The sequence below is a fragment of the Alosa sapidissima genome, chromosome 7, assembly GCF_018492685.1.
Source record: "Alosa sapidissima isolate fAloSap1 chromosome 7, fAloSap1.pri, whole genome shotgun sequence".
NCBI classification, from domain to species: domain Eukaryota; kingdom Metazoa; phylum Chordata; class Actinopteri; order Clupeiformes; family Clupeidae; genus Alosa; species Alosa sapidissima.
The window spans coordinates 12,287,570-12,359,658 of record NC_055963.1 but is presented as its reverse complement, the minus strand read 5'-3'; the positions used below and the strand labels follow the sequence as shown (position 1 = coordinate 12,359,658).

Genomic DNA, 72,089 nt, shown 5'->3' with positions numbered 1-72,089 from the left:
CTAGCGACACACACAAATAGACTTTAAACGTTAAACGTTAAGCTACGCATGAGCATGCCCTTATTATCTGACCTGACCATCATCAAAAAATTTGATGAGACAAAGTCTTGCGGATGTAAATGACGTAGACTAACAGTGAGGTTGTTGCCGGGTTAACTGATGGACTGACTATGGGTCTGATTATGGACTTTTTCGACTTGGTGGTCAAACTTACCACTTCGTTGTAGACCTACAGACAGTTGACACATAGTTGCATGCACTGTGCAATCTGCTGCCAATGGTGAAATTTTGCGGGGGTCACTGCGCTGATGGTGATGGCTGAAACCATTGTGAGGGGGCGGGGGATTCTAAATCGGCGATTTCTGTTTGAGAGGAGTTTGGTGCGGGTTTCACACCTTCTCACAGTCCAACATGTATGAACATAAAATATACTTAAAAAAATATTATCTGATTTATAAATGGGGTGGCAACAGGGGTGGCAAGACTGTGTCCCAGGGGTGGCAGTTGCCACCCTTTGCCACCCCATAGATCCGCGCATGCTCTCCTCTCCTCTCTATCCTCCCCTCTCTCTTCTCCTCTACCCTTTCCTCCCCTCTCTCCTCCTCTACCCTTTCCTCCCCTCTCTCCTCCTCCCCACTGGCTGTAACCCTCTCCGTCCACCCTCTTCTCCACTGGGAGAGTGGGAGCCTGTGGAGACATTTACAGCTGCAGTAGTAGCCTAATAACTCTCTGAAGTACTTCAAGCATCAAGCGTCTGATGGCCTGATGTCGAGCCCACAGATGGCTTTTTGTATTCAATGTCAGCGTGTGTACGGCTCAGGCTTCTTAGGCACTGTTGCCATGGTAATGCCATTACTGCGATTGGCATAGATGGAGCTCTCGAAATATTTATGTGTTTATTTGTCTGTTGCTTTATTTGTAACCTGGAATTATGTTGTCTGGCGTTGCGTTGTGGGGTTCTGCTCATTAATAGCCGCTAGCCCTCTGGTAATGACGTAACCTGACTGAACATTTTAACCATGGCAACAGAGCACAGCCGGAGAAGGACCAGCATCAGTTCTTCTGTGTGTGTGAGAGAGTCTCCTTGCTGGTATGTGTGTAACGGAGAGTGTGTGAAAAAGTGAGTGTGTGTAAGAGAGAGAGGAACAGAGTGATCACAAGACTCCTCTTCCTCATTATGATCACAGTACAGAGTGGAGGCTGGACTCTCCTCCACCTCCCTCTAGTGGTCAAATTTTGAGTAGGTGTGTTTGTGTTAGTTAGAGAGAGCATGTATGTGTTTTATGTGTGTATGATTGTGAGAGAGAGAGAGACTATGTGTGTGTTTTGAGTAAGTGTGTGTGTGTGTGTGTGTGAGAGCGAGAACATGTGCATGTGTATCAGCTGACCCAATGTGTTTGCTTTCAGTGGTACCCACCCAGAACAGCGCCACAGCAGGACCAGAACAGCACTAGAACAAGGCCAGAACAGCATCAGAACAGAGCTACGACAGCACCAGAACAGCACTAGAACAAGGCCAGAACCGCATCAGAACAGAGCTAGAACACCACCAGAACAGAGCTACAACCGCACCAGGTAACACTTGACACTATAATAAGGTGCAAATAAATAGCAAACTGGTTATTACCTAACCCTTTGTTAATATTTGTTGTTACTAAAATATCTATTTGGCACAAGTTAATAGTTTTTTCATCATTAATTAAATATTAGTTGTTTACATAAAATGTGTATGTTAATGTTTTAACAAATAAAAACACAATTTTATTAAATATTGTATTAATATTTGTTAATAGTTAACTAAATGTCTTTTTGGCACTTATTAACAGTTATTTCTTACAGTACATCATGTAAATGTTAAATATTTTTTTACAAACTATATGTTAATCTAAAAGTTAATGACAAATTATTATTTAACTAATTGTTATTAAACTGTGCTTCTGCCTATCACAATATGAACCACTCCCCATAGGACCCTTACAATAAAGTTGGTTAAGCTTAATTAATATATTAGTAATATATAGCTATCAGCGTGTATAGGGCCTACACAAGGAATATTTGATGAAGTTAAAAATATAATTTCAACCAATCATTTCATTGGTATGAACTATACTATGAATGATAAATCATCTTCAATCAAATTAAGGAGGGTTTCTACACAGCATTTTTATACATGAAGTCCCTGAAGTCTCAAGACATGAACAAGCATGGGTACTTCCTAGCATGCTCTGCCAATCTGATGGCCACTAGATGGCAGTAGAGCCAGCATAATGCATGGACACATAATGTGTGCTACCAATCTTATGGCCACTTAATAGAAAAAAAGGAAGACAGGAAATCCTTTGTGGAGTCTGCCCTTCAAAAAACACATCAAATACATGCAGAGTTCCAGAAGAGTACATGGTGTTGATGAGTTTCCTGAGGCTGCACACTGACTGTTTATGGAATTACTTAGCCTACTCGACGTTCCCGACCGGTAGCGCGACAATGTGACGTCAAAATGACGTGGTTCTCTCTGGCGCGCCAGGATTTTGGCCGGGTAGTGCATGGTAGCGCATGGTAGCTATTTTTTTCAGCTGAACGCGCCAAACCGGAAATTGGAAGATGGACTAGTTTGAGGGCAAGCGAGAGTTGCAGTTCGGAGGATTGTTTTGTTACAGTCGTGAATTTGTAATAGTCTGCTGGATTAGTTAACAAAGTTACCAGCAAGAGTCGCAACACATGGAATTAAGAGGAAAGAATAGAAAAGATTCATTTTCAACCAAAGGATATCTACTAAGACCTGAACAAAATCTCTTTCCACTTTAGGAAATTACACAAACTCAGCCAGCTGCAAGCTAGCTAGCCAGCTAACTAAAATGTTTAAATTCTAAAAATTTCCCTCGGGATGACTAAAGTATCAATCTATATATATCCATCTATCCATCTATCTATCTATCTACACATACCTTGGAATTATTCTGATGGTCTCTACTGAAACTACTGTGTCTGAGCTTTCCAAAGAGGTCAAGCATTTGATGGTAGGCCAAACTGGGTAAAAACAGTGGCCTCTAGAGTAGGAACAGTGCGATTTTGGGGGAAAAGCCTAGAGATGGCTCGACTTAATTAAGGAAAATAGTAATAATAACAAAAATGTCAATGCAAAATATCAACGATCAATAATGAAAGTAAACAAATACCATAAATTTAGTGTAAGCTGAACAGCTGAACCCCTCTTGAAAGACCCCAAACCATTGTTAGATTTTAGTGGTTTTGGCGGGAACAGGACGTTTATTGTAAGCAGACAGAATGTTGTCACCTTACAACAGCAAATGGTGTACCTAATCGTTCCCCCACAAGAGACATCTTAATTGAATAAGGTCATATCAAAGTCATGACACACGGTTTGTGGGACACATTTCTCAGCGCTGTGCAGGGTCCACATATTATTGTGTACAAAAGACTACTGGCTTTGTACAGCATGTTGTATGTAGCTGCAGGCCAAAACTAGTCTAGTCTGTAGGAGCCATATTATTATTTCATAAAGGTTATTTGATGTATTGTTTTATCTGGTGTATTTGACATTCTAACTTGTTACCTGTTTAAGTTTGCTATTTGGTTAAGCTTACTTTGTTCTTTTGTTACTTTGTTACAGTATATTTACCTATCTGAGTTTTACTTTACATTCAATTTCAGTGATATTGGTCACATCTACCTTTATGGTTTACTGGTTAATAAATTGTTAATTCACCCACCATCAGTGGCGTCATGCCCATTGAAATAAAGGGGGCACGTGCCCCATCGAATTTATCCTCGCTGATATTTTTTTTGATCATAACTTTGCTCCTATATTATGCTCCATAATAAGCCAGAGCCTATAACGACTCAAATGCATTCTTCTGGATGTGTAATAAACCGTAGCAAAATAGCTGAAGACCGGTCAACATCAGCCCTTTTCCTAAAATTGGTGTCTGTGTATGTTCCCGTAACAACTCACACGTGCATTGAGCTCGCAATGTTTTGCTTGTGTTGAACTGTTACAGTTAACGCTACAGTTTGAACAGTTGAACTGTTACAGTTACAGTTTAAACAGATACAGTCAATGGTGTTGAACTGGTAAAGTCTAGCTAAGCAATAAAAAGTAGCCTAGTGGAATTATTTGTAGTTGACCAGGAAATTTTGACTTGGTGAACAAATAGTTAGAACTATGGATTTGATGTTGGCCGCGAATTCAGAGCATTATGTTAACGTTAGCCTACATGGTGTCAGTGTAACGTAGCCTAGGCTACTCTTACAAATATTACAAATATTTGGCAAAGTCTCCTGGTTCAATTGTTTCCAGTTTCATAAACGAGGGTGTTAAATTTGCAGTGACTACAAAATCCAACCTAATAACATTAGGCCTACCAAGGCATTGCGTTGGATGTTTCTCCACTTGTTCTCTTCACGTATCTGGCAGCTAATCCATGTAGTGAAAAGGGAAAGGTTACCCGTTCAAAAGGAGGCTTAAAGTTGTTTTATATAGGATCGCTATGACCGTGATGTAGAGGCAAAGAAAGTATAATAGTCTCTCGCGTGCTCATGACTTAGGTTATTATCAGGTCACTTGCTCATGATTTGCAGATAGCAACTTACAAATGAGGTAGCCTATTGCTTGCCATAATGGTAATGAAAAATATATTACTAGTAGTAAAATATTGAAATATTTAGTGTTAACCATACTCAGCACTGAAACCTGTCAAACTTCTTTCAAAGTCCTTCATCATATGAATTAAGATTAAAATAATTTAATTTCTGAGCACCACAAAGTCAGACCTCAGCAACTTTTTTAATGTAAGATTGTTCTTAGGTCACATATCAATCAAATCATAACAACTGCAATGGTACTGTTTTTAAAATCATGTGTAGTAGGCCTAAGAAAACATGCTTAATGAGCTGAATTTGAGCTTACAGTTCTTTCACCAACCTATGTGTTTTACATTAACTTACAAAATAGATACTTTAGCTTAGTCCTCAGATAGAGGATGGTTTCTGCTTGCTCTGTTAAGGCAGTGTTTCCCAAACTTTTTTTCTGGCGACCCACTTTTTAAAAATGACAGACCATCGCGACCCATTTCACTTCAAATCTACCCTGCAACCACCCATATTGTTTTAGGCCACAGGTTCTCCAACTTTTCTATGCCTCCTCCAACCATACATTGCTATAGGATCCCTGCTTTGAACACGGTTGTGTTGCATTTTGAGCACCATCAGCGTGAAAAGTTGGAAATGACTACTGAAAAGATACGTTTTAATGCGCATCCGAGAGTAGGGGGAATTTTCGCATGTTGTGCAGTTGTCATTCGTCAGCATAAGCTGTTCCTGTATTTCTAAAACAAAATGTTGTAGGCTACGTTGCGTTGCAGACAAATGGGTCCATAACACTGTGGACGTCAATTCCAATGTAAACAGCAAATAACTCAAGTCGTTATATTGTATTGTTGTATTATATTATATTGTATAGTCGTTATATCAGAACAAGAGGCGTTTGCGCAATAGCCGGAAGAATGCGCCTTTACTTTGGAGTTAGCGAGGTAGAAAACGAGAGGAATAGTGTTTAAAATGCCCATTTAAATTGTAGACTATAATGCACTGTTGTGCATTTTAAATCAGAAATAAGAATGTGAGGAGGTTGCTATTAACTTTAAAGATTGCATCTGCAATCGAAACTGTATGCAAATTGAATGGCCTTATGTCCGGTCTATGGATGTCTGCTTTAGTTGACAGCGCGGTCACTAGATTTGAATCGGTAAAGTTGAAGAACTGGTACATATTAATGTTCGTGCAAATAGGCGGATTCATGTCCCTTGCAGTTTGCAACTGCGAGGTACATGGCAGGCGCCCCACATAACGGTTTCATTTTGAGAGTACGCCTGTTTGAGTCGTGATTCACTCGGATCTTTCACCCGTATCTTTAAATTAACCCATGAGTCGCGAGTCTCTAGTATCATTAACTCGGATCAGTTGAGTCCTACTACAATTCAATCTAAAACGATAAACAGCGCCACACACAAACCTCTTGCAACATTTAGCTAGCCTACTAGCCATCATAGCTGCCAAAAATGTAACAATTTCGTAAGTAGGATAACCACAACTCCACAAATCAACTCAAGCGACTGAGTGAGCAGGCAGTCTGAGATAACTGGTTAACTTCCCGCAGAGCCGGGTTAGTCGGATCAGCCGGCCGGTTAGGCTACATTGAGTACGAGTCGGCTACGGCTACGTTGTCATGAGTGGCTGTAGACGAGCGAGTAGCTCCTCCTCAAAGTGAAAAGCAATTCCACAACAAAAGCCATTCTTCACCTCTTAAATAACATTCAATGTTCTGCATGTAGCCTAGGCATACTTTAGATTTGGTGTATAGATGTAGCATATTAAAATGCAATTAGGTCGCGCAGACAGTCCGAAACATTGCACGCTCTTAATGGAGCTGCTTTGTATACCCGGGTTAGTCGGATCGCTGGGCCGGGCGGTTACGTTATGAGTGCGAGTCAGCCGAATCAGCCGGCTACGTTGTCATGAGTGGATCAGTAGATGAGCGAGTAACTCCTCGTCAAGGTGAAAAGCAAATCCACAACAAAAGCCATTCTTTCACTTCTGAAATAACATACAATGTTCTACACGTAGGCATAGCCTAGGCCTACTTTTAAATGCAATTAGGTCGCGAAGACAGTCCGAAACATTGCAAGCTCTGTATGGAGCTGCTCAGGCTAGCCGGGTCAGTTGGATCAGCAGGGCGGGCCGGTTACGTTGTTATGAGTGCGAGTCAGCCGAATCAGCCGGCTACGTTGTCATGAGTGGATCTGTAGACGAGCGAGTAACTCCTCGTCAAGGTGAAAAGCAAATCCACAACAAAAGCCATTCTTTCACTTCTGAAATAACATACAATGTTCTACACGTAGGCATAGCCTAGGCCTACTTTTAAATGCAATTAGGTCGCGAAGACAGTCCGAAACATTGCAAGCTCTGTATGGAGCTGCTCAGGCTAGCCGGGTCAGTTGGATCAGCAGGGCGGGCCGTTTACGTTGTTATGAGTGCGAGTCAGCCGAATCAGCCGGCTACGTTGTCATGAGTGGATCTTTAGAGGAGCGAGTAACTCCTTGTCAAGGTTAAAAGAAAATCCACAACAAAAGCCATGCGTTCACTTCTGAAATAACATATATTCTGCACGCATAGCCTACTTTAAAATGCAATTAGGTCGCGAAGACAGTCTGAAACATTGCAAGCTCTGTATGGAGAGTAGCCAGTCGGATCAGCCAAGCGGGCCGGTTACGTTGTTGTTATAAGTGCGAGTCAGCCGAATCAGCCGGCTACGTTGTCATGAGTGGATCTTTAGAGGAACGAGTAACTCCTCCTCAAGGTTAAAAGAAAATCCACAACAAAAGCCATGCGTTCACTTCTGAAATAACATATATTCTGCACGCATAGCCTACTTTAAAATGCAATTAGGTCGCGAAGACAGTTGCAATGTCCGAAACATTGCAAGCTCTGTATGGAGTTGCTTGAGTAGGCTAGCCTACCTGGGTCATTTGAATCAGCCGCGGGCGGACCGGTTACATTATGTTGTTATGAGTGCGAGTCAGTCGAATCAGCCGGCTACATTGTCATGAGTGGATCTGTAGACGAGCAAGTAGCCTAGTTTCTACTCGTGTCAAGGTGATAATAATAATAGGCCTAATGAGAATAGTAGTAGTAGTAGTAGTAGTAATAATAATAATAATAATAATAACAATAATAATAATTTAGTCACTGCAGGGCATTTCTACGTTCCTGTTTCTATGTCTACATTGAAAGTCAATTGCTTAGGCTAGGTTAAGACAATAAATAAACAGTCTGGCTCAAACTGCTTTCTTTCCCGTGAGTGGGTGGAGATTTTGATGCTATTATATTAGGCTATATTATATTATATTATATTATATTATATTATATCATATTATATTATATATGATATTATATTAGGCTACCTAACATGATATATATATATATATATATATGTATAGCTATGATTAATAGGCTAATAATATTAGTTGCCTAGTAGGCCTATTAGCTGCCTATAATACTTATTAGAATAGATTCCTAGTAGCCTACTATTAGTATATAGTAGTGGTAATAAACATTGTAGCAGAGTAGCATTAGACCTAGGCAAATTTTCTATTGTTAACAAAACAACAACAAATAATTAATTATTATAATATAGGCTACCCTCCCTGTCAATAAGATCAAAGTTTCTGAACATGAGCACCAAAAAGATGAACAATGTGTGGATGCACTTTGACCAGGAGACCAAAACTCTTAGGCTAAATGCAAGTACTGCAAAAACCTGGTTTCAAATCATGGAGGATCCACATCCAACATGAGAAGGCACTTAACGAAATGAAGCACCCCACTGCACTGCTTGAACGTAGGACTGAATTTCTTTGCGATTTAGCAATACTGACTCAAGTGACTCAAGTGACTCGTTCAACCCGGATCAGTTTAGTGAGTGACTCAGAATAACCCGGATCCTTAAAAGGAATCGAGTTTGACAGGCCTATTTGAGAGGTAGATATCCATGCTGGCATCCCCTCTGCGATGCGTTCGTCCCCCAGTTTCATGCGCCAGTTTCATGAGCTTTTATGACAAAACCGTGACTGTGGTAGTTAACAATCTACATCCTAATAGAAAACTGTTAGCTTTCCTGGTATCAAATGACAAATGGTATCAGTTAGGCCTATAACACAACATAAATTGTGCTGGCGACCCAAATAAAATCTCCTGCGACCCACCCATGGGTCGCGACCCAGACTTTGGGAAACACTGGACTAGACATTATTGAACAAACATATTAATCTGTATTTCAGTATCTAAGTAGGCTAAAGTTCTTTTTTTAGTATAGTTATTTATTTATTTATTTATTTATTCATTAATTTATTTATTTATTTGGGGGGGGGGGGGGGGGGGGGCTTCGTGATACCTCCCTGAAATGTTTTGTTGTTAACGTAAACTCAAAATGTGCTATATAATTCAGCACATTATGGTTAAACTCAAAATGTATGTGCTACATAATTCAGCATGTCTGCAGAAGACATGCTGAATTATGTAGCACATACATTTTGAGTTTACGTTAACAACTCTTTTCCCATTTTATGAAGTTGTGCGTCTATGAGCAAAGTAGACTCATAGACGCACAACTTCATAAACTGTATGATATGTTGCCTTAGACTACGGTAGGCTTATGCAGCTACTGGACTAGATAGATAGTTTTATTTAGTCATCCCCAGACGTGTAACGTGAAGTCGTGCATGGATGTGATGTCTCCGTCCTGCAGGCGGTAGCCAGAGCGCTCTCAACTCCGCTGCCATGTGTGAATAAACAAACGTCCCCCCCATGTCCCCGGTATAACGTTATTGGCGGGTCCTTAGGAGGTATTTGAAATGACCAAATGCAAATGTCATCCGAGGGACCTGACGGTGAAGTCCTGCACCGGACGTCACGCAATAACCAAACGATAACTTGCTCCAGACGTCAATAAGGTCACCGGAACGTCCGCTAGAGAACATGACGTTCAGGACCAATCGGGGACGTCGTGAATGTCGGCATAAGGTCCGGGGGACGTCCCAGTGTTTGTCGGGTACATTTAACATAAAATTTCTAATGTTTTAGTAGAAAATAGTAGGCCTAACAGCTCTAATAAAACAGCACTGAAGCATCAAATGCGACCTTCTCTACAGTGTTAAAATAAACCATTTCTTTCGTTATAGTTATAGGATCATAAGATCTCTGTCTATCACTGTAAGGCTTGTATTTCGTGCATTTGGCAAAAGCCCCAGACAGCAGTGGAGTGGTAATCGGGATTCTTATTTGTAAAAGTTGTTCGCCTGGACTGTGCGATCACAGCCCTTTATTTTCACTTTCCGCTGCCCTCAGAGTCGGCATGGTCAGTAGCCATAACGTAGGATGCGTAGCGTATGAGGTTGGTACAGACTACTGACGATTTTACATGATTGACCGCGATAGTAGTCTTAAGTAGCTTTTTTGCTGAGGAGCACCTCGCTGCAGCCTGCGGAAAGGCAGGGCTTGACATCAAGCTCCGCCCACATCCAAGTCAACCATGTTTTTTTATTACGTCACGCAGTTTAAAATCGCTGGCAGAGAGGGAGGTAGAGAGGCCAGGACTCGCGACGAGACAGCTGCAACATTCTATAAATCAGCTACTTTCTGCAAAACACGTTGTACTGTATATTTAACACGTAAACTGTGGATTCAAACCAGTGCAACAACTCGCAACAGCAACGTTTCCATAAGAACGCCGTTGTCACACGTACTCGTCAGATATGAACTAGCTAGCTGGCTAGCTAGCCTATAAAGTTAACCACACAGATAGCAGGAGGCTGGCGGCGGTAGCCCACCGGTGGCATAGTTTGCTGTCTGCTGGCGGTTGCCAGCAGACAGCAGACAGACTTCTGAGTTTTGGCACATCGGTTCTACCGCGGTCTGCTAGCAGCTCAAGGGCTAACGAGCCGCAGCTTTCATCCGGCGGACCGTGGCCAACCAGTATCTACCGGTGGTCCGATATCTGCTTGCTATCTGGGCAGTTAGCCGATATTTAAGATGAGGATAATCCTCATCATATTATGTCTAACTTGATCAATGTATGCTTCTAGTTCACCTGTTGTTGATAAGTTAAGGCCGGCTGATGACAGCCGCCGGTGCGCAGCAATTAACAGGCACCTGTCCAAGAGTTCGAATCTGGGTTGAGGTTTTGACAACAATATACACATCGTTGTTTAGGCTACCTTTTGTGCAGATCACATCAAAATCAGAATCAGCCTTCTTGGCCTGGTTTGCGTAAACTAACAAGGAATCCAATTTCAATTTATTGTGCTTATAGAGCCCCAAAACATTACACATGTATCATGGCGCTTTACAGAATGTAGGCAATCAGAGAAAAAGGAAAGAAGGGAAGAAAAGAAAATAAAGAGAGAGGCCCATGGGTAACAGGGGCGAGGAAAAACTCCCTAGAATTGGAGATACATAGGAAGAAACCTCAAGCAGATCCACGACTCAAGGGCCTGACCCATCTGCCTAGGGGCAATACAGGACAGTAAGGTCTGTATACATGACAAAAGCATATGATAGTCAGGTGTAGAGAATAAGACATGGTGTTAAAAAGCACTTGAGCAGAAAGTTACAAGAGGTGGGGTGATTACGTATCTGGTTTGATAATTCATTATTCCTGATTTAGTGACAGAAAGTTCAAATAGTCCAGCATTAGATTTGTCAGGGGGGAAGGGAGTTGTCAAGGGGCATGTGGTGGGTCGGCAGACAGGCCAGGAATCCGGGCAGAATTGTCATAGACAGGTGATGGGTCGCTAGGCTGTACGGGCCAGGAATCCAGATAGGGGGACAGTAATAGGGCAGTCGAGGATGGGACTTCAGGTGAGATGGGTGAGAGGAGGGTCAACACATGGATGGTTGATGACTGGTGATGATATACCTCACAAGTGAGGTACAGTAAGGGGAAAAAAAGAGAGATGTAGAGAGGGTTAGTATTACTGAAAATCAAAATGGTTAATGTCAATAAGTAATTAGTGGTACTGTATATTGTTACAGTATATCATAGTGAGAATAGGCAAGAGAGGGGGAGTTGAGAGAGAGAGAAGGGGAAAGAGGAGAGGGGGGGTTGTACGGCGTGACACATGAAAAGTCCATGACAGCACTATGCTATAGCAGCATAACTAAGGCATGGTGAGGGGTAGTCGGCACCAGCGCAGGTATGGTCAGTGACCACCATCGCACGCGCGACTGGGGTGCCAGTCACACGAGGACTCAGCAGGGTGGTCCATTCCAAAAATCCCTGAGGTGGGTGAAGTTCCACACCGCACCATACCTAACTATGGGAGGCAGTAAAGAGGTATGTTTTAAGTCTAGACTTAAAAATAGGGAGGGTGTCTGCTAGTCGAATTGAGGAAGGAAGATTATTCCAGAGAAGGGGTGCACGATAGCTGAAAGCTCTGCCTCCTACTGTAGTTTTTGAGATTCTTGGAATTACAAGAAGCCCAGTATTCTGTGATCATAGCGGTCTAGGTGGGTTATATGGGACTAGGAGATCTTTAATATATTCTGGTGCCTGGCCATTAATGGCTTTGTATGTTAGAAGTAATATTTTGAAGTCAATGCGACTTTTAACAGGCAGCCAGTGTAGAGGATAGGGGAAATATGTTCATATTTTTTAGTTCTAGTGAGTGTGCGAGCAGCTGCATTTTGTATAAGCTGTAGGCTCTTTAGACAGGTGTTATTGCAGCCAGCGTATAGAGCATTGCAATAATCAATCCTTTAGGTGACAAAAGCATGGATTAATTTCTCAGCGTCTGGTAAGGATAAAGACTTCCTTATCTTTGAAATGTTCCTTAAGTGATAAAATGAAGTTTTGGTAATCTGTTTTATGTGATTACTTAGTGATAGATCTTGGTCAATTGTAACTCCTAGATTTTTAACACTTGTGGATGAGGATAGTCGAAGATCAGTAAATGTAGCCTGTGATGAGGATAGGATATCCCTCGTCTTTTTAGGACCTAAAACCATGACTTCTGTTTTATCGGAGTTCAAAAGCAGGAAATTATTTGTCATCCATGTCTTTATGTCTCTTATACATGTGTCAAGTTTGGCTAACGGAGTTAATTCGTCAGGTTTTATGGAAAGGTATAGTTGTGTATTTCCTAATTTCTGAGCCTAGAGGAAGCAATCCCCCCACTCCATGAAAATCAAAGCCTACATATTCTCAACTGACTGCTCAAAAAATGTGCACCTTATTAAGTGTGCTTGCTGAAAGCAGCACACTTATTGTTCTTCTTAAGTTTTCTTATTCCTGTAAGCCCGATTTTTGGCCAGCTCCTGCTCCAAGACCTTTTGAGATATCGCCACCGGTCCAACTCTGGAACGTTCGGCCGGAACCGGTGTAGTGTGGAAATTGAAAATGATGTCATTGACCCTTGTCATTCTTCCGCCATATTGGATTGAATAGAAAGCGAAACTAAAGTTTCACAGGTCACAAATTTGGTCCGAACTTCACGAAACTTGACGTACATGATCCTTGGACCAAGCCTCACAAAAGTTACAGAAAGGATTTTTTGATTTTCAGAAGCGTTTGCCCGTCACAGCCAAACGAAATCGGCGGCGAAGCTCCGAAACAGAAAGTCGTCCATATCTCAGGAACACTGTCACATATCGATACCAAATTTTGTATATGAACTCAGGACTCCAATGTGAGGGTGCATAAGCTAAAAAAAAAAAAGAAATATTCCAAAAGTTTCCAGCATTTGGCAAACCACCCACCCGTATTTGGTAACTGCCACCTTTCACCTTTGCAGTTGCACCTCTATCACAATGCCTTGCAAGTACGCACAATGTCTCTGGCCAGCCACAATGTCTCTGGGTAGCCCTGCCCAATCATGAAATCCTTGCTCAGCCATGGAAAAGTATGGACTTACGAACTGAAATGGCAAGGAGAACATTAGCTATTTATTGCTGACGTAGTACAGTTATTTTCACATTGACGGTATTCAAAATAAATGTGTCATTATTGTTAAATATCATGATGGGAGAGTATTAAAATGTTTAAAAATGTTACAAGTATGCAAATTCATATGTTTACGGGCATTTAGGTTTTACTGTGTTGTTTTGTTGTAAAGACATGCAAGGCATTCTGGGCCATGTAATAGACAAACAGTGGTCGGCAGTGTTAACTTGATTTCCATACGTATTAATATGAAAAGGTGTTTCTGTAATCGCTCACTGAAGAGGAAACTATGTTAAAAAGATTGTTTTCCTCAAAGCATGGAGTTGACAACATAAGCAGGAAATGTCACGTTAATGTATACATCTGAACGCTAGGTGGCAACATTGTATTACATTTCACATACATACGGTGACATCATTAGAATTATGTGAGCTTCACAAGTAAGGAAGGTGCAAATATTATGTAATTTATAATGGGAAATTATTGGAAATGTTATTTTTTTGTTTATTCTAATTGCAAACCACACACATCTATTCAGAATCACACGTACACTTTTAATACCTTGAAAAGACTCTCATTTCGTTTATTTGATGTTGCCTAGCAACACAGCCTTCAGAGCAAAGATTCTGGAGCAGGGTAGCCTGGCTAGCGCCACCACTTCTCAATGAGACGTGGTCTGGGAACCAAACGTTAATTTTCTCGTATTTGAAAAAAATGCCCAGATCCGTTTATTGGGTGCCACTGATGTCTATCAAATGCGTCTGTGCATAGCTCATCATCGTCTTGCTTTCCCCCCTGTTCTGTGATTGGTTCCCTATCTCAGGCGAAAATTTGCTCCATGGTCTCCAGGCTGCCTTAGCAGTGTGAATCAAATTGCGCGCAAGGCAGCATGGGAACACCCAGGCTAGGAGCAGGGCTTCAGAAAGACACGTTTTCGTGGCCAAGAACCTAAAATATCGGTTTCCATACATGTGCTGGATGGTGTGCGTCCTTTATGAAAGTAAGTGTTTTATAGAGTTACAGACATAATGAGTCATGTTGTAGTGGTCAACATAAATGTGCCCCTTCTGTTATTAGAATGCTAAGCGGAGAAGCATGCTAAGCAGAGATTTAGTATCATTCATTTCTTGTGTGGCTAGCTATTGGGAGGAGATGTATGTTGCTAATTGGGATTTATGTTGTTTAGCGTAATGCCATGGTCATTTGATATGATATGCTTGCACTCTTTATAACTTTGTAACTTTAGGACTGCTTTTTTTTACTATTAGCCCTAAAAGTAGCACCTAAGTCTGTGACAGCTTAAAAGAAGTGGCGAGGACTCCTCTCCTAACGCAATGTTTTGAAATGCGTCTACTATGGTCTACAGGAGCTTCCAATCGCGAGGGAACTTGCATTGTAGGCATAACTAAGGGATGCAATAACACCACCAACAACCAAAACTAGCCTACTCATTGTCAACATGTACATTAAATGTAACGTTTCGTGTGAATCAAATTAAAATGTTTTCTTTGCAAACGTTGGCATAGGCATATGGTGACAGATTAATTTAATAAAGCTGCTGTGTGAATCACGGTAAGCGCGAATGAAGTGGCCACTTCTTAATGGGACCCACTGTATGGAAGTGGGCTAAGTAAAATAGAGATGTTTCAAATAAGATAAGGTTAATCAGAATTCTACGAACAGCAGAGATAGAACTGGCCTTTGGCCATAGCAACCATCCATTTAGAACGATTGGCCTTCATAGCAACCAAAGATCTGAGCTGTGTTGCAATGTGAGGCAAAGTATAGAAAGGTGATGAAATATACAAAGACAGGTCAAGAAATATAGTGCAATGTAGACAGTAGTATACAGTTGATTTACAGACGGTTGTTTAGAGTATTCTCTTTATTCTGAGATACATCTGAGATAGGCTACATCAATAGGCTTTCAAAACAACCCCAGGCTCACAAAACAATCCCAAACAGACATAAGGTCTTTATAGAGCAAATCCATATAGATTATTTGTCAAATAAACCAGTAAAACATAATTTGTGGGATGGAATATATAACATTCACACTCATAGCTCATATTTTTTTTTAAATAAATCAGTGAAAAAGTATCCTTTCAAACAAGCAGCTTTTTAATGCCTTGGTCATATTTCATAATTTCATTTCCTCTGTAGGTTACCTGCCCAGTTTGAGAGGCACAAGACGCGTGACATTATTTATTTTTGCAGCCAATCACTGCTGTCATTTTATTGATTTGATTTGATCTCAGTCATAGAAGCTAAATTCGAAGGCAGGCCAAAGGTAAAATCCAACGAACCGCATTCAACCCGTAAGCCAATAGTTGAATAGCCCTCTCCTACACTCTAAGAAGTAATGTGTTAAAATGACACATTGCTGTGTGTGCTCAGGGACAACACATTTTGTGTCAATTCCAGCACCGGCTGGGTGGGTTAAAATGTTAAAATACAAAAAAATATAGCTGAAATTTGTCTTTAACCTTTCACCCAGCCACACAATTGCTGTGTTGAAATTTACACAAAAATGTTTGTAAGGAACACAACAAACTGGCAGCCTTAACCCTTAACCCCCTACAAGCACGCCATATGGCAACAATGGCAAGGAAAAACTCCCATATTCCCAGAAGAAACCTTAAGCATAACCCAACTTAATAGGGGGAGTCCATCTGCTTCTGGCTGGCTGCAGCTCTAATAGCAGCAGTTGAATGTAGAATAATCTGAAAAAGTAGTCTACAAAAATGAGTTAATATTAATATAATATAAAATATGAGTTAATATTAATATTAATATAAAATACAGTGTGCAAACAGTGGCTATAAGAAGAGGTGTATCTGATGAGTCCCATATAGGATAACTATTCTGCATTGGTTTGGAGTCACTAGGTCACATGGCTTGGGAGGTATTGAAAAAAAGGAGACCATTCCTTATAGGAAATATTGTGTTTTCTTTAAAATATTCATATAAAATACAGTGTGCATATAGTGGATATAAGAACAGGTGTGTTTGATGAGTCCCATATAGGATAACTATTCTGCTCTGGTTTTACTAGGTCACATGGCTTGGGAGGTATTGAAAAAAAGAAGACCATTCATATAGAAAATTATGTATTTTCTTTAAATTATTCATATAAAATACAGTGTGTATACAGTGGCTATAAGAATCTGATGAGTCTGATGAGTCCCCTATAGGAGAAATATTCTGCATTGGTTTGGAGTCACTAGGTCACATGATGTCGAAGCTATTGACAAAAAAGACTATGAAGGTCATTTAGAAGGTACTTTATAGACGGTCCCTAAGTAGGTCGGCTGGGAGCAAGTAGACGGGCCATCTGTTTGTATACTGTCTGAAACCAGTGAAATTTGAATATCTGTCGAATATCCCAATATTGAATATCAAACTAACTTTACCTCGGTGCCTTCTGCTTATGATGATTTGGTCTTTTGAATTCCTTTGGCCTTGCGATGCGGTTGTACATCAACATATCTCTTCATTAGCCGTTCATGTGTTCTATCACAATGCTGTCTGCCCTCATGGACAGTAGCTCCATGATGTCTTCGTCTTTCCAGGTCGGAGATTTTCTGGACAGCACTATGCCACTCCATCATGACCCTGGCATTTAAGTGCTCCCGCCACATGGACGCATGAAAGAAACGTCAGTGACACGCCCTCACGTGTTGTGAATCTTAACCGCATGTTCTTTGCTTCGTTCAGACATAGCTCATTTACATAATGTCCGGAGGAAAGGAAATACTTGGAGGGGAGCAGTAGAACTAAGCAGTAGTGGCTAAGTTCGGACTTCCATGTGACCGTTTATGATGTTCAGATATACGGCCCGTTTAACATCCGCAGAACCTCCGGTCTTACACATACAGTATGTCTGAAAGCCCTATATGTCTAGTATGTTCTCAGCCCCAGGGAAGGGTCATCCACACACCCATCTCCTGACGTTCTCCGGTGGTCTGGCATCGCTAATGTGCCAGAGACCCATGAGGCCCAGTGACTGGTCCTTTTACTCCAGTGGCTGATTATCTCCTGGTTCTGCGTGCTGAGTTCAGGCTGTGTGATCAGTTAGTTCCTGGTTCTGTTTGCTGAGTTCAGGCAGAGACTTTCTAATGAGGAGACACAGCACTCAAAGAATCTTCCATAGAAATGCATGGGGTTAGCATTGGCGTGTGTAGTCTCTACACATATCCCGCCCCTACCTGTATGCCTCCTTATTCACTTGAACAGGAAAATAGCTGCCTGATGACTGCCCAAAGTGCGTTGCAAGATGGCCGCCGAATGGGGGCACTTGCCTAAAAGGCCTTTGATTCAAGCCTTGTGGTCTGTTAGTTTCTGATTCTGCGTGCTCTGCGTGCTGAGTTCAGGCCGTGTGGTCTGTTAGTTCCTGGTTCTGCGTGCTGAGTTCAGGCCGTGTGGTCAGTTAGTTCCTGGTTCTGCGTGCTGAGTTCAGGTCGTGTGGTCAGTAGGGTTGGGTATCGTTTGGGTTTTATCCGATACCGGTGCTAAATTGATACTTTTAAAACGGTTTCGGTGCCGAAACGGTGCCTGAACCGGTACTTTTTTTAAAAAATGTTTTAAATTAAAATGGTCTAAAGCATGAATTGCTTTTTTTTATTGATAAGACAAATTTGAACACGAAATTGAACTGTTATATTCAATTTACTATCAATATCTCATTGCTCCTACGAATAATACATTTAAATGTTAAAACAGCTTGCCATGCATGCACACACAATGGTAAGCTCTGCTTTCAAGTTTACCCAGTGTAGGCGGTTTGCCATAAGGTATGTTAAAACGGCTTGCCATAGAACTGCCAGGTCATGGACAATGGCATTTGCAAGCAAGATAATCTAACAGGGACTCTACTTTCCAGTTAATTCAGTGTGTTCCCAAATGCTTCAAGAAATGTCATGTCTGAACTGCTGGTCCTCCCAGCTAAACCTACCATACACCACGACATCAACATCAAATTTGACTCTCTGTCTGTTTCACCTACCAGGACTGCAAGAAATCTGGGAGTTGTTCTCGACAACCAACTAAACTTCTCAGATCATGTTGCCTCAGTCGCCCGGTCATGCCGTTTCGCACTCTACAACATACGGAAAATCAGGACTTACTTGACTCAAGATGCTACCCAACTTCTGGTTCAGGCAATAGTCATCTCACGACTCGACTACTGCAATGCCTTCCTGACAGGTCTCCCAGCCTGCGCAGTGAAACCACTTCAGATGATCCAGAACGCGGCGGCGCGCCTGGTCTACAACCAACCCAAAAGGGCACATGTTACCCCGCTGCTCATCCAGCTACACTGGCTACCTATGGCGGCCCGCATCAAATTCAAGGCTCTAACGCTTGCCTACAAAGTAGTCTCCGTGTCATGAGCTCTCTCTCTGCCTGGTAACACGTGCTGATTGAAGTCTGATGACCTCCACCTGTTCCTGCTCTGCTCTGCCTCACCCTCGTTACCTACCAGCTGCACTGCATTCACCACTCATCATGCCCTCTATATAAAGCCTTGCTTTTCAGTCCACACTTGTCAGATCGTCTGCAACCAGCACCAGTTACCTGCCTGTTTATTGAAAACGCCTCTGACTCTTTGCCTGTGATCCCGGACCCGCTCGACTTCTTCTGTGTTCTCCAGCCCCGGTAATCTTGACCTGCCTTCCGTCCCTCTTCTACGAATACCGCCTAGTCCTTGACTGTACTGCTGCTTCGTTTCAATTGCTGTTGTGTGTGTGTTTCCCCCAGGACTTCCCGGATCATCCAGCTCCTGCCATCGCTGTTCGGCTACTGGGGGAACACACACACGCAGACTCTTGGAACTCCTGTACCCCCCCCGGAACCCCTGAAACCCCCAACCCTTAAATAAACTTTTGAACGTGACGCTTTTGTGGTCCTCGTCCTGTTTGGTGTCTGACACTCCGGTTCTGCTCCCACCTACTTGAATGCCCTCATACAGACATATGCTACCTCCAGACCGCTGCGCTCCTCAGACGAACGACGTTTAGCTCTACCACCGGTACGCTCAAGCCAATCCAAACTTTTCTCATCTGTTGTTCCTCGTTGGTGGAACACACTGCCAGCTCCTACAAGGGCAGAGACATCCTTCTCCATTTTCAAAAAACTCCTGAAGACCCAGCTCTTTAGAGAACATCTCCTCTCATACCAACACTTACAACAAGTCTTACTGATCCTAGCACTCACCAGCCGTCTTAAACTGACAAGTAACTGTTAAAAACAGCACTCACTGATGCACTTATTCTTACTGTACTCTAATGTTTTTAAATTGTCCTAAAATTGTTGAGAATTGCTCTAAAACTTAAACTGTTTACCATGTTGTTAGTCGCTTTGGCTAAAAAGCGTCAGCCAAATGTAATGTAATAAATGTAATAATAAATGTCTTAACCCATAACACGCAGTAGTTTTTAACATGTTAGGTTACATGTCTGTGTTGAAGTGTTCCCAGCGCTAGCCTAGTAGGCATTTTAACAGCAACTATGGCTATGTGCTAACACCAGTTAGCTGAGTTTAATTAGCGATAACGTACGGAGATGGTTTTGTAGCCATCTTTGACAGCTCAGTGACATCAGGTATGTAACCTACATATTTATGTTTTTGCCAGCTAACTTTTAACATGATCTTCATATTCATTGTGATACTATATGGGCCTCATGCACATAAAAGATTAATATCATGCCATTATGTTGTTTATAACACACCGTGAAATAAAGTTTTCACCTTACAACTTTGCTGATAACATTTCAAATAAATGCCAGTTAGCACAGACATTAGCAAGGATATTGTGTAACGTATAGGGTACTGTTGATGTTGTTTCATAGCCTTTTGCTTGTGCGTAGTTAGGCCCACTGCTAGATTTTGACAGGAGCTCGCGATATCGCTTTAAAGTAAGCTACTTGGGCTCACGCAAGCTGTCAAACACTGTCCACTCGCCTATGTGGTGCACCCCTCTGGTTTATACATCCAGTGTTTATGTTAGCTAACTGTATCCTGATGTGTTGCTTTTAGAGCAAGACGTTATAGATGGCGCATGACATGCAGTGATGCCTCGTATAAAAAAAAATAATAAAAAAATGTAAGCACCGAAATCAGGCACCGAAATCCACATTGTTATTCGATGCAGTTACTACCGTTTGCGTCTGCACCGGTGCCATATTAGAACCGTGTTTCGGTGCCCAACCCTAGTGGTCAGTTAGTTCCTGGTTCTTCGTGCTGAGTTCAGACCGTGTGGTCAGTTAGTTCCTGGTTCTGCATGCTGAGTTCAGGCCGTGTGGTCCAGCAGTTCCTGTGTGTGTACCTGCAGCAGCTTTACCGGTGAGCTGGTGACCCAGCTCCGCCAGACTTCCATGATGCCGCAGGGCATCTGTGTCTAGCTGCTATTTTGAAATGTCAGCAGCCCCAGCAGGCCTGACCTGCGCAAGCCCAGGTGGAGTAGAGTGCAGTAGAAATAGCCCATTCCTCACTCTCCATACACCCTCATTCACCCTCGCATCCCATTCACCCTCATCCTTCACTCAACCTCGTGTCCCCATTCACCCCCTCACCCCCAGCTGTGGCCTACTGGTTAAGGCTTCGGGCTTGTAACCGAAGGGTTGATCCCCGACCAGTAGGAGAAAAGTAGGCGGGGAAGTGGTTGAGCACTGCTCTCCCATGCCCACATCCACACACACATGCACAGTAAACACACAGTAGCCTATATGTCAAACCTGATGGAATATTATAGACCTGCGGATAAGAAAATGTCAAATGTCATGCTAGATGATGAAATTAAAATGGGCATGTAGAAACGTCTCTGGTCATGAACATCTCATATATATATATATATATATATATATTTATATATTTTTATATATGTATGTATGTGTGTGTGTGTGTGTGTGTGCGCTTTGTGAAGCACTGCTGGAGCAGGTAAGCAGGAGGCTGTACTGACAGTGAGGAATTTCTGCGAAACATTCTACTTCTGTGTCGATGATGTAGGATTCCAGGATGTGTGTGTGTGTGCGCGTGTGTGTGTATGTGCAGGGAAGTGTCTGTGGTGGCCTCAACAGTGATGTTCCTTGTATGATTGCACCCCCCCAACCCGACACCCACCGACCCACACACACACACACACACACACACACACACCCATGTCCATGTCCTGTGGTGTTCAGTGTCTCTCTGAATCAGAGACCCCAGGAGATGGAGAAGCATTTACATTTACATCACACACACACACACACACACACACACACACACCCTGTATCTCTGTCTGTCCGTCTATCTCCATCTCTCTCTCCTTCCCTCCTTAGCTCTGTCCTTATCCATCTCTGCCACGTCACACACACACACACACACACACAGACACACACACACACATTTTGCTCTGTGGGAGTGAGCGTATGCTGGACAGAAAAGAAGACCACCCTCGACACAACAGCAGCTTTCTCCTCCATTTCTCTCAACCTCTCTTTCCCTTCTCCCACTTTTCCCAGTCTCTTTCTTTCTCTTCTACCACTTCTTTCAATCCCTCTTTTTCTCTCTCCCTCTTTCTTTGTTTCTGTCTGTCTTTCATTAGTTTTGTCTTTTCATTTCTTCATCTCTGTGATTTGATTTGTTGTTAGCTAAATCACGTTTGTGTACATTGCTTCCCTTGTCATATTCTATCATATTTTTATTCTGATTTTACAGCTATGAGCATGTTTCTCAAACAACATTAGTTTGGACATTATATGCTTCTCAAGGCATATGCTCTATCTTTCATTTCTTGACTATTGTTTGACTCCCCCCCAATCTTCTCCTCTCTCTGTGTTCATCTCTCTCTCCCTCCCTCCCTCTCTTCTCTCTGTGTCCATCTCTATTTCCCTCCCTCCTCTCTCTCTTCTCTCTGTTTCTATCGCTCTCTCTCTTCTCTCTGTTTCCATCTCTCTCTACCTCTCTCTTCTCTCTGTGTCCATCTCTCTCCCTCTTCTCTCTTTGTCTATCTCTCTCTCCCTTTCTTATCCTCTCACACATTTCCTCCCTCCACCTCTCTCTCCATCCCTCTCCTTTTCTCTCCCTGTCTCTCCCTGTCTCTTCCTCTCCTGATGAACGGATCTTATCACTTCTCCCCTCTGGCCCTCTGGCTGAACTCCAGTGGAGATGAGGAGGGTTCTAGCGGTTTTAATGAGGTGCCCAACGGGAGCGCAACACCGGAGGTTCTATGTGAGCAGGTGCAGATCCGTGCAGAGGTGTTCCTGGCCCTGGGGATCGTCAGCCTGCTGGAGAACGTTCTGGTGATCTGGGCGGTGGTGAAGAATCGGAATCTGCATTCGCCCATGTACCTGCTGCTGTGCAGCCTGGCGGCGGCGGACATGCTGGTCAGCCTGTCCAACGCGCTGGAGACCGTCGTCATAGCACTGCTCCAGAGCCGCATGCTGTTGCTAGGGGATCACTTCCTGCAGCTCGTCGACAACATCTGTGACTCCATGATCTGCATCTCGCTGGTGGCCTCCATGTGCAGCCTCTCGGCCATTGCCGTGGACCGTTACATCACCATCTTCTACGCCCTCCGCTACCACAGCATTGTCACGGTGAGTCTCACGCTGGAACCGTCCACCTCTCACCATGCACATAACTATTAACGCTACTGGAGTCACATACCTCACCTTTAACACTACTGGAGTCACATACCCACCTTTAAAGCTACTGGAGTCACATACCCACATTTAAAGCTACTGGAGTCACATACCTCACCTTTATAGCTACGGGAGTCACATACCCACCTTTAAAGCTACTGGAGTCACATACCTTACCTTTAAAGCTACTGGAGTCACATACCCCACCTTTAAAGCTATTGGAATCACATACCCCACCTTTAAAGCTACTGGAATCACATACCCCACCTTTAAAGCTACTGAAGTCACATATCCCACCGTTAAAGCTATGGGAGTCACATACCTCTCCTTTAAAGCTACAGGAGTCACATACCACACATTTAAAGCTAGTTATCATCATATACCTCAATTTCTAAGCTACTGGAGTCACTTACCTCACCTTCAGTGTTCCTTACATACCTCACCTTTAAGGCTAGTGTTCAACGCACAACGTACCTCTTGTAATACCACTCTTAACCTCAAGAGGCACTGTATCAAATACAGTACAAGCCAGTGGAAAAGTGTGTAATGTTGTGTTCAAGTCCCAGATCTTACAGAATTTTACATAGCTCTCATACTGACACTCTTAGCCTATATTAGCATAATTCACTAGAAGTGGGTTACAGCAGTTAGCCCATAGCTCCTTTTTAGCATATTCCAGGTACCAAGCCTTTAAAACAGGTCTTTTACAGTTACCTCTGGCTGAAAGCTGCCATTCTTCAGGTACCAAGCCTTTAAAACTGGTGTTGTACAGTTACCTCTGGCTAAATGCTGCTGTTGAGCAGGTGTGTGCCACCTGTAACTCAGGTGTTCCCCTCCAGGTGCGTCGTGCTCTGGCGGCCATCTGTGGCATCTGGCTCGTGTGTGTGGTCAGCGGCGTGGTGTTCATCGTATTCTCGGAGAGCACGACAGTGGTGGTGTGTCTCATCACGCTGTTCTTCGCCATGCTGCTCCTGATGGCCACCCTGTACGTCCACATGTTCCTGCTCGCCCGCATCCACGCGCAGCGCATCGCCGCCCTGCCCCCCGCCCTGGAGACCGGCGGGTACCCCCCCGACCCGTCTGCCGATGACCCTGCCGTCGCCGCCCCAAGGCCGTTGCCACGGCGACGCACGGCCATGAAGGGGGCCATCACCATCAGCCTGCTGCTGGGCGTGTTTGTGTGCTGCTGGGCGCCGTTCTTCCTGCACCTGCTGCTGTTGCTCACCTGCCCTCAGCGTCCACCCTGCCGCTGTTACATGGCCCACTTCACCACCTACCTGGTGCTCATCATGTGCAACTCCGCCATCGACCCGCTCATCTATGCCTGCCGCAGCCACGAGATGAGGAAGACCTTCAGAGAGATCCTCTGCTGCTTCACACACAGCTGCCACACTCCCGTCTGACACACACACACACACACATGCATACACACACACACACACACACACACACACACACTCACACACACACACACACTCACACACATGCACGCACATGTACACACACACGCACAGGCACACACAAACTCACACGCACATGTAAACACACACACACACACACACACACATATACTGTACATGCATGTGTGCGCACACACACACACATACACACACACAGCCCATGTCCTGTGTTTTGTAATACACTTTAGCTTAGTCGCTGTGCAGCACAACGTGACACTACTGTGATGCTATTCAAACACCTGTCTGTGGTGTAGCGGGATGTGTTTCTCTCACTGATATACATTGGAGTGTGAGTGTGTGTGTGGTGTGTGTGTGTGAGTGTTAGTGTGTCTGCAACTCTGCGTGTGTGTGTGTGTGTGTGTGTGTCTGCATGTGTGTGTATGTTTGAGTGTGTGTGTGTGTGTGTGTATGTGTGTGTTTATGCCTCACATGTGTTTACTTTATCACTGTGTGATTACCAAACTTATCAAATAAAAAAATGGATTTCATTTATGGGCACATTTCAAGGTACTTATTACAGTGCATGAAAATGCACTGTTCTGTTATCCGAAGTCTTCTTCTTCTTCTTCTTCCCACCAAATGTCTGCGTCTAATTCAGCCGTTTAACGTAGAAACTTCATTCAAACTTTGTAACATAGGTCTTGAAAAGGACACTTGAGGAATGCATTTTTCACTTTTGTAAACTTTATACTTTTTGAGATATTAACAAAAAACAAGCTTATTTTTCCCTATAGACCCTTTCAACAATAAAAACAAAAACAATGCTTGAACGTTCTATTTGGGCCCCAATCTACTTCCTCTGCATTAAGATAACATATGGAATGTTAAAAAGGAAGTCTTGTGGGGCCAACTATGATGCTGATAATGGAACTCTCTTGAAAGGGTCCATAGACTTTGCATTGGCACTATTACATCACAATGGGCTAATTAACTTGATTTGTACCTGTATCAACTTCCAGCTGCTCAACTAGGACCCATCAAAGGGCCAGTTAAACTGATTATACCTATATCAACTGCTTTCTGCTCAACTAGGCCAACTCTCTCTGTGTCTCTCCATTCTACAAGGATATAAGGCACATTCCATCCAACTTTCTATCCATTCATCCTCTTCAAACCATTCACCATTTAACTTTTAAACTATATACTCTGTCTCAGGCTTTAAGCATACAATATGGCTCTCTTAAGACTACAGATTCTGTTCAACTATTTCCTCTGCCCACAACTGTTTCAAAATAAATGTCCTCACTACAATAATTCACTATTAAATAATTTAACTATTTAAACTACTCAACTATTTAACTGTTCAGCCATTTCAACTGTCAGTTGTTATCAACTATGACTGCAGCCAACTGTTTCCTCTGCCCACAACTGTTTCCAAATAAAAGTTTGTTGTGTATTTTATTTTAATATACAGTATGTTTTGCATTTTTATGCACTGGTAATTTCCTCGAAATTACATTTTCTAGTTACTGTTTACTTTCTGACTGGTTGAGTTCCATTTCAAAAGGAAAGTCCAATAGTCTTGTCATAAACTGTAATTTCACACAGACTTGTGTCGCACACAGATTTGTTTCAGAATATTTCAAACAGACTCCTTTCACACAGACTTGTGTGTATACTGGCCTGAAGCTGAGCTGGCCTGCCCCCTACTGGTAGTACAAAAACCAGGACCTACAGACTCCTCTGGACAGTTCTCTCTCTCTCTCTCTCTCTGTGTGTGTGTGAGATGGGGCATACTGTACCTCTGATCAGTACTGTATGTGTGTGTGTGTGTGCGTACGTGTGTGTGTGTGTCTGGGTAGGCATACTGTAATTCTTGCTAGCTGAGAATACACTAGATGACTAATACTAGATGAGAATATGCGAGTGTGTGTGTGTGCAACAGGCGGCATCTAACTGACCCCTGCAGGGTCCTGCCAATACCAGTGTGAACAGATACTCAGACGTGTGTGTGTGTGTGTGTGTGTACATTTTTCTTCATTTGTATTTGTGTGTCTATGGGTTTGAGGTTTGTGTGTTGAGGTTCATGTTTACCATGTTTCATATAGAAACATATGCACAAACACACACACACACACTCCCTCTCTGTCTCTCTTGACATCTCTCTTTCTCACACACACACACACACACACATATACATGGTCAGACAATGAGAGAGTGAGGAGAGGGGGACAGAGGATGAGAAGAAGAGGTGACAGAGAGATTTGAAGGAGGAGAGGAGGTGACAGAGTGAGATAATCAGACGGAGGAAATGAGGTAGTGAGGAGCTCAGTGGTCACGCAGGCGCACAGGTGTGCATGTGTGTGTGTGAGTATCTGTTTGTGAGTGTGTGTGTGAGTATCTGTTTGTGTGTGTGTGTGTTTGTGTGTGTGTGTGTGTGTGACCCATCACACAGGCGCACAGGTCAGTTTCAGTGTGCATGTGTGTGTGTGAGTATCTGTTTGTGTGAGTGTGTGTGTGAGTATCTGTTTGTGTGAGTGTGTGTGTGAGTATCTGTTTGTGTGTGTGTGTGTGTGTGTGTGTCCCATCACACAGGCGCACAGGTCAGTTTCAGTGTGCATGTGTGTGTGTGAGTATCTGTTTGTGTGAGTGTGTGTGTGTGTGTTTGTGTGTGTGTGTGTGTGTGTGTTTGTGTGTGTGTGTGTGTGTGACCCATCACACAGGCGCACAGGTCAGTTTCTGTGTGCATGTGTGTGTGTGAGTATCTGTTTGTGTGAGTGTGTGTGTGAGTATCTGTTTGTGTGAGTGTGTGTGTGTGTGTTTGTGTGTGTGTGTGTGTGTGTGACCCATCACACAGGCGCACAGGTCAGTTTCAGTGTGCATGTGTGTGCGTGAGTATCTGTTTGTGTGTGTGTGTGACCCATCTCACAGGCGCACAAGTCAGTTTCCAGGTAAAAGCAGTCGAGCCAAACACATGTTAGATAATCCATAGAGGCCGACTGTATAGACTGTGTGTGGAGAGAGAGAGAGAGAGAGAGAGAGAGAGAGAGAGAGAGAATGAACAGAGATTTGATATGTAATCCATACTGCAGTGTTCCCCTGTGGTGAGGGTGTGTGGTCAACAGCGCCCCCCTGTGGAGACAGCGCTCTGAGTGCCCCTGGAGATCAGAGATCAGCGATGGACACCGTTAATGAACGTTGACAGAGCGAATGAGAAAGCTAAATAAAACAGACACACATGCACGCACGCACACACACACACACACACACTCACACACACACACACACACACTCACACACACACACACACACACACACACACACAGTCCTGGCACACAGACCAAGAGAGACGGCTAAATGCAACAGACAGATCGAAACAGGATGGAAAATAAACCAGACAGCGAAAGAGATGGCTCAACAAAACAGACAGAGAGTAAACAAAACAGACAGCGGGAACAGAAAGATAAATAGGAACACAGCAAAGCAGAGAATGAAGAGAAGGCTATTTGGGTGGAGATCTAAAGGGCTGATACACACACACACACACACACACACACACACACTTATGGCGTGGAGCTATCACAGAGCATCTGGGAGGTTAAAGGACGTCAAATAGAATATCGATCAATTTTAGATGTACATTTCTTACTTTCTGATTCCATCAAGACCTTTTAATCACACACTGTGACACACACACACACTCACACTCCCACACTCATAAGGGAACCTATATTTCCCTCATTCCGGCTCTGAGTGTTAGCCACAGTGAGACTGCAAACAGAAGGGCCCCCACCTCCACATCACCAGTCACCCGCTACACAAATGTGTTAAGTTCATTCACTTATGCAAGACGCCCACCACTTTTTCCATAGTTGTGTCTTCTATTTCTGTTTGTGATGTGAGGCTGTGTTTTAAGGCACATATAATGTCTAAAACAGACAGGACTTTCTTAGTACATCTGGACCTCAGTTTAGAGACAGTTACCTCCCTTTTCTCAATCATCATCAGTTTTATTATATTTTTCAATTAAAAAAAAAACATTCGTAACACAGATATAATGTTTACCGTGTCTGTGAACTGCATCATACACTCTTAAAACGAATAGGTTGAAAACAACACAATTGCGTCGTTTTAAACACATCTCTGTGTCCAGATAGGGACAACACAGTTTGTGTTGTTTCCTTTTTTTTATTTGTTACACAATGTGTTGAAAATAACACAACTTGCGTTTAAACAACACAACTTGCATTGTTTTTAACACATCTCTGTGTCCAGATAGGGACAACACAGTTTGTGTTGTTTGCTTTTTTTATTTGTTACACAATGTGTTGAAAATAACACAACTTGCCTTTAAACAACACAACTGCATTGTTTTTTAACACATCTATATGTCCAGATAGGGACAATACAATCATTTTAAGACTGTACAGATAAAATCACTCCCCACTCACTTCCTGCTTGTCTCTAAACATGCTGATCTTTTATGAGTTCACACGGTCCAAATTTGCCAAGAGAAATGAAGCAAAAGCTTGTTTAGTAAGGTCTCTAGCCATGGCCATGAAGTGCTTTATTTCACTTATTTGATAGCCGGCAGCCAGACTAACGAATACCCTGTATCTGCTGAATTACTGAAGCTCAGCAAAAACTCCAGGGCGAAGTTGGTCGGGCATAAAACCAAATGTGTTAACAAGGTCCAGCCACATGACATGATTAGATTAGATTAGGTCCTTTATTAATCCTTTAACAGGAAATTACAGAGCAGGTCACCTTTCTTTCTTTTTACCTTCTGGATCAACATCAACAATGGTTTACTGGACACAAAATAAGACTTCTGCAATGGCTATCTCAGTCCCCTGATCTAACCTCCATAGTGAGCGGACGATGAACAAGAGGGCTGAGTAATCATTTATTACAAAATGCAGGAACATTTATTGCATATTGAGTTCAGGCAGTTTATTACGAAATGCTGCAAATTATTTCAAAATGTGGCAAATTATTATATACAGTATATGTTATATTTATATATAGCTTTATTTACAGACTCAAGGTTCAGATAAAAAGCACTGGCAAGGAGACTTTGTGCACATCCCAGGTGCTGAACAAAAAAGTCAAGTGATTGTGAAAAAAGTTTGCACACTCCTTGGTATTCTTTTTTGATATCCTTTTTTGAGTTTATTTTCGCATTTGGCAGATAACGTTTTGAATGTTTCGATCAGATAAAATGCACACACAACATATTACATAAGGCATACATACAAACACACATATAAATACATACAGAAATACAAAGGACTATCACAAATTACATAAAGGGAACATACAAAACACAAAAACATACATACATACTGTACATACAAACTGCACATACAGACATACAAATGGCTATCCACAGTAATTAAAACAGGTACAAATGTGTGTTTCAGGATTAGGAGGTATATCTGGTATCAGTAAGTGCAGGGGTGGTTAAGGCTGTTAAAATTTTATTCTTTGACTTTGTTAATCGGCACATGAATCTGAACATGAATGTTTTAACTTCTTCAGTACACATATGAAATTTGTGTGCCAGCGTATTTGCTTGTCCATATCATTTACAGCACTGGCGCTGTATGTCATCATAGTCACAACAAATCATCCTTGATGATGTGACCCAGGAATTTTGTTTTAGTTACTATGTTTAGCTCTTGCCCTTTCAAGTAAAAAGAGGGAAAATGTAGCTTGCTGTCCTCCTTAGTTCTGGCAATAATTATAACACTCTTTTATGCATTGAATTTGATGTTATATTGTACTCCATAGTTATATTGTATGTTATATTGTGCTCCATGAACAGACTCTAAGCAGTTGCTGTAGACCAGCACTATATAGGGACATAATCACAACAATTAAATCATCTGCATACATGCTGCATTTTATAATGAAAATGTATTACATTTTGCCAAGTTATTACATTATTTAGTATAACAGAGTACCTTGGGAAATTAAGTTGCTCCTGGAGGTGGTGTTGATGGGAGGCCAGTGGGTGGCGCTCTTTCCTCCAATCCCAATGCCCCAGTGCATCGCAGGGTCACTGTGCTGTAGGAAATGCAGTCCGTGGGATGAGACCTTAAACTTAGGTGCTGACTCACTGCGGTCATTAAAGATCCCATGGCACTCATCGCAAAGAGTAGGGGGTTCCCCGGTGTCCTGGGTAAATTCCCTACCTGGCTCATTGAATCTGATCCTCTAATCATCCCCAGTGTAATTGGCTCATTCATTCATTCCCTTGCTCTCCACTTCAACCAAGTGTGTGGTGAGCGTTCTGGTGCATCATGGCTGCTGTGCATCACCCAGGTGGGTGCTACACTTTGGTGGTAGTTAGTGAGGTTCCCCCATATCAATGTAAAGTATTTTAGGTGCTGCTGTTTGCTGTTGTCAATAAGCCAGAGTTAGGAGCAGGAGCATGGTCTCTTTTTTATCTGTTGGCCCTGCATCTGTCTGCCCTATATGTATATCCTCTGATTGTAATGCTTACAGATATCTAGGCGATATTTGTAACATTTATTTTGTATTTGGCCTGTTATAAAACCATGTACACGTATTGAACAATTTAAACACATTAAGTTGGAGACATGCATAAAGACATTGCTGCAAATTTAAAACCGGATTACTCTGGAATGGCTAACTGTGAAGGGGAATGCTTTACACCTTTATGTTCGGTAAGGTCTGCTGTTTATTCTGATATATGGTTTGTTGTGTGTTGAGGGAAAGTTCGCGAGGTATTCCACCAAGATGAATGGGTAGGGAGACGGGCAACTAACCACTAACATCGTTTAAAGGCTGAGAAAAAGCTCTTTCGTGTGATACATGTGATGCCTGTGATGAATAGGCTACTTCACAAGTAGTTCAGCAAATTTGGGTGGGACAGAAATACCTTTACAGAGCAGCAGTTCTGGCCATATCGGCTCTGGCTCACATGATACTGCTTTAAATCCATTATCGCTTCACTACCCAGCACGCGAACAAGAAAGAAAAGAAAAAAGAAACCAATGTGCTTATGTCGCGATTTCCGATAGGCCCAGGCCTAGAGAAAAGACAGCTATGGTAACCTAACAATTAGGATTTGCTTTGCCTACACTGCTGTTTGGTTGTCCCAAACTTTGAGACGATCCATACTCGATTTAACTGAATCTTATCAACCCGAACTGCGATGTTGAGTGACAGGATGCAATGCCTAATAATCTCACTGCCTTCGGCATAAGTGCTAACAGTGCGCCTAGGCCTACTGTTAAACACCTGAAAAATATTAAGCTGCTTTTTTTTATGACGAGCACTAGGCCTACGCTTGAATGATTTATGACTGAATGGAACGTTGCGTTTTTAAAAAACTGCTTATCACGTCGTGTGATAAGCATGGCCTCTTTTTCATCTGTTGGCCCAGGCCAGTTTTTAAAAGGGCACAACCTGCTACATTTGTGTCTGTTGGTATTGGGCTTCATCGCTGTGACATTTGTGACCTCTGTTGCTGGTATGGATGGGCCTGGTGGTGCTGGTCCTGGTGTTGGTATGGATGGGCCTGGTGGTGTTGGTCCTGGTGTTGGTATGGATGGGCCTGGTGGTGCTGGTCCTGGTGTTGGTATGGATGGGCCTGGTGGTGCTGGTCCTGGTGTTGGTATGGATGGGCCTGGTGGTGCTGGTCCTGGTGTTGGTATGGATGGGCCTGGTGGTGTTGGTCCTGGTGTTGGTATGGATGGGCCTGGTGGTGCTGGTCCTGGTGTTGGTATGGATGGGCCTGGTGGTGTTGGTCCTGGTGTTGGTATGAATGGGCCTGGTGGTGCTGGTCCTGGTGTTGGTATGGATTGTCTTGGTGGTGCTGGTGTTGGTTTTGTTATGGATGGGCCCGGTGGTGCTGGTGATGGGCTTCATCTCTGTGACCTCTGACACCTCTTGCTTCCCACTCGGTAGCTCTGGGAAGGTCTCATTTTGGCCAACACCTGCAGAAGACACAGAGGGAGATACGGTTAAGCGCTTGGCCACACACGGTCAAGCGCTTTTTTCAATCACCTAAACTGCTCACCATATCACACACATGAACACACACACATGAACACTCACACACATGAATACACACACACATGAACACATACACATGAACACACACACACACACACACAAACACAAAGACATAAAGAGAGTCGGCCTGCTCTGATAGATAGATAGATAGATACTTTACTGATCTCCAAGGGGAAATTCAAGGTCTCAGTAGCATACAGACATCACACACAACATGCAGAAATGGTAAATATAAGTATAAACATACAGTATAACAAAACTCCACTGTACAATAGAGACAGTAGAAGATAAGAAAAACTAACAAAACTAAATACTAAATATACTATATAAATTAAGTAAAAAAATCCACAGTGTGCTTGAGGGTGATCAAGCATGAGACTCTTGCAGTGACAGGGCCGGGACTGGCCTGTAGTTCTGTGTGCATGGTAAGGTGCTCAAGAGAGTGAGTGTCATAGTGAAGGTGCAAAAAGTAGTCCAACAGTAGTCCTATAGTTATGTGTGCATGGTAAGTGGTTAAAGAGAGTGAGAGTCATGGTGAAGGTGCAAAAAGTAGTCCAACAGTGCAACAGTGCAAGAATAAGGTCTAGACTATGTCAGTGCAAGAATAGGTTGAGGTAATAGGGTTACAGCCATTCAGTATTGTAGCAGAAGCCATTGGTCATGTGTGCTAATATAGCATGAAAAAACAGCAAGGCAGTGAGCGAAGTCTCCAGCTGATCAGGCTCTTCTGCTTTACAATAGTGCTGTGGAGTGGATGACACTCATTGTCCAAAATGTTGATCAGTTTGTTCAGGGTCCTTTTGTCAGATATTGAAGTGATGCACTCAAGTTCAGCTCCCACTACAGAGCCAGCTTTCCTTACCAGCCTGTACCTCGCCCAGCATCCTTCTTTTTTGTGCTTCCTCCCCAGCATACCACTGCATAGAAGAGGACGCTGGCAAAAACAGACTGGTAGAACATCCTGAGGAGCTTGCTGCACACATTGAAGGACCGCAGCCTCCTCAGGAAGTACAGCCTGCGCTGCCCTTTCTTGTAGAGTGCGTCAGTGTTGGCTGACCAGTCCAGTTTATTGTCCAGGTGGAGACCCAGATACTTGTAGGTGCTTACCACCTCCACATTGACCCCATCAATGGAGACTGGTAGCAGAGCTGGCTTAGACCTCTGAAAATCCACCACCATCTCCTTGGTCTTTGAAGTGTTGAGTTGAAGGTGATTGAGTTTGCATCATTGCACAAAGTCCTCCACCAGGCTTCTGTACTCCTCTTCTTGCTCGTCCCTGATACACCCCACAATTGCAGTATTGTCAGAAAACTTCTGCATGTGGCATGACTCGGTGTTGTAGCAGAAGTCAGATGTGTACAGGGTGAACAGGACTGGCGAGAGCACAGTTCCCTGTGGCACTCCGGTGCTGCTGATCACAGTGTCAGAGAGACAGTTCTTCAGTCTGACGAACTGTGGTCGCTCGGTCAGGTAATCTGTAATCCAGGTTAGCAGGTGAGCGTCCACACCCATCTGCAAGAGCTTGTCTCCTAGTCTGAGGGGTTGGATGGTGTTAAAAGCACTTGAGAAATCAAAGAACATGATTCTCACAGCACTTTTCCCCTTGTCTAGGTGAGAATGTGTCCTGTGTAGAAGATAAGTGATGGCATCGTCCACGCCCACTTTCTTCTGGTATGCAAACTGTAACGGGTCTAGTGCATGGCGTACCTGGGGTCTGAGCATACCTAAGACCAGTCTTTATCACATGTGATTTTAGAGCGACAGGCCTGTAGTCATTAAGCTCACTGGGGTGTGGCTTCTTAGGTACTGGGGTGAGACATGATGTCTTCCACAGTGTTGGAAGACGTAGACTCAAGTTGAAGATGTGCTTCAGTGGCTCCCCCAGTTCAGCAGCACTGGTATCCAACCCTCTGGTACAAATTCTGAATCTGCCTTGATAATTATTCTACTTTGTCTTTTATTACTTTTTTTACTACTTTTGCCTTTGTTTTTGCTTACTAATTATTCTTTATTTTTAAATGATTTTACCTTGTGTTTTATGTTTTCTTTTTATTATGATCTTTACCTTTTAACTATTCTTTGACTATATTGCCCTTCTATGCTTTTATTTGTTATTATTGTTTGGTTTTGTTTATGTAAAACACATTGAATGACCTCTGTGTTTGAAATGTGCTATATAAATAAACTTGACTTGACTTGACTTGACTTGACACACACACACACACAGAGGCCTATTCCGGTACTTCTCTCACTCATAACACATATTGTGCTCCAGACTTGTAAGTTTCAAACTGAGTAAACTTGGGGGCAAACAGGGGAGGAGATTAACCGCCATCCTCAGTGAACACTCAACTGTCCAGGAAATAACAACCCCCCGCACACACACACACACACACACAAACACACACACACACACACACACACTCAGACACACACAGCCACAAAAACCCAGACATGGAAAGGAAAGAAATAAAAGTTTCTATCATCTTTGATTTATGTGCACACACACACACACACACACACACACACACACACACGACAGAAATACAACCCGATCCTGTAAATGTCAACTTTTTTTCTCAAGCTGGGTTTTCAGTATCACCTCGAGCCAAAGAAACAAAAAATTGTTCACGTCAACCTTGCATGCAATCATGCATGCGGCCAAAAATTGACATATAGCAAAGCACCCAAGAAAGGCCTAGGCTACATTTTGAATAGCCTACCCACCTCTAATCTTTATTTTTATGTATTATTTACTATTTTTATTAATATTTATTTTTAATATCAGATATCTATCTAAATTGAACCCAATGTGTTTTTGTGTTGAATGTGTGACAATGTGTCATTCATATTATTATAGCCTATACCAGCAAGGTCGGTTGCTTGGTGCATCCGCTCCCAAAAAGTAGTGATCACTTAAGGTAATGAAACAAGGAGGCGCACACAACATGTGTGGAAAAATGTGTATTGTAGCCGAAAAGTTACAAAAGAAGTCAGAGTTTTAGCCTCTGACTTCTTTTGTAACTTTTCGGCCACAATAAACATTTTTCCACACAAGCCTTGTGTGCGCCTCCTTGTTTCATTACCTTAAGTGTATAGCCTATACCAGCCAGGAGCTCATATCCATATTGTTTCCCCTACAGGTGAATGTTCATGAGCGGAGTCCAAAAGAAAGGCAAGTTATGACACCATTCACAGAGTTTGGGAAAGGCAAGTTATGACATCATTCACAGAGTTTGGGAAAGGCAAGTTATGACATCATTCACAGATTGGGTGCCACAGCCACTCACCTTTCCCCTTTCCCCCAGGCCACCCCCTTGCCCTCAGGCCACGCCCCTTTCTGTCTGTTGCCCTGCTTGAATTTCAACCTACACAACAGTTTGGGAAACAGGGGCAAACATAGCCTACAGGTATGCCTACATGGGCATTTGACTAATTTATTTGGATGTTTACAGCTGTCACCTTGAGAAAGGTGATGATTTCACGATGTTTATAATGTAGCTCTCACCTTGATGACCACCACGCATAAGATGATCTTGAGGAGGCTAAGAGAAATAAAGCCGAGGGCTGCCCATCCAGCGTGCACTTCCAACACGTCCAGCAGGGGGCTCTTTTGAACTGTCCAGTCTCTGCGAATGGGCGTCACCGTCAGTGGCTCAATGCAGGCTGCAAAGAATGAACAACACAAGTAAGATTCACACATCCGGCATGTGTGCGTGTGCACACGTATGTGTGTGGATCTCTGTGTGTGTGCATATGTGTTTGTGTTTGTGATTTTGTGTGTGTGTGTGTGTGTATGCGTGTGTGTATGTGAGTGCGTGCGTGAGAGAGAGAGAAACAGAGAGAACTTTTTACATAAGTTTAAATATCTTGTTCTATGCATTTTTCTGTATGATTGCCTTGATTGCCCAAATACCTTTTTTTCATGCCAATAAAGCACCTTGGAATGAATTTCATTTCAAAGTGTATGGTGTTATGTGTGTGTGTGTGTGTGTGTGTGTGTGTGTGTGTGTGTGTGAGAGAGAGAGAGAGAGAGAGAGAGAGAGCTCTATTTCGATGTGCAATGTGTTCATGTTTAAGGTTCCGGCTTTTCTGCTTCAGTTCCAGTCAATCTCACTGAAAGCTGGGCTACATCACACAGAGAACCTTTCGCTTCAGTAAAAGTGAAACCTGAGACCCTGTTCCTCCTCTCAGCTGTCAGGAAGTACCCCCTCACCTCAAGACAGGAAGCAGCCCTCTAAAAAACAAAGCGGCTCCTGTCTTGTCTTACCACACACTAGGAGGGAGATGTCTTCACCTAAATCCTTTGCAGAGACCTTCACTACTAAGACCATGTCCACACATACCAAAACTATCTTTTTTCCCCACGTCTTCCCTGGTATCGTTTCAAGAATATTTGCGTCCAAACAGATCCATCTCAACACACTACTTCATATTCCAGGCCTATAGGTGGCGCTGTTTCTGTTACAGAAATTCACCAAAAACAGAGAGAGGGAGAAGCATCTCGCTACAGCCTGCGGGAAGGCAGGGCTTGACATCAAAGTCAGCCATTTTATTTTGTTTACGTCACGCAGCTTTGAATTGCCGGGCACTTGCCGAGGGAAAGTTTAAACATCTTCTCGACTTCGCTCGACTTCGCCGCAGAAGAGAAGAGAAGAAGAGAAAGACAAGAAATAATTAGAATGCGTGACGTGCCTGTTGTATTTCATATTGGTTAACACAGGGATTCCCAAACAGTGGTACGCATACCACCGGGGCAGCCGTGGCCTACTGGTTAGCGCTTCGGACTTGTAACCGAAGGGTTGCCGGTTCGAACCCCAACCAGTAGGCACGGCTGAAGTGCCCTTGAGCAAGGCACCTAATAGTGCTGGGTGGTATACCTGTTCACACCATATACCGGTGTATATTTTCGTTATGATATGAATTTTTAATATACCGCCATACCGGTGTATTTGATTACACAACGTTTGGAACGCTGCGCCGCGCGACAGTGTTTCAGACGGGACTTTTTTCACACGCACGCATGGTGCGACTGCGAGGCATGGTGAGGGTAAACACAAAACACCTTAAGTTTTACCCCTGAAGTATGACCCTTAGGGCTTAATTTCTCCTTAGGTAAGGGGTTTATTTAAGGGTGTTGCACAGAATACCTTAAACTGTTTCTTTAGTTAAGGAAAAACGTTAAGGGATACAGCATTGAAAGGGATTTACCGTCACGAAAATTCTATTGAGATTGTTCAACAGCTGTAACTAGCTGGCTAGTAGGTGATGTCGTTAGTTAGCAACCCACTGAACACAGTGAAGTTTAATGATCTTATCATTCATCTCACCTTAAGAATTCGCTGAAATTATCCAGGTAGCAAGTAAAGCATGTTATAGACATGAACTGAGCAATACTAGCTGGCTAGTTAGAAATGATCCCGACTGTCATCAGTGCACCAAAACAAACTTTTTTGTTAATGTAATAGAATGATCACACGTAAATGAGGTGCCAGGATGTTATACGTCATCACGTGATACGGACATGCGTGCATGTGAACCTAAAGTTGACTGAGTAAAGACGTGAGTTAACGTGGAGCCCAAAGTGTGGACATCTTTTATTACTAGTTACTAAACGCATTACATGGTGTCAGAAGCGGTTCGAGGCAACGATGCCGAAGTTTAATCCACCAGACAGTTTCTGCTTCGAGAGACCTGCAGAATGGAGTGACTGGAAGAAACGCTTCATGCGTTACCGTACAGCTACGAAATTGGATCAGGAGGATGGTAGCGTTCAGGTTAGCACCCTTATCTACGCCTTAGGCGGGGAAGCCGAGAACATATTCGGGTCTTTTCATTTCGATGAAGATGAGGACAGTGATTTTGAAGTAGTAATGGACAAATTTGATGCTTACTTTATACCGAAACGGAATGTCATACACGAGAGGGCTTGCTTTTATCAACGTGTACAGCGTGCAGGGGAGAAGGTGGAGATTTTTATCCGCGCTCTTTATGAACTTTCTGAGCACTGCGATTTCGGAGTTACTTGTGAGGAGCACATACGGGACCGAATTGTGGTGGGAATCAGGGACAAAGAACTCTCCCGAAAACTGCAGCTTCTCCCAAATCTCACGTTAGAGATGACAGTTCAGGAGGCTCGTCAACAGGAGGTGGTGAAAGCTCAAGTTAGCCAGCAAGGTGATGCTACTGCGTGCGCTGTAGAGGAGGTCGTGCGGGGCTTTAGCAGATTCAAAATGGATGAACAGAAATACAACAAAAATAAACAACACAGGCGCAGCGAACGGGGAAAGACATGTAGCAGATGTGGGAAGATGATGCACAAGATTCAAGAACATTGTTCAGCAATGAAGTCCGCATGCAACAAGAAGATGCAAGAAGTGCAAGAAGATTGGGCACTGGGAAAGAATGAGCAAAAGTAAAATGATAGTTAGTGAAGTCAGCGAGCATGAAGAAAATTTAGCTTACTTTCTAGGCTCAGTAAAAAGCACATCCTCAAGCAGTGGTGGGCAATGGACAGTAAAGCTGAACATCTGTCACACGCCAGTTAGTTTCAAAATAGACACTGGAGCGAATGTGTGCATTATGAGTGAAGATACTTTCAAAAATCTCAGTCAAGTGACTGAACTTTTCCCATCAAAGACCGTGCTGTGCAGTCCAGGCGGGCGATTGAACTGTATTGGCCGATTCACAGCGAACGTGTGGCACAAGAACAAGAAGCACTCATTCAGAGTCTACGTAGTTAGAGAAGAGAGTGTGAGTAACCTGCTTAGCAGAGCGGTGGCACAGACAATGGGGCTTGTGAAGAGGATTCATGAGGTCCGTGACTCCGGAGAAGAGTTTGGCCTGCTTAAAACACAGCCGGTGCGAATAGTGCTCCAGGAGGATGCCCAACCCTATGCCGTCCACACTGCCCGCAGAGTCCCCATTCCCCTCATGAAGCCGGTTAAGCTGGAGCTGGACAGGATGGAAACCAAAGGAATCATAGAAAAAGTGACAGAGCCCACGGAGTGGTGCGCTCCCATGGTGCCTGCTCCCAAGAAATCCGGACAGGTGCGTATTTGTGTTGACCTGCGAAAATTGAATAAGGCCATTAAGAGAGAGAGATTTGTTTTGCCAACAGCAGAAGAGATCACTGCTGAGCTGAGTGAGTCCACGGTGTTCTCCTCATTAGACGCAGCGGCAGGGTTCTGGCAAATACCGCTGCATAAGGATAGTCAGAGACTGACAACCTTTATCACACCAATTGCCAGGTACTGTTTCAAACGACTCCCATTTGGGATATCTAGTGCGCCCGAAATCTTTCAAAGAAAAATGGTGGAAACACTAGAAGGCCTACCTGGGACAGCTGTTTACATGGACGACATCATAGTACATGGAAAAGATATGACCCAGCACGACAAACGTCTACAACAGGTCATGGAGCACCTAGAGACAGCTGAGTTGAAGCTAAATACAGAAAAGTGCGCCTTGAGACAGCAAAGACTACATTTCCTGGGTCACGAGATCGACGCAGACGGCACACGGCCTGACCCAGCCAAGGTGTCCGTTATAAGCAATCTGACTCCACCCACTAATGTCCATGAGCTGAAGAGAGTCCTCGGGATAGTGAACTATTTAGGTAAATACATCCCGAACCTAGCTGCAGTGGGGCAGCCCATGTACGAACTGCTGAAGTCCAAATCTGTGTGGACATGGGGTCTAGTACAGCAGTCAGCATTCCAACGCATCAAAGAACTTCTTACACCCCCACCCACTCTGGTGTTTTATGATGTCAACAAACCCACTGCTGTCTCTGCAGATGCCAGCAGCTACGACATCGGGGGCATGCTGATGCAACTGCACACTGAGGGCTGGAAGCCTGTAGCCTATTGTTCACGGCGTCTGAGTGGGGCGGAGACCAGGTACGCTAAGATAGAAAAAGAGTGCCTAGCGAGCGTCTGGACCTGCGAACGATTTGGGAAATACTTACACGGCCTAGAGGGGTTCAGGCTGATCACAGATCACAAACCGTTAGTCCCGCTTATGAACTCCAAAGACCTGGTTACTGTCCCCATCCGCTGCCAGAGACTCCTGATGCGACTGATGAGGTTCAACCCTACAGCGGAGTATGCACCAGGGAAAACCCTTGTCACGGCAGACGCGTTGTCCAGGAGCCCAGTAGGAGATGCCCAGGATGGAGGCGATACAAACGTGGATGTGGAATGCTACGTAGCATCCATCATCGACAACATCTCTGACTACTATTCACGGTTTATTGAGATTCTCCACATGCCCACCACCACTACTGCCCAAGTAGTCACAAAACCGAAAGCTACTTTTGCCCGCTATGGGATAGCAAATGAAGTGATCAGTGACAATGGCCCACAGTTTTCGAGTGAAGAATTCAAGGAACTGGCACGTGAATTAGATTTCACACTCATCACATCGAGCCTGCACCACCCGCAAGGAAACGGGCACGCCGAAAGAGCTGTGCAAATAGCCAAAGGGATCCTGAGACAAAAGTACCCTCTCCTGGCACTCATGTGCTACAGATCTACTCCGTGCAGCAGCACTTGGGTAAGCCCAGCAGAGCTCTTAATGGGCCGCAAGATTCGAACCACTCTGCCTACTCTTGACCGCAACCTACAACCTAGATAGCCTAACAAGCAGAGCGTTGCAGCCAAGGACGCGTCTGAGAAAAGGAAACAAACCCACTACTACAACCAACGCCACGGAGTGAGGAACCCTCCAACACTTAGGGCAGGGGACCACGTCCTCACCAGACTGGACCATCAAAAGTCCTGGGTCACCCCAGCTGTGGTGACTGGCGAGAGCATCACACCGAGATCCTACCCTTGTGGAGACAGAGCAGGGAGCCACACTTGGCCGCAACCGTCGCCATCTTCAGGCGGTGTCCAGCGCGAGGTCAGCAGCATCGGGTACTCTGGATCCTCCACCAGAGCTCTGTTCAGCGACCCAGGGAGAAGCCCCACAGAGGTTGACACCAGCTTAAGCACAGTTGCTGATGGCTTGACTCAGACTAGGTCAGGCAGGTTCAGCAGACCAGTTCAGAGACTGGGCGACAATTAATGTATTGTTAATGTGAAAAGAGTTCCAGCAATGTCAATCACACTGTGTACTGTGATGTAAGAGATTGCAAAGAGTTCCCGCAAAGTCTATTGTGAATGAATGTACTGGTTGGTTTTACAATGAGTTCCAGAAGACCATACACATTTTCCTTTAGTTTGGTAATATAACTTACAGAATATTGCTTTAATAAGGCTTAAGTTATGTTTCTAGCCAACGTTGATCATTTTAGTGTTAAGATTCTTAGTAAGAATCTTAAGGGGGAGATGTAATAATGTTGATCCCACGTAAATGAGGTGCCAGGATGTTATACGTCATCACGTGATACGGACATGCGTGCATGTGAACCTAAAGTTGACTAAGTAAAGACGTGAGTTAACGTGGAGCCCAGTGTGGACATCTTTTATTACTAGTTACTAAACGCATTACAGTTAATGTTTTGCCTATCGAACCAAACCGAAGCTCATGGCAGGCTAACAAGACATCCACATCCACATGAAGTTAATGTTAGCCTACCACTAACGTCATGTAAACCACACAATAACAATAAGGCATGTTTCTGATAGTCCTATTGACAGAGTAAGCATATTAGCAGAGAGGTTTCATTTTAAATTGTATAATTTTCAAAAAAGTATAATTATTGCAAGTTGCAATACTTTTTGTATTGGTTTCATACAAGATGTTTGTGCAAATTTGCACAGTAAAAGTTCTGTATTTTGACTGCAATTGTCTTTGCATTCTGATTAGATTCTTCATTAGAATCATGAGTGGCTCTTTGTAAACAGCATCATTTTCTGGGGCCATGCAAAACTGCATAGACCTCTCCAGAATAAGTCCCGCCTCCGTAACTTCCGTATCCATCCAACTTCCGGGCGTCGAATGTCTATGGGAACTAACATGGCGTTTCGAAATATCATACCTGTCAAACATCTGTAGGTGGCAAAGTAGAAAAAAATGGTGGGCCGATTGGCCTACATACTTCTGCCATCTAGTTTCCACTGTATTTTTTGATTGTCGGTGCCGTTAAAGTAGAAATATATCAGTAAGAAGCACTAAGCTAACGCACGCTTCGGACGCCGCGACTCCCTGAGTCAAGGTTGCATATGTAACCTGCGTTGTGTTGAACCTGCGCGATTCAGCCCTGCACACGCCCGGACTCGAACCCGTGAACAGCAGCACCTCGGATCGGGAGGCTACTGGCTCGCATGCCAGCTCTTGAGGCGTCGGGGAGTGAGGTTTACCAACGTTCCACGAGCACAGCTAAGCTAGCTGGCATCCGTTACACATAGCAACGCTAATGTTTCATAGTTTGTCTTCACTGAAATGGAGTTTGTGGCAACAGAGGTGGCACTAACCCTGCATGAAATCGTCATGTTTGATAGGTTGTTAATACATTCTGAAAATGTTACTGTTCTGATCAAGGTCATGCAAAATAAAGCTATCGACTCAATACGATTCTGCCTCTGATTCCTAGTCTACTTATCATTGTCTGTTTTTCGTGAAAAAAAATCTCGTCGTCATGTCTTTAGTGTCTTTGTCGGCGATTTCTTTATTTTTCAAATATCTCAATAACAGCAAACAAACTCTCAGCACAGTCAAACCAAAGTTAAGTCGTGTTGAAAAGAGGCTGAACCTTGCAAACGATTTACTTTTATAGACCACTGAAATCAAGCGTGAATCACACGTGAAAATGACCATCACGTTAGGTTGTGAGCGAGATCTAACGCCCTCCTCCGTCCGCGTACATCGGAACTAGCTCCCGGTTAGCATTAATAATCGTTTACTACTTTAACGGCACCGACAATCAAAAAATCCAGTGGAAACCAGATGGCAGAAGTATGTTGGCCAATCGGCCCACCAGCTTTTTCTACTTTGCCACCTACAGAGTTTGACAGGTATGATTTTTCGAAACGCCATGTTATTTCCCATAGACATTTGACGACCGGAAGTTGGATGGATACGGAAGTTACGGAGGCGGGACTTATTCTGGAGAGGTCTATGCAGTTTTGCATGGCCCCAGAAAATGTTGCTGTTTACAAAGAGCCACTCATGATTCTAATGAAGAATCTAATCAGAATGCAAAGACAATTGCAGTCAAAATACAGAACTTTTACTGTGCAAATTTACTTATTCTGGAGAGGTCTATTACCACTAGTTATTCTACATCATGACAGTAAAAAATACCGTCATATACCGGGAAACCGTAAGAATTTTTAAAAATACTGTGATATACATTTTTGGTCATACCGCCCAGCAGTAGCACCTAACCCCTCACTGCTCCCCGAGTTGTTGTTGCAGGCAGGCCGAGTTGTTGTTGCAGGCAGCTTGCTGCGCCGGGATTAGTGTGTGCTTCACCTCACTGTGTGCTGTTTGTGTTTCACTAATTCACGGATTGGGATAAATGCAGAGACCAAATTTCCCTCACGGGATCAAAAGAGTATATATACTTACACTTACTTATACTTGGTATGTGAGCTGCCATTAGGGGGTACGCGAGATGAAAAGGGCAATTACTTAATTAATAATCAAATGAATTCATAAATAATAAATAATTTTGACTTGGGTTATAATGATATGGAAATGTGAAATTAAAGGAAATCATTTGTAAACTCTATAGTAGACTATGTTGTTCATTAAAAACTAAGCTACCCACAATGCACGTGATTTCCTTCGAAGCGAGAGGAACAGAGGAGGAAACAGGTAGCCTAACGATGGGATGGGGCAGAATGATGAAGGCGGAAGTGAAGCGCAGGGGGATAAAAGAAAGAAGTCAAAGAAGACAGAAAAAATGAAAGTATGATGAGGCATATCTAGGCCTAGGCTTCACGTGGATTGGAGAGACAGACTGCCCAAAGCCACAGTGCGTGGTTTGCAGTGAGGTGCTATCTAACCAGTCTGATGTTCTCCACACTGTTTTTTAGCATGAGAGCTCATAGACCAGTTGCACATTTTGATTTTGTTATTTGCGGCTAGTTAAACATGAGGCCTGGAATGCGTCAATAGAATGTGTACTTTTTTATGTGTCGGATGGTGGGAGTACGCGAGCCGAGTCACGATGTAGAAGGTGGTCCGCGGGAAAAAAAGTTTGGGAACTGCTGGTTTAACACAATAAAGGCAGCAGGACAATGTAAAGTAGGCTAAGCAGTTTGTTTGTCATTTACTCCGGGGAAAAGAGGATGTTTGCTCTCCCTATGCAGCCTAAATAGCCTACATATAAATATCGTTTTTCTCAAAAGATTATAGCTAATATGCTGATAAACAGGACCAGAGGTTGATAACAAAGATAATTTGTTTAAGACAGTAGCTTTGATACACAACATCCACTGCAGAAATGGTCAAACATGGTTTGCGTTTCCAGGCTGTTTGTTGATCAGTCATTTAGGCTAGTCATCAGTTTATTATTATTTACCTCTGGACATGCTATTAAACGATCGCTGCTGATAAGCATTTCGGTCATAAGGGGCATTGCCAGCAGGGGTAGCCTACGAGGAAGCTATTTCGGAGTGCATGGTCGTTCTGTAAGTAGGCATCGCACACCCTAGAGCTGATGTTTTCTGAGTGTCTCCCACTAGGCTAGGTCTTTAAGGCCTTACATACTCGCCATTCCCAACCTGTAACGCGACAATGTGACATCACTGGAGCGCCGTAACCATTTATACTCACGCATGGTGGTCGCGACAGTAGTTGCAATATTCTGCTGAACAGAGGTGTCACTGTTGTAAAAAAGGCTATCGCTACCTCCTTTACACGGTAGAAGAAACAGTCAGTAGCATTGGCATCAATGGCAGTAAAAGCTTTGCCTGGAAATATCCAGACTCTCGTACGTACACTTCATTTTTACAGAGTGTGACAGTTCTCTAATAGGAAAACGTTTGCATGTGACGGGAACTTTGAAATCATTGGTCCAGCCATACCAATCATATTCAGAGATCCCTAACGTTACTTCCTACTTCGCCTAAACTTTACAACCTGACAATAAACAGTATCAACAGTCAGGAAACAATGCATGTGGGTGTTCCTTTGCTGTAAATACATTTCTGCATTTTTCCAAATGCATTTTTTGATGTTTGCAGGCGTTGCTACTTCTGTTTATCACAATTAGGGGTTTGCACGGACATCACGTTCTGGCCGGTAACCATGGTAACCCAGCACGTGCGGCCATATTGGCGATACTCCGTGAATGAAGTACAATGGAGTATTATGCACTTTGGATATCTTACGTGATTGTAGCCGTGTCTAAACAACAGAAAAGCTCATCAAAATGCGTCTAAGATGCAAAGGCATATAGGGCAGGACTTGGACCACAAGAAAATGTGCGATATTTCGAGACATTACGGTTTATTGGCAGCGCAGATCCATATGAGTTGGGTGAGGGAGACGAAGTACCAAGTTCAACCACAAGCGCCCCCTTCCTCTGATAACTTCTGACATTATTCTCCTTGTTTTTTTAATAACTTTTGGAAGTAGATACCTACACCAGATGTTTTTCTCAGTCGGACCTATTGGTACAACCTAAAACACGGCAATAATTAACCATTTTCCTTGACGATGTTTGGGATTTACTTCAGTGCCTAATGCTTTCTAATAAGGCGAGTATTTCCAATATGGCGACGTCCAGATCTGATGACACGCCGTGCAAACCCCTAATAAGTTTCGGTTTCGTCTTTAGACTTTTCCCCTGGGGATCAATAAAGTATCTATCTATCTATCTTTAGGTTTTTTGTCTCGGTTTCGGCTAGCATTTGCAAACTGCCAAAAAAAAGCTCACCGAAAAAGAAGAAGGGTTCACTGGCCTGTCCTTTTTCTTCAGTGAGTTTTTTTTGCCAGTGAGTGCTTTTTTTTAGCAATGAGTGTCAAGTCGAGGGCAGCTGAGGTGTGGTGATGACATCATCGATACGCAGTTATGCAGCTTCGCCATCTAAACGAAGTGTGTCTTCCGGCAGTGCGTTTACAGGATTTGTTTGGACGATTGGCCAAAACAATGCAAAACGTGAGTTTAAACCAAAAAGCGTCTCTGTGTGGATGGCCCCTAAGTGCCGCCGCTACCACCAAGGGCATCACCCACTGTGCATGTGTAACGGATGCCAGCTAGCTTAGCTGTGCTTGTGGAACGTTGGTAAACCTCACTCCCCGACGCCTCAAGAGTGCTGCTGGCATGTGAGCCAGTAGCCTGGGCTATTGGCTCAATTGTTAGCATGCTCGCCTCCCGATCTGAGGTGCTGCTGTTTCGCGGGTTCGAGTCCGGGCGTGTGCAGGGCTGAATCGCGCAGGTTCAACACAACGCAGGTTACACATAGTGCACCAAGGGCAACACCCACTGTGCATAGTGCACCAAGGGCATCACCTACTGTGCATAGTGCACTAAGGGCCCGAGGGGGCACCAGAATGTAGCCAATAAAGGAGGAGCTTTACTACAAACTGCTTTTCACTCTTCCTAGACAACATTTCCTATGTCAAAATGCAACAACAGCATGTTTCATGCAAGGATGATACTTTTTGGGTCCTCTCAATCTCCACTATGCAGCAGATCTAATGTGAATGTTATGCTACTCCATTACTTGGGAACGCATCTTGAGTGCTCAAGGGAGGGGGGAGAGAGAGTGGCAGGTTCCAGCTGGCTTTGTCATTGTTGGTAATTGATATCTTTAAAAGTAAATCATGAGGGGAACAAAGACTAAACTAGAGGAAATTGTGGAGTTACCCGGTTCCCAACAGATACTGACCATTTCTGCTTTCTATAGTGGCCAGCAGCGGCTCTGCCTTTACCCTTAACACTAAACGCACACTATATGCACACTATATGCACACTAAACACACACTATACGCACACTAAACACACACTATACGCACACTAAACACACACTATACGCACACTAAACGCACACTAAACACACCCTATACGCACACTAAACACACACTATACTCACACTATACGCACACTAAACGCACACTAAACACACACTAAACACACCCTATACGCACACTAAACACACACTATACTCACACTAAACGCACACTATACTGTACGCATACTATACACACACTATACGCACACTATATGCACACTACATGCACACTAAATGCACACTAAACGCACACTAAATGACACTATATGCACATTATATGTACACTAAACACACACTATACGCACATTAAAGAGACATTACACACACACTAAACGCACACTATGCGCTCACTAAACGCACACTACACACACTTTAAAGAGACATTACACACACACTAAACGCACACTATACGCACACTAAGCGCACACTATGCACACACTATACGCACACTAAACGCACGCTATAAGCACACTATGCGCACACTATACGCACACTAATTGCACACTATACGCACACTAAACACACACTTGATTCAATTCTTTATTTCAGATTTCATTGCTGGGTCCACAGTATAGTAAAATGTTAAGTGAGAATAAATAGATAAAAAACAAGACAAGACAAGACATTCAGACATACTGTAAAGGCATTTTCTCCAATGTTTCCTTAGCTTAGAGAGGTACCTCAGGGAACTCCTAGCCTGATTAACTACAGCTTCAATAATACCATTACCTGAGCTATCCAGGCGACACATAAATTTGGACATACATTTCTCAGGACTGCCTCACATGATGGCACACTGTAGTACACTAACTCAAATCAATTGACAAATCATCATGTATCATGTATACATTAAATAAGGCAGGAGATAACAATCCGCCTTGACGGACACCATTTGATACAAAAAAAGGGGAAGATATTGCACAACCCCTCTCTGCAGCAGTTTTAGAAATGATTTCCCATGGTTCACCCTCTCAACAGCCTTAGAGGCATCTAAAAAACACAGAAATACAGTTGTATTCTGACTCACATATTTCGCAACCATTTCCTTTTAGAACAAATATACACATATCAGTGCTATGTTTCTTTTTAAAGCCGAACTGATTATCTGATGTAAGTAGATATGTATCAAGCCTTGTGATGAGGACATGTTCCATAACTTTGGATGGGTTAGACAGCGCAATTGGCCTATAGTTGTCCATGCTATTCAATTTCCCAGCTTTGTCTTTTAGGACTGGAACTAGCAATATGGAGAGGAGCGATTCAGGTAACACTCTATGAATAAGGAGCCCAGTAAAGCACATTGCTAATAAAGGACACTAGGACACACTAAACACACACTATACCACTTGGCTACACAGTATGTACCAGTCACGGAGAGGCTTACTGAGGCATGTACCAACTACAGACTGGTACAAGATTAAACTACCAATCACATGCAGGGAAATGCCTACAAATACAAATAACATGGAAGCAGCTGTATCTACCAATCACAGAGAGGGGAAGTGGTGTGACGACCAGAGAGGGAAGGACCCTGGTCTTCCTACCAATCAGAGAGAGGGATATTGCTACACCTACCATTCACAGAGAGCGAGACGGACGATTCGAGGTTGTGCCCCCCGAGATTTGCCCTCAGGAGACACTCGTAGATGCCTGAGTCATTGGGTGTGACCCGGGGCAGGATCAACTGCCCCTCTCCTCCGAGGGCAACCTGGCGGTGGTAACTATACAGTGTGGTGTTATCCGCCCTCGACCTCAGGATACCCGTCCGGTTCTGCAGCTCCGAACACAAAACACAGAACTCACTAGAACATCAAATACAGAGCAGAGAAACGTTTTCATCATTACAGAACTCCACACACACACACAAACCCCCCACACACGCACGCACACATATACTGTACACATAGACAAGCACAGATATGTGCACAGCTGTGATTTACTTCCTTCAGTTACAACACTCTTAGACTCTTAGAAGGGGCTTTCTTAAACAGGCTTCTTGTTAAAGTTTATGTTATCCTATGTGAAGAAGAGGATGTTCTGCTTCAGTCCTCATGTATGCGGCTAGCTTCTAAAACAGTGGTGTTCATCATTGGTTTCAGAATAAAACCAAAAACACCCCAAACAAAGAGGACACAAACATGGAAACTGTGATATATTGCTAACAGTAAAGCCATGTTGACCAATCAGTAGCCTGAAATAAGAGATAAGTGATTACTGAGGGGAAGATGTACAGTCCACTGCCATTTAAAAGTTTGGGGTCACAAATGTCCATTCCACTCCATAATAGACAGAATACCAGCTGAGATCAGTTGCATTGTTTTTTTGATCAGGGCAGCAGTTTTCAGGTTACATTATGTGCTTACAGTACATAATTGCAAAAGATTTCTCCAATGTTTTCTCAGTTAGCCTTTTAAAATGATATCAGATAAGTAAACAGAATGTGCCTTTGGAAGATTGGATGAATGGTTGCTGAAGATTAAAGATTAAAGATCAGCCATTTCTTTCTACAAGTCATTTACAATATTAATGATAAAAACAAGGAAATTTCTGAGTGACTCCAAACTTTTGAACGGTAGTGTATGTGCGTTAGAGAGCACAAGGTAAACAGTGACCTGGCCAGTTCTCATGGAGCACATCCTGAGTCTTTACAGTAATTAACCTAGAATGTACTACACTCACAGACCATCACAGAATCTGTGCATGCCACTGCTTTCCAACCGTGATTTGTGGTGGCCACAATAGTGAATACAAAATTGGTATTCAATCATGGGCACAGTTGAATGGCAACATGGAACCACCAACTAATATTAAAAGGAATCAAAGGTTTAGCGATCAGGAGATAGAAATACTGTACAAGCTAATGCAGTATTTAGTCCTCGGTTGAAGCCTGTTGAAAGAAATACATTTCAAGCCCACTGCACCTTGTGAGTGGAAATGGTTAAGTTGTGAATGTTTAGGATTGAAGGAGATGGTTAGTTTATGAATATGTAGAAGCAGGTGGTTAGATTATGAATGTTTAGGATAATAGAAGGAGGTGGTTAGATTATGAATATTTGGGATAGAGGTATAGAAACGAGGCCCTATAATACACATGTAGTCAATTCAGTTATTTTTTTCCAATTTCTCATCAAGTTTTGTTCGATGCCGGAAGAATGACTGTAACATTCGGATCTTTGTGGTTGGCTGTTTGGGGGCCGTTAATATATGCTACAGTTCGAGCCCCAGAAACCTGACAACAATTTTCCAGTGTGGGTTCAGACACTCTGGCCTATATAGCCTTTCTTTACCCTGACTACAGATTAGCTGCTCAAACAATAGTCTTTGAACTGCTCCAGAGGCTTGGCTGAAAGACTAAAGGGGACAGAGCATGTGCCGTCAGGACCCTGAGGTTCTGAAACCCCCTCCATGAGAAAATCAGGTTCAAAGAGGAGAGACCTTCCTCAGGAAATGAAGTTTAGACAGGACAGACCATCAGGTTCTGAGAGGAAAGACCTTCCTAAAGCCTTCAACATACTCACCACTCCCGACCGGTAGCGCGACAATGTGGCGTCACGGGAGTGCCGTAACCATTTATACTCGCGCATGGTGGTCGCGACACTAGCAATATTCTTCTGAATTGGCATTGGTCTCAATGGCAGTAAAAACTATCCTCTGTGATGATACTTCAGACTTCGGTTGCTGCTATTCACAACTACCATCATTACCATCATCTAGTTTCCAAAGTGTGTGCAGCTACCACATTAGTGATCAGGACATCTCATTTCTCATATATGTATCATTTCATCTCATTTCTCATATATGTCTCTCCTTGATTCCTCCATCATCCTTACATTCCTTCCTCATTTCCTTCACAAGATTAATGGACCTCTGAAGTCTACAAAAAGGAACCAAAACTGTCATCTTTGCTCATAGAAGGAGATCCGGAAGTTAATTGAAGCTACCTATGCCAAGTTGCATTGTAAAAATCAGAGTTTGCTGCCTTAATGTACTGAGGATCACAGTATCCACTCGAAGACAGAGGACAAAAGTGTGAATGAACGTCTGCATTTCGTTGTCCCCACAAGAGTTTAACAGTGCAATAATTAAAAATTCCCATGTTATTTTCCCACCTATCTCCTTATATAGGCAAAGATGGTAGCTTTTTTCTGGAGGCAAACTTCGGAGGTCTATTAGGTTGGGAGAGAAGGAGTGTAGGGATGATGGAAGGATGGACAAGCACTTACAGAAGCAGGAGTGAGAGGTGGTACCTTGTACCAGGTGAGCGAGCGGAACTTCGGGCCGACACGCCCTGCCTCACAAGGCAGGCTGACGTTAGAGTAGCACTCTATATCTTTCATCTCCATTAGAGCCTCCGAGGATCCACTTAGACACACCGCCATCAGGAGCAGCAGAGCCGCAACATCACCTACAACACAACAATCACATGATCGTCCAATCAGACGAGGTCTGCAACACACACAGCAATCATATAATCATGTGATGATCACATGAACATGCTGACCTGCATACATCAGCTTATAGAATACACAGCCCTCCACACAGCTTATAGAATACACATAGGCCTACGTACACCATCTTACAGAATACATGTAGCCCTGCATGCACTAACTTATAGTACATCCTGCACCACATACACCACCAGCTAGAGTACATGTTTGTCTGCATACATCTCCCAATAGAGTATGTGTTGAGAGCATCAGTGATAAAATAAGTTTGATTACTTTGTTTTCAATTAAAATTATCAAACTGGATGCAGCGTAAAACAGTGTGACGTAAAACGATGGAGCGCGATGTTGCTCCCCGGCCCAGAATAACGTAGGACCGGCCTTGCATTTATCTTAACTAAGACTAACTAAGACTAACTTAAGAAAACGTGCTGCCTGGATCATTGATTGGAACATTTACTTTTAAAAAACGGCCTGATGGTGTTGATAAAAATAAAGTGTTGAAAATAAAGTCCTCTGCAATGTCTTCAGCAAGGAATTTGCATATCACCGGAGTTCATCTACTCTATAGTCGCACATCAATGCAAAGAAATAAGTGTTGACATTGAGGGGAGTGTTAATTTATTTTCATTGTGTCCCCTAGGTTATATCTGTGGCCTGAAATGCCTTGTATGTGAAAAAAAACTTCTTCCCGAAGCACTTTTGAATTTATTTCCTCAGCATATTAGGTCATATCATAGATCATTATGGCAATTATTTGAACAGTGAAAATAACAATAAAAGAGTTTTTGAACTTTAATGTCACTAATGCTGATTATTCAATGATTCATTTGAATTTAAATATTTAAAATACTTTCACAGCAAAAATTATATATGCGATTAATTTAGATTAAATAATCAATGTAATTAATTAGATTAATTGTTTTAATCGATTGACAGCCCTAATATATATATATATATACACTAGCGGAAGCATAGACTATATATATATACAGTCTATGCTTCCGCTAGTGTAGCTGTGCAATCAGAACCAAACCCAATTCGCCTTATTCACCTAGCGGCCAGAACGAGGCTAAAGGGTACACTTGCCATTACACCTCAGTCCAGCAGATGGTGGTAATGCACTCTGTTTGAAAACTGCCAAAAAAAAGCTCACTGAAAAAGAAGAAGGGTTCGCTGGCCTGTTCTTCTTCTTCAGTGAGTTTTTTTGTCAGTTTGCAAACGGAGTGCATTACCTCGACCATCTGCTGGACTTAGGTGTAATGGCAAGTGTACCCTGTAAGGCGAATTGAAGCATCTCCTTGTCTACTGTGACAAGTGACCTGAATGTGGTGATTTTCAGCCAAGGCCAGAATGAGGTCGACCTCCCAACTGTCTGTTTCCCCCAGTGTGTGGACTAGATGTGGAAAACCCCAGAGCACATTCAGGCCATGGTGTGCTGTACAGAAACACATACAGTGTGTGTGTGTATGTGTGTGTGTGTGTGTGTGTGCGTGTGTGTGCATGTGGAGGACTGCATTTAGTTGCATTGGCTTGTTTTAACTGTGTCTTTTCCAAATTCCAAATTTATGTGTCTTGTTTTTAATTTGTCCTACTACATGCTAGTTGATGGTTTATAATCTTGCAGCATATTCGTATTTTGTTTTTCCTGATATGTTCTTAGCACTATTGCTACAGTGTTTCCTGTTTATCATCACCTCTATCAGGTAGACCCCCACTGTACTGTGCAGGGCATTACTGTTGTTCTTGATCATTTTGATGCCTGTTTCTACTCTGACATCACATTCTCAAAACAGTTAACAACCGTGTCTGAACAAAAGCACTCTGGCTAAAATGACACATTTTGCTTGCAAAAGGCTGTTACTCACTCAAAACACTAAAAACATGCAGCAAAAGCAAATCTTACCTTCAAACGACACATCCTGTCGTCAAATCACTGTGTGATTTCAATGAAAAGCGTGTGAAAAATGTGTGAACCCAATGAAAATGTGTGAACACATTCACTAGAGATGATGTCTGCTGTGCAAAGAAAGTGTTCATGAAGACCAAGTGGATCCCAGGTTCCTTAAGCAGGTCAAAGCAATCGAGAAAAACTGTAAGAGTGTGAGGTCTGTGTGTGTGTGTGTGTGTGAGACAGAGAGAGCGTCTGTATGAGGACTGTGTGTGTGCCTGTGAGAGTTCAATTTCATTCAACTATAATTTGTCATTTTTCATCGAAATACTGTAGACCTACAGTAAACACCTTTTGTACTGTTTACTTCACCAAATAGCCAATAGGCAAATAGGCAGGGTTCTGTTCTTGGGCCCCTCCTCTCTCTCATATACATCCTCCCTCTTGGCCAGATTATTCGCAGCCACGGTCTCAACTTCCAATGCTATGCAGATGACATCCAACTCTATCTTACCACTCCCTCTTCCTCTGACCCCCCACCACGCTCCCTCACTGACTGCCTCTCTGACTTAAAATTATGGATGCAAAACAGTTTTCTCAAGCTCAACACAGACAAAACCGAAATTCTACTGATTGGCCCTAAAAGCATCCTCACCAAATCTCCCCGTCTCACTCTCAACATTGATGGCTCACCTGTCCACTCTACCCCTGTTGTTAAAAGCCTTGGCATTCAGCTTGACTCCACCCTTAGCTTTGACCCTCATATCAAATCACTTACTAAGACTGCTTTTTTCACCTCTGTAACATTGCCCGCCTCCGACCCTTCCTCTCTGCTAGTGATGCACAGACTTTGGTTCACTCTTTCATTATGTCCCGTCTAGATTACTGCAACTCACTTTTCTTTGGTCTCCCCACTAAAACCCTTCAAAGACTACAATATATTGGCCCCAGCCATGGCGCAACTGGCTGGGGCACCTGCGCCGTACACCCGTGGTCCTTTCCGGATCCCACCCCGACTCTCTCTCCCACTCGCTTCCTGTCACTCTCCACTGTCCTGTTGCATTAAAGGCATAAAAAGCCCAAAAAATATATACTTTAAAAAAAAAAAAAACGCATACCAGACGATCAGGCGATACACCTGCGACCTCCTGACCCCTTACACTCCTTCCCGCTCACTCAGATCCTCTGACCAAAACCTCCTGGCTCTCCCCCGCTCCAGACTCTCCACCCTGGGTGGCAGGTCCTTCAGTGCCTTGGCCCCCAAACTCTGGAACTCCCTCCCCCAACCTCTTCGTCTGTTCTTCTCTTCCTTTCTTCAAAGCACATATCAAGACCTTTCTGTTTAATGATCACTTCTCTTCCACACCCAACACATAGCTCCATACAGATAACTTGTCTTTGTTGTATTGTTTTGTTTGTTTGTTATTGTGTTCCTTGCCTTCCTGCTACTGTATGTAAAGCAACCTTGGGTTTGAGAAAGGCGCTATATAAAATAAACTTATTATTATTATTATTATTATTATTATTATTAATACAGTACTTTGTCTAAATGTGCATTAGATCCATACTTGCAAATAGCAACACAGAACAGACATGGCATCTCTTATGGATAATGAATGATTGCTGATTGAAGAATTGTGCAAAGGAGTTTCACACAGGTGTATCAGAGAATCAGGAATCTCTACCACCTGTGAAAAGATGTTTTTCCTTTTGTTTAGCACGGGAATACCAATTGAGTTTGGGGTTTTTGAATGAGATCTGTGTTAACTGTTTTGCAAAAGGGTGTGAAAAATGTGTGAACCCAATGAAAATGTGTAAACACATTAGCAAGAGATGACTTCTGCTGTGCAAAGAAAGTGTTCATGAAGACCAAGTGGATCCCAGTTTCTTTATACTAGGTCAAAGCAATCGAGAAATATTGAAGGAAGAGACGAAAAATGTTCGAGAGAAATTTGGTGATGATTGATCATTGTTTGGGGAATATAAGTTACATTTAGCTCTTGTTAAACGTCTTAAAATGTCCCCTCATTCTATGGAACTGAAAGCAGGACATACACTAACAACGATCTGTGTGTGTGTGTGTGGGTGTGTATGTGTGTGTGTGTGCATGCCTGTGTGTGTCTCCAGCTTTTCTAGGGTATTTTGAAGATTAACCAACCTCTGAGGAACAAGGACTACTCAAATCACTACTGTGGTCACCTAAAAGCTCGATGCTGTTTTAAGCCCCCACCGTCGAATTTAAGACAGCGCTGCGACCGTCGACTTCAAGGCATCTAACCCTAACCTTAAACCTAACCCTTGCCCTAGTGCCTTCCATGCAGCACTGCCTGGAAGATGACATTGGGGGCTTAAAACACCAAAACACCCACCTAAAACCAAACTGAGCTCATACATGAGGGGCCCACCTGTCAAACGCTATAAGACTGACATACACACAGCCCACCTATCAAACGCTATAAGACTGATATACACATACACACAGCCCACCTATCAAACGCTATAAGACTGATATACACACACAGTCCACCTATCAAACGCTATAAGACTGATATACACACAGCCCACCTGTCAAACGCTATAAGACTGATATACACACACAGCCCAAACACTATAAGACTGATATACACACACACACAACCCACCTGTTAAAAAGCTATAAGACTGATGTACACACAGCCCACCTATTAAACGCTATAAGGCCGATGTACATAGAGCCCACCTATCAAACGCTACACCTGTTAGACCACTCAAGTGCTCAAGAAAACAGTAATGTCTTTGTTATTAGAAAATGACTTACGCAGTCATTTAGAAAGTATAGTATTAAAGGTTCATTTGCAAAAAAAAAAAAACACACACAATACTGAATATTAAACCAACAGTAGCCTACCAATGTATCACTTTTTGATAGATTTATTTATTTATTTATCTATTTATGAAAATGTATTTATTTCTATTTAATTCAAATGAATGTAGATGCTACAGTCTGAATGTTGTTATATTCAGTCTCTATAGATGCTATCTTGAGCTATATGTAGTTCTGTGGTCTGGGGCAGAGAACCATCATGAACATGTGAAACAAGTTTTTGAAGATCAACATTACCAAAATAACCACCAAAAGATAACTGCAAGCAAACCTGTCAGCGCCAGCATACATGTAGATCACTGATGCTTTGAGAGTTGTTGGGAGCAAAATTGAGAAACATGTTGTGCACACAAAATAGTACTAAATAAAAATTGGCCTTTATTGGCATACATTGGCATAGACTACAAATAAGAATTCAGTGAAGGCCATGACCACATTGCATATTGAATATAAATATTTCGATCACCACATTACAATTGGTAATTAGACAATCATGATTCATAACTTGTGCCTGCAAATGTTTATATGAGATTGATCCCAACAAAACATTTCGCTGGACAATGAAGTTGCTGGCAGAAGGTAGCCTAAAGTAGTCAGCAAGCTACAGTATAGGCTAGTTAAGCTTAAGTTAAGTTTAGAGGATGTTAACTATAGATAGAGATGTAAAGGTATATATGTTCAAACCATTAATGCTGCTTGACAATTGATTCTGCAGATGTATGCTGAAAATGAATTTATTAAAATAAAAGTATCAGAGTTTAACCCAATTTAATGAGGATAAAACCTCCATGGCCACATCACTAATAAGACGATTGTTAGACATACAGTAATCAGAAGAACAGCAAAATTGAAACGACCTGCTATTTGTGACTGAATTCAAACGATTTAAAATTTGACAGCCTTTAAAAGTTTGTTATCACTCTGGATCCAGTCAGCAGCTAAATTAACTAACCTATATGTGATGATGAAGACACAGTTGTTTATGGTAAACTCACCGCAAGCGCTCATTGTCAATGCAGCCCACTGTCGATACACATACGCTGTCGTCCAGCACCCCTATAAGTGAAGCGCTCTTATAGACGGTATATGAAAGCTGCCAGGCCACATCCACATCCTTCCTACCGTTGGTCTGGAGACGATGTACAGGGTTGACTAGAAGTGGCGACATCTCGTGGTCAGATTGCAGGATTACAGTTTTGACAACAGTGTAACTAGCAGTGAAATGCTACCTTAATGTGTACTGTTTCAGAAGTTACCTGAGTAGGCAAATCCTGCATGGTACACCCAGTGCCAACCAAAGCTGAGATTTCTTGCACTTCTTCATGAATAGTGAGGTAGGCTATTTGTTACGTATGACTTGTGATGTTTAGTGGTAATATGCTGGCATGACTATAGGAACTTCCTTATACATTTATATTTTACTTTTATATTTTGTAATATTACTTACATATCACTTCATATGCAAGTGTTGCCACATGCACTGGATTTCCCGGGATTGTTCTCTTTTTTGAGTGACTGTCCCGGATAATTAATAACATTTCCCTGGACACAAATTGTCTAGCCTGGCTAACGTCAGACCTCATCAGGGAACTAGACATTCATTTTCTCGTATTTGAAACGTGGTTTACGAATGCCCAGAGCCGTTGATTGGGCGCTACGAATGTCTATCAAATGCGTCGTCATTGTCGTGCTGCCCTCCCTCCGTTCTGTGATTGGTTCCTTCGTTGAGGTGAAAACGAAGTCCATACATACAGTCGGATAAGACGTTCGGAAAGGGGAAAGGAGGCTAACATCACACAATGGAAGTCAATGGGCGAACTCGCTAGCAGTTAGACTTTATACATTTGTTTTACATTCAGGTGGAGTTCTGCTTGTTTCTGAACACAATAATTGTGGAATTATGTTTACTTAACTGCCCAGTGTATGCTAACAACTTAATTCCCCCTCGATTGCCCAATGTTGATGACACATTTCTCTAGAAGCTATATTCAATGGTAGCATCATTAGGTTGCTAACTGGCTAACTTTATATCGTCAGTGTAACATAACCAACTGGTACACATTACTTGTTAAAACTATTCCCACGGCCATTGTAGGGAATGTGCATTCATGTGAGAATAAATTCAGATACAATTTATGAGTATGTGATTGTGATGAAGGACTTGGGGTTGGGGTGATATTGAAATGTGGCTTGTTAGCGCCCCCTGTGTTCAATGTTAGTAGTTAGTGAGATTTTGATGTGATAGGAGCCATTACTGATGGATCTGACGGTAGGGTAGGGATGATAAGTGCATCCACCCTGTATATATATCATCCATTGCCATCCATCCCCTATCATACCTTGTGTGCGTTCATAAACCAGTAAGTGAATTTCTGTTATGTATATTTTTTGGTTTCAGTCTATATGTATATGTAAATATTAAGAGGTGCATAATGCTACATGTGCCTTAACTGTTAGTAGTACTAGCTATATGCTACTAGCTACTAGTATATGTTATTATGTTAGTAATGGTAATTACGTGTATATTTGAATATTATGTAAGACGTGATTATTTCTGTTTCTTTGTAGAACCACACACAAACGCTTATTCAACAATTCTGGAATAATAAAATTCCTTGAATCCAATATCTTTGCATTCTTGCCAATGCCCCACAGTGGTCACACATCTCAACCATTCGGAATTTAGTCCCTCATTACATTTTGGTGCCGAAACCCGGGATAGAGTGACTGCTGTGGAGAGTAGAGATGTTGCCATTCGAGAAGAGAGAAGCTACGTGGCCTAAGGATGCCCGTCCTCGACGTCAGATACGGCCACCAGCGTGGATTGCCGACTATGAGGTCTCACTGCCAGCCATAGATAGATTCCCCCCGGCTACCGTAGCCTCAGTCCAGCGTTCTCCAGTGAGGCATGACTCCTACCATAGTCCTGAGTGGACCGGCAAGATGCCACCTCTAAACCCGCTGCTTCATGACCAGTGGACCCCAGCGCTTGGTGCTCGGCCAAAGTATCCCAGGGAGTCAGTGTACTCGGGACCCCAGCACCAAAGCACCCCAGACCCACTGTCTGCCAGAGCAGTACCAGAGGTGTCACCTGCCATTCTAGAGGAGCTACGCCAGATCAGGGAAGATAACATGAGACTTCAACACACCATGATCGATTTGCAAAGGCAACTCCACGAAAGCCGAGGTCCAGATCCACTGCTCCCTCTGCCACCCCCCTCTATGCCGTATGACCCGTTCACTCAACCATCGATGCCCGCCCGGGCTGCCAGCCTGCCACGTCCAGCTTCACAGGCTAACCCCCCGCCGCCATGGAGACCTATACCTCCAGCCATTAAAGAAGAAGTGCAGGAGGGAGACTGGCCTCTCCCTCCCCCTCCTGTGGCAGAGGAGGACACAGCACATCAGCCATCCACAATTACGCTACCGACTACTCTTGTGGAAGAGCTGACGGCACACCTGAAGAGGATGGGGATGACTCCTGCACAGCCACCTAGAGCCCCAACACCTGAATACTATGAACCTTATGCTGAGTCAGTAGCATCAGGTTTCACAGAGCGTTCCGACTTCCTGCAAGAGCCACCAGTGCCCCCGCCTAGATTGTCGCATCTCCTTTCCCCGCTACAAGTCTCCCGCCATAATCCAACGAATGAGGCCTTTCGTTCCCATCCACAGACAGACTGTGTATCGGGGCCCTAAACCTACCATACCAGACTTCAGTAAAGGGGATCCACGGGAGTTTGCGAGGCTGAAGATCTCCCTAGATAACCTCCTCCCTGCGGATGCTACTGAGAGGTTTAAATATCAGATCCTCATAGAACACCTCAAATTTGAAGACGCACTTCTTATAGCAGACTCATACGTAAACTCCCCCCAACCTTATACGGACACCCTGACCTCATTAACAGAGCATTATGGGCATTGTAGATATAATGGAGGCGCCTACAGTCAGAAGCCACGACACAGCTGCCTTTAAGAGATTTGCCCTCAGAGTGAGAGCCTTGGTGGGCATGCTTGAATTTATGAGGTTCCTGCACCCACTCCGCATCCGTGTCCCTACTCTGCTAGACTGGCTGGAGTTCGAGCTGAGGATCCAAGAGTATGGTTATGGGTCCCTGCACAGAGAGGACAAACAGAGCACAGAGGCAAAGAGGGAGAGACGGAAGGAGTCAAAGCCTGCTAGGCCAACTACAGTCCTCCATGGTTCTGAACAGCCTGCGAGAGGCCCTGTCAGCACAGAATCTCCAACCGCCACTGCCAGTTCGCCAAGTAAAGTGGTCCTATCCTGCCCATACTGTGCAAGCACCCAGCACTACTTGAATAAGTGCACAGACTTCAGTCAGCTTACAACTGAGCAGCGGTGTGCCTGGATCAAGAGCAACAGGCGGTGTTGGCGTTGTGCTCGGTCTCACCAGGCCGCACAGTGCAGACTGAAAGCCAGGTGTAAGAAGTGTGATGGCAGACACCTGGACGCCCTTCATGACCTCAACACAAAGCCCGCCCCAGAGAATGCTTCTTGCTTTGTGAGTACAGCCAATGAAGTGCTTTATTTAGACAGGAAGTCCGGCTGTAGTCAGGTGCTTCTGAAAGTGACCAAGGTTGTGCTGCATAATGGGGAACAGGCCATGGAGACCTATGCAATATTAGATGATGGATCCGAGCGGACTATGCTCCTCTCAGCTGCAGCTAAGGAGTTAAATCTGAAGTGGGAGCCAGAGCAACTCGCCTTGAGGACTGTGCGCCAAGATCTGAGAGTCCTGCATGGTATGTCTGTTTCCTTCTCTATTGCCCCTGCTAACCAGCCCCAAAGGACATTTCAGATTAAGAGCGCCTTCACCGCTGAGCAGTTGGGTCTGGTAGAGCACTCCCAACCTGTCGAGATGCTCCAGCACCGGTACAAGCATCTGAAAGGCCTACCTCTACAGACACTAGATTGCGTCCGTCCCATGGTCCTCATTGGGTCAGATTACCCTCAGCTGATTACTCCGGTAGAGCCAGTCTGTCTGGGACCTCCTGGTGGACCAGCAGCTGTGAAAACCAGGCTGGGATGGACCATCCAGGGACCCACCAGAGTTGCATCTCCAGCCGCAACAGTGTTTACACATCAGCACACAGTCTCTCTCTGATCAGCTCCGTCATCATGTGGAGAAGCTTTGGCAAATGGACGTACTACCATACCGGAGTGAGAAGCTGGTGACACGTTCAAAGCAGGACCAGGAGGCTGTGCGCACGCTGGAGACTCGAACCATCAGGGTGGAAGTTGATGGAGTGCAACGCTACGCCACCCCTCTGCTGCGCGTGAGGAATATGCCCCGTCTTCATACTTCGAAAGAGGCTGTGCTGGCTAATCTGAGGAGCACTGAGCGGCGCCTAATGAAAGACCCAGTACGAGCATCAGCTTATGTTGCAGAGATTTCAAAACTTGAACAGGCTGGATACGTAGTTAAGGTAAAGGAGGAGAAGCTGAACCAAGCAACAAAGTCCTGGTTTATTCCTCACCACATGGTGACGCACAACGGAAAAAACAGGATTGTGTTTAACTGCTCGTTCACCTACAAAAGTCAGAACCTGAATGAGCTGCTTCTGCCAGGCCCTACCTTGACCTCCAGCTTGCTTGGCCTGCTGAGATTCAGAGAGCATGTTCCACCAGGTCAGGTTGCTGCCAGAGGACAGGTCGCTGCTACGTTTCTTGTGGAGGGATCTTAACCGAGAGGTGCCACCTGACATTTACGAATGGCACGTACTCCCCTTTGGCACCACCTGCAGCCCCTGCTGCGCAACGTATGCACTCCAGAAGCATGTGGTAGATCATAGCCAGCCAGAAGAGGATGTCCGGATGGCTGTTGAGCGGTGCTTCTATGTGGACAACCACTTGCAGAGCCTCTCCTGCCCTGAAGTAGCCAGGCGGCTGGTTGACAAATTGAAGATGCTGCTGGCCGCAGGCGGGTTCGAGCTGCGTCAGTGGGCTAGCAACGTCCCTAATGTCATTAGCCATCTGCCAAAGGAGTCGAGGTCAGAGAATAGCGAGTTATGGCTCACAGAGTCACTGGCAGATCCACAGGAGCTTACCCTCGGCCTTCGTTGGTTCTGTGCATCAGACACCCTGGGCTATAAGTGCAGCCTCACAGACCACCTTCCTCCTACCATGAGGAATATTTACAGCACACTGGCGAGGCTTTATGACTCCTTAGGCTTCCTTGTACCCTTCACCACGCGAGCCAAGGTTATCGTGCAGCACCTGTGGAACAAAGAAAGAGAGTGGGATGACCCGTCCCTGCCAGATGACACACTCAATGCATGGATTACCTGGGAAGACGAGCTGCAACACCTTCCTGAGATCATCCTGCCTCGCTACACCAGCCCTTCGCTGGATGACCGAAGCTCCATGAGAAGCCTTCACATCTTCGGCGATGCATCCGAGAAGGCCTACGGCTCAGTGGCGTACCTGCGCACTGAGAGCCCAGACGGGAGAGTGGAGGTGGCTTTCTTGACAGCACGCTCACGAGTAGCCCCAAAGCGCCAGCAGTCGATGCCAAGACTAGAATTATGTGCAGCTCTGACTGGTGCTCAGCTGGCCATGCTGCTGCAGCGTGAGCTCACTCTGAGTATTCATGAAGTGACTCTCTGGACGGACTCCACCACGGTGCTCACGGTGGCTCCAGTCAGAGTCTTGCAGATTTAAAGTGTTTGTGGGTACCAGGGTTGCCGAGATCCAAGAGCTGACAGCAGCCAAAGCCTGGAGATATGTTGATTCTGCAAGCAATCCTGCAGACGACATCACTCATGGAAAGACCCTAAGAGAGCTAGCAGGGAAGAAGGACCGCTGAAGCCATGGTCCAGCCTTCTTACACCTCTCACCACAGCATTGGCCAACAAAGCCGGAGACTGAGCCGTTGGATGGTGCGGAGCTGCGCAAGGCTACCTTCTGTGGTTTCATAACCACTGGCCTGCTGCCCCCCCTACCTGATGCCAGCCAGTTTACAAGTTTTAAGGATATGGTGGAGGCTGTTGTGCAGGCACGTGCAATTTAGTCCCTCATTACAGTGATGTTACGGCAAAAGGCTTAGTTTGCTAATCCGAGCTACACAGTCCGGCCATTGAAAGCAGTTCTACAATGAGTACACTCGAGACAGTTCTGGCCGTTTAACTGGAATTAGCAAAATGAGGGAACTTAATGTTACCCTTAACCTCCTTGACACACAGATAACTCTCAGTTCAAACATGTTTAGTGATGTTTGCTAAAAGATTTAATATTTTTATAGATGCTTTCTGTACTGCTTTAGCCGGTGCACCTCCATTAGATTACATGCAATCGAAATGAATTTTCCCCCTTGGGGGCGTTTCAGCCACGGTAACCACGGCAACTGGGGGCGGTAACCACGATTATGACTAGTTGCTGACTGTATGTATAGAAGGCTGCCTAGCAGCGTGAATAAAATCACGCGCGTAAGGCAGCATGGGAAAACTCAGGCTACGAATTGTCCCGGTTTTTGGTGAAAATTAGCTTCTGATTATAATTTCTGCTGTTTTCAAATGGTTTTGTTCTTGGCTGTGTTTATCGTACATCAAATCCTGTGTAGCCTACGTACACATGCATAAAAGGCATGCTTTTTCGTGATTGGCAGCAAAAATAGAGTTTACATTATTAATTAGCAACTGCCGCGCAACCATAGACCCAGACCCCACTTTGTAGTTACATGCGCCTAGTTGCTCTGTAGGCTAATATAACAGCAGCAGAGAAAGGAGTCCAAAGTGAGTGCGTGTGTCTGCGTCAACGAGTGCATCAGGTCAAATGTATAGGTAAGAAACTATAGGAAATGTTTCAACATTGTATTCACCATGCATGCGCGTCGCGCATCACGCACAAGGGCACCAAGGGACAGAGGGGGTAGCCTACCAAAATGTAGCCAATAAATACCTTTACTGCTAACTGCTTTTCGATGTCAAAATGCACCAACTTCGTGTCACAAGTGAGGATGATCATGCAGCAGCATCTAAAAAACGTTACTTACTCTAATGAATTGGGAAACGCATCTTGAGTGCGCACCAGAGAGAGAGAGATAGACTGGCTGGTTCCAGGTGTCACTGAACTTATAACTGCTTCAACTTAATATTATGCATAGTATTGTTAATATTTTGTTATCAATGTGGCACAAACAAACTTACAAAATGAGAAAGCTTACACTGAGCGACCTTAAAGTGACAATGCACCATTTAGCCTAAGTTCATCAGCATACAATTAGCAACATTTCTTAATTTTTCTAACTTTATCATTTATAATAAGTGAATGGGGATACATACAGGAAGGGGCGAGATATGTGTAGACTACTGCCATACAGGCGCGCCTGCAGGTGTACGTCCGTACGCACTGTGCGTACCATCAGGCTACTCAACAGCGAGAGAAAATTTCCCTTGTGTGTGTGTGTATTCACCACACCAAATTGGCCTACCATACCTTCCCAACTATGCACAGTATTCCATTAGCTGCATGCCATCAGGCTATTTACCATTTTCTATTACGTAAAGTTAGTGAACACGTTATCAAAATAACGTGCACACATTTTGTTTTGGCAGGAGAGAGAGAATACGCACGCAGGCACGCAATAGGCTACTTGTTGTTTTCTTTTACTCGGCTATCTATATATGGTTATCAGCACACAATGTTGAGCTAATTCACTAACTCAATACTCATCATGGATATCACAAGTTTTAAACAACGAAAACAGAAAGGATGGAGGCAGCAAAGCTAGGAGTTATTCCAGATGGACAAGAACAAGGTAGGCAATTGGTGTGCTTGTCAGAACGTTAGACTGCACTAAAGCCAGACGTCCCGTTACGCTAGAACAAAACTAAAGGTAACTTTAGCCTGTATAGGGCTGTATCAAGTTGTCCAAATGAATAGGTCATTGTAGACGTTGTCGTTGTATTATTGTATGTGGATGTTGTTATGCTATGTAGGCTACTTTTTTGCTGACTGACCAATGCACGGACCTAAAACGGACAAATATTGTTCGTTTGTTCAAATATTGTGCATCATTAGAAAGTCTCTGGTGAAGGTAGCTCTGGTGTTGATAACCAGCCTCTGACCCCATATCTGGCCTCCCTGGTACACTGCCCTCTGAACATGCTCCTTTAGTGCAGACTTTATTGGAGGGATTACATTACAGTACATTTAGCAGACACTGTTGTCCAAAGTGATTTACATATGTCAACTATATGCTGTATACAAGGGATTACATTGCCCCGGAGCAATTTAGGGTTAAGTGCCTTGCTCAAGGGCACAACGTTGGAAGCCGGGAATTGAACCCACAACTTTCAGGCTATACCGCATGCGAGCCCAGTGCCTGAACCGCTACATTACCACTACTTCTTGCTTGGACTATTTCTGTGGATGTGCTGGGGCGGAAGACAGTTTTACAGGGCGTTTGTAATCTCTGGAAAAACAGCCAGTGCAGTCTTTTTCCCATGTCCAGCAAAGCTTGTCATGGTCAGTCAAAGCATGCAACACTGGAAGAACACATGCTCTCTCAGGCCTAAGACCAGCTGAAATTTCATGGGCTGCTAGGTATTGAAAACTCTTCCCAGTGCCAAATGCCAACCAAAGCTCATCCTCTGACTTTAGACCCTCAGCTGCTGCCACAGCCAGAACCACAACATCAGTATCAACAGTTTGGATAATAATGTTCTGGTGACCATTTCTTACTGTATGGGCCACATGCAATAACACTCATAACATGCAGCTATCAGCTTCCTCATGTGTGCATGGAAAAATTGAGGACCGTTCTGGTAGGAGTGTCTGGCTGAGAACTTCTTCATCAGCTGTGACAACAAATTGTTTATCCTCCTGCACAAAACCAAACCATTTCAGCAGAGCATCTGAGAGGAAGGTGAACAACTCAGTCTTATTGCGATCGACTCACCTACAGCACCTACCCCACATCTCTGTACCCCTTTCCCACATTCTGATCTTGTCATTTCCTTCAAAGAGTCAGACAAGTAGCTATCCCACAACAGATCAAACCTGGTCACATTTTTAAGTTTGGCCAAAGGGATTACATTACACCATCTCCTTTGATGCAAGCGTTCATTTGTTCATCAGCGGTGCAGGTGTTGGTACGGATGGGCCCGGCGGTGCTGGTGCTCCTGTGGATGGGCCCGGTGGTGCTGGTGCAGGTGTTGGTATGGATGGGCCCGGTGGTGCTGGTGTTGGTGTGGATGGGCCTGGTGATGCAGGTGTTGGTATGGATGGGCTGTTTATGTTAGAATGGATGGCCCCGGTGGTGCTGGTGCAGGTGTTGGTATGGATGGGCCCGGTGGTGCTGGTGTTGGTGTGGATGGGCCTGGTGATGCAGGTGTTGGTATGGATGGGGTGTTTATGTTAGAATGGATGGGCCTGGCGGTGCTGGTGCAGGTGTTGGTATGGATCGCCCCGGCGGTGCAGGTGCTGGGCTTCATCTCTCTGACCTTTGTAACCTCTTGCTTCCCAGACTGTAGTTCTAGGAAGGTCACAGCTTGGCCAACACCTACAGAGGACACAGAGGGATTCACGGATGGGATAAAATTCCTTGTATACGCGATAAACCTGATTTACATTACAAAAAGAGGAGGCCTGCTCTGGTACCCAACCCTTTGCTGCAGAATCATAACACACACACACATACACATAGACACACACACACACACACACACACTCACACACAAGGAGCCGAGATCTATTCCAATACCCATCCCTTGAAGCAGGTGATGATCTTGAAGAAATGTGTATAATGCACCTTGAAGAGATGTTTACAACACAGCTCTCACCTTGAAGCTGGTGATGATTTTGAGATGTTTATAACGCAGCTCTCACCTTGAAGCTGGTGATGATTTTGAGATGTTTATAACACAGCTCTCACCTTGAAGCAGGTGATGATTTTGAGATGTTTATAACGCAGCTCTCACCTTGAAGCAGGTGATGATTTTGAGATGTTTATTGTATAACGCAGCTCTCACCTTGAAGCAGGTGATGATTTTGAGATGTTTACAACACAGCTCTCACCTTGAAGCAGCTGATGATTTTAAGATGTTTACAACACAGCTCTCACCTTGAAGCAGGTGATGATTTTGAGATGTTTACTGTGTAACGCAGCTCTCACCTTGAAGCAGGTGATGATTTTGAGATGTTTACTGTATAACGCAGCTCTCACCTTGAAGCAGGTGATGATTTTGAGATGTTTACAACACAGCTCTCACCTTGAAACAGGTGATGATTTTGAGATGTTTATAATGCAGCTCTCACCTTGAAGCAGGTGATGATTTTGAGATGTTTCGTAACGCAGCTCTTACCTTGAAGCAGGTGATGATTTTAAGATGTTTATAATGCAACTCTCACCTTGATGGCCACCACGCAGATGATGATCTTGAGGAGGCTTATGGAAATGAAGCCGAGGGTGGCCCATCCAGCGTGCACTTCCAATACGCTTGGCAAGGGCTTCACTTGAACAGTCCAGGAGCTGGGAGTGGACGTCACTGGCTCAACACAGGTCCCTGGAGCATTAACAACACAAGTAAGATTCATACATCCAGCATGCCAGCATGTGTGAGTGTTTGTGGTTTCTGTGTGTGTGTGTGTGTGTGTGTGTGTTTGTGTGTGTATGTGTGTGTGTGATGTCCTTACCTAAATCCTCTGCAGACACTTTCACTAGAACACTAAATGTGCACTATACCGCCTAAATCTTTACCAGTCACGGAGAGGGTTACTGAGGCATGTGCCAACTACAGACTGGTACAAGATTACAGTAAACTACCAATCACAGGCAGGGAAATGCCTACAAATACAAAGAGGGACGCTGCTGTATCTACCAATCATAGATGGAGACACTCTGCTACCTTCCAATTGCACAGAGGGACACTGGTTTACCTACCAATCAGAGAGAGGGGAAGTGGCTCACCAACCAATCAGAGAGAGGAACACTGGTAAAACTACCAATCACATAGAAGGACACTGATCTACCTACCAATCAAGGAGAGGGACCATGGTGTACCTCCCAGTCAGGGAGAGGGATACTGGTATACCTACCATTCACAAATAGGTAGACGGACGACTCAAGGTCCTGCTCCCCGAGATCTGCCCTCAGGAGGCACTCGTAGGTGCCTGTGTCATTGGGTGTAACCCGGGGCAAGATCAACTGCCCCTCTGGTCCGAGGGTAGCCTGACGGGGGTACTTTTCACCATATTCAGTTTTATTCCCCTTCCTCCACAGGATACGTATCCGGTCCTGCAGCTCAGAACACAGAACATCCCTAGTGCATCCCTTAAATCATCTTAACATCACAGCAGAGAGAACGCCACTAAAACCTCCCCAGTGTTTCCTCTACGTTTATTTTAGCATGGCGGCCCGCCACGGTTTAAATTAATACCGCCACGGTATCAGAATCAGGGCAGGCGCACAATGTAGTTGCAGTTGCTTTTTAAATAATCCTGCCAACGTATCCTCTCCTGCTGGCTGCCGCTCACATTGCAATTTAATGATAAGTAGCCTAAAACTAGTCAGAGGTTATGGCCAGTCCAGTTTAATTTCACATATTATATATTGTATTGATGTAGCCTAGTTAAAACATTAAAGGAATTATCCGGAGTAAAATGCACTTTAGATATATCGTAGATATATATCGTATAGAGAGTCCAGAATGAATTTCATCAAGCCAGTACCTTTCCGGAAATGTTGCTGCTGCAGCTGGCATCTTTAGGGGAAAGTCCGTAGGAGTCGATTGCCGAGTGTGGAGTAACACGCTCTGCTCTGGAAATTAAAAAAAAAAAAACATAGTCCAGTATTTCTTTCTAAATTGAAATGAAGTTGTATGCAACAGCAAACCCTAGCTTACTAACAGGTTGGAATTTTGAAATGTCACGTGACGTGATGTCGTGCAACGACGTGATGCAATCGACTCCTACAGACTTTCCCCTAAAGATGCTAGCTGCAGCAGCAACATTTCTGGAAAGGTACTGGCTTGATGAAATTCATTCTGGACTCTCTATCCGATCACATAAAGACCTCGGGATACTTCGGTTTGGCTTTAGGGACCCTCTACTCACTACCACGTAAGTGTAATGTTGTTTGGAACTGTAGAAGAGGTATAAAAATAGCGCTTTGTAGCGGCGAAATCATAGACATAATATACATAGACGCTGCATTGGCTGCTGGAAACAAGAAATGCGGCCGCCATCTTGGACCGGTCATACTCCTCGTTTCGTTGCAGCAGAAAACATAAGATGACAGCACTGTGCAGCATGTTCCTGCTCAAATCGGCGGACCATACTCGGGGGATTTACTTTTCACAAGTAAGATTTAACATTACTGTACTATTGGTTGTATTTTGTATTTTCGAACAATGTGGCCTGTATCATAGCTACATGTATGACCTTTGCAGCAAAAAAAACCGCGTGAAAATCTGTTCGGTATTCAGTGAGGTATGAATAATTTAATGCGCTGACAGCTCATTGCACCAGCCAAACAGATTACACTGAGTGGAGTGGATGACCGATCCAAGATGGCGGCTCCACGACATGACATGCCCTGGTCACTAACAGGCTAACGAGTTTTGACTAAAAACAGTAAAATCGAACTTTCTCAAAACACATCCGAATGACATGATTTTGATGTCAACTCAACGTATGTACTCCCAATCATCCGTAAATTGATCTAAAGTGCATTTTACTCCAGATAATTCCTTTAACTTTCTTCTCAGTGTTTCCTCTTCCTTTAGCAGTGCCACTGCTTCAGAATTAGGGGAGACGCAAAATATTGTCTGGAGGCATAGTAGGCTAAATGCCCTCCGCTGGCTGCTGAAAATTGCAGTTTAACAATAAACAGCCATGCTAATCCGAGGTACCTGTCTAGTTTTATTTCATAAATATATTGTTTTTATAGACGTTAGTGGCATGCGCTATCAAGAGCTTCCATGTGCTACGCATGTTTGTCAATATCGCAAAAACTGCAATTTTCGCACAACTTGGTGGAAAGATGTAGCACAGGCTAAGGAAAACCCATTAATTTCTGGAGCTGATCGTATTGAAAGTATTTCCCATATCGTAGCCTATTAGCTCGCTCGCAACAACAGCAAAAATGAAACATGGAGAGTGGATGGCCTGCCGCCACTTTTAAAAATAAATGTAGAGGAAACACTGCTACCACATTATTACAGAACCTCGCGAACACCCACACACCCACCCACACAGTTGTTCTTTCAGTTACAACACCTAAGAAGGGAAACAGGCTTCTTGTCAAATGCTGTGATCTAGTTTCTGTTATGTGTGAAGACACCAATAACAGAAGAAGATGTTTATTAGTTCACTTCTGTTTCCTCCCACCTTTCATTCATCTTACTTATTTTACTTACTTTTTTACATATTTATTTATTTTGAATTATTTTTTATTCTACTACTACTACTACTACTACTACCACTACTACCACCACTACCACTACCACTGCTACTACTACTACTCCACTGAGCACCTGGCCTCATGTATGCGGCTAGCTTCTAAAACAGCCGTGTTCATCATTGGTTTATGAATGAAACCAAAAACACCCCAAACAAAGATCACACCAGACATGGAAACTGTGATATATCGCTAACAGTAAAGCCATGTCGACCAATCAGAAGCCTGAGATAAGTGAACTCTGAGGGGAAGATGTATGTGCGATAGAGAGCACGGTTTAGTCCTCGGATAAAGCCTGTTGAAAGAAATCAATTTCAAGCCCACTGCACCTTGTGCAAGGAAATGTTTAGATTATGAACGTGTATAGAAGGAGGTGGTTAGATTATGAATGTGTATAGAAGGAGATGGTTAGATTATGAACGTTTATAGAAGATGGTTAGATTATGAATGTGTATAGAAGATGGTTAGATTATGAATGTGTATAGGAGATGGTTAGATTATGAATGTGTATAGAAGGAGATGGTTAGATTATGAATGTGTAGAAGGAGATGGTTAGATTCTGAATGTTTGAGATAGAGGTCTAAAAATGAGGCCCTATTACAGTTTTTTTCAGTCGCTAAGCATTTGTCAAACCAGTTGTCACATTTTCAAAACTCTAAACACAATTAGCACATGCAGCATCAGTCTTTTGTGGCCATACCATTCACACATTTCATGGCGTTTTCACACAATATGCAGTCAGTGAACATTTCCACAATGCTTACATTTTTATTTAGGAATGTTAACACACAACATCCCACAATAGCAAACACAATATTGAAAACCTTAGATACAGTATAAAAACCTCTGCTTCTGCTCTGCTTCTGCTACCAAATGGTTTTATCCCAGGTGCATCGCCTTGGATAATATATGATGCAATGTTGATGAAAACATGTGAAGATCGCAGAGATTAGATACAGTGATTTTGAGCTTTTTT

At 43.6% G+C, this 72,089-nt stretch overlaps 2 protein-coding genes across 6 annotated transcripts; one reads left to right on the top strand and one right to left on the bottom strand.

Annotated features, from left to right (window-relative positions):
• The first annotated feature begins 22,605 nt into the window (after window positions 1–22,605).
• Window positions 22,606–24,545, top strand: mc3r (melanocortin 3 receptor). Its single transcript, XM_042097789.1, has 2 exons — window positions 22,606–23,091; window positions 23,976–24,545. Exons 1-2 carry the CDS (start codon window positions 22,606–22,608, stop codon window positions 24,537–24,539), a joined length of 1,050 nt encoding a protein of 349 aa, XP_041953723.1. The 3' UTR covers window positions 24,540–24,545.
• Window positions 24,546–29,251: 4,706 nt separating this feature from the next.
• Window positions 29,252–57,760, bottom strand: LOC121713514 (uncharacterized threonine-rich GPI-anchored glycoprotein PJ4664.02). 5 transcript variants are annotated; one of them, XM_042098164.1, is made up of 6 exons: window positions 57,689–57,760; window positions 51,718–51,899; window positions 49,070–49,271; window positions 36,091–36,248; window positions 31,928–32,537; window positions 29,252–30,977 (listed from the first exon to the last, which is right to left on the bottom strand). In XM_042098164.1, exons 1-5 carry the CDS (start codon window positions 57,699–57,701, stop codon window positions 31,977–31,979), a joined length of 1,116 nt encoding a protein of 371 aa, XP_041954098.1. In that variant the 5' UTR covers window positions 57,702–57,760; the 3' UTR covers window positions 29,252–30,977; window positions 31,928–31,976. The 5 variants fall into 5 exon arrangements, with proteins under 5 accessions (XP_041954098.1, XP_041954099.1, XP_041954100.1 ...); XM_042098165.1 differs by having other exon boundaries at window positions 49,070–49,265; XM_042098166.1 differs by having other exon boundaries at window positions 51,742–51,899.
• Between the last annotated feature and the right edge of the window lie 14,329 nt (window positions 57,761–72,089).

Bases quoted from the DNA above. Each gene is read 5' to 3' on its own strand.
- LOC121713514 (XM_042098164.1), bottom strand. The intron at 49,272-51,717 runs GTAAGTGCTTGT...TTGTGTTCGGAG, and splicing joins CACCTCTCACTCCTGCTTCT to CTGCAGAACCGGACGGGTAT. The intron at 36,249-49,069 runs GTAGGTGTAGCA...CATTCTTTGCAG, and splicing joins CGTCTCGCTCTCTGTGAATG to CCTGCATTGAGCCACTGACG.
- mc3r (XM_042097789.1), top strand. From the start codon at position 22,606: ATGAACGGATCTTATCACTTCTCCCCTCTGGCCCTCTGGCTGAACTCC. The intron at 23,092-23,975 runs GTGAGTCTCACG...GTTCCCCTCCAG, and splicing joins GCTACCACAGCATTGTCACG to GTGCGTCGTGCTCTGGCGGC.